This window comes from Pinus tabuliformis, chromosome 4_1 (genome assembly GCF_031772625.1).
Source record: "Pinus tabuliformis cultivar Carrire ecotype Pingquan chromosome 4_1, CPIR1, whole genome shotgun sequence".
In the NCBI taxonomy this organism is placed as follows: Eukaryota; Viridiplantae; Streptophyta; class Pinopsida; order Pinales; family Pinaceae; genus Pinus; species Pinus tabuliformis.
This window is the reverse complement of record NC_142303.1, coordinates 813,168,400-813,240,488: the sequence shown is the minus strand read 5'-3', so window position 1 is coordinate 813,240,488 and position 72,089 is coordinate 813,168,400. Positions and strand designations below refer to the sequence as shown.

Genomic DNA, 72,089 nt, shown 5'->3' with positions numbered 1-72,089 from the left:
TTTTCCAATCGAGTCAAATGTTGAATAAAGAAAGTTCTCAACATGGATCATCAATCACGAGGATCTGTTGGAAAATTCAAGGAACTAAGATAGAGTTTCTCAGCATGGCCTCTAAACTATGTTGAAAATTGCAGCTACATAACCGCCTTCAACCAATTGACGTTCCAACACCAATAAAATGTGAAGCGTGGTACAATTGACTCTCGACCTCTGTTCTCTTTGTCACCATTTTCCATGCCATATTTCACAAGAAACCTACGTTGCTCATTTCATCTTCAGTTTGAGCTATGGTGTGTTGAAATGTTGACTAAGTTATTCAAGAAGATGATCAGTACCAGTCCCAACGTAGCTCTTCAATATCCACTAATTGATAGCTACGTCGATCCTCAAATGTGGGACCAACTAAAAATGATTTCATTGTCCCCATAAAATATTAGCGAGACATTTAATAAGAACATGTTATATAATATTTGGATGTGACATCCAAGGTGAAGAGTAGAAGGAGAAGTGCATTCAAATAATATGCTCTCGATAGCAACAAATTAAAAAAGATAATCAACAAAAAGAGAAAGATGATCGACTATTGAGACTACTAGAGGATAACGAATTGGAAGGCGACATAGCCAAAAGAGAATTTCAATCTGATGTTTGACCAAAGGTAGATGTCTGACCAAATAAATTAGATTGTCTTGGCTGGGAAAAAATATGGCCCCCAGAAGAAGTGAAATATATCTTTGTTTCCACTACAATAGTCGAATGGTAAAGGTACGCTCAAATCAATTTAGAACCTCTAAATCCTCAATCCAGTGCTATAGAAGAGCTATGGAGACCTCCCTGCTTATGACCAGATGCAAGCACCTCTATTGTGCCCTCTGGTCAATGGAATCCACAGTTCGATTAGGAGCATGATGCATCTAACCATATCCCTCTCTCGCAAAGCCTGAAACTACGGGTATCAAACTCAAATATGACCTAATCTGTGTACAAACAATCATAGAGAAATCCCGGAAAAATAAAATATGAAATAAAAAAAAAATTGTGAGACCTAATTACTTAAGTGTTAGAAAAAAATAAAAATTGAGATATACATTAGATTGAAACCATCATCAATTAGAGAGATTTGTAGATCTAGAATAAGAAAATTTGAGAACAAACTAAATAAAAAACCGTTCATTCAGATCATTATAAAAATAGAAAACTCCAAAAATGAATTCAGTAGGGCACGAAATGCCTGCTCTGATACAATGTTAGAGTACTCACAATGTTTTGTAAAAGTACATAGAAGACCTCCATTATATAAAAATGGATGAGGCCCAATGTCGGTTAAAAATGACTCTGAGAGTTGGAGTAGTGTGTTATTTTGCCATCGTTTACGCGCTAGTTATCAAAGAGAGCAACAATAAATTCAGGGCTAATTATCGCACTGATCAGCCTCATCTTAGAGAAATTTCGAGCAACACAGACCAAAATCGCAGACCTGATACCCTAAACCTGCGTTGGTGCAATGGTGTGTTGGAAGATCACCTGTGGTTGATGTTTTTTGAACCCAACATTTATCTGAACGTGAGATTGGCTTCGAACTCCTTTGGATCATGTCTGTGATCTTGTCTACACTCCGAGAGGATCGTAGATTAGTGAGAAGCCCTGGATCATAAGTCTATGAGTATCAGATCCGATCAGATCAAATCCCTTCTTTCGTTCCAATTCTATTTTTTGGAGAGCTGAGTTGGCATTTTTTTTTAGATTACCGAACCCAAATCTTGTTCGCTCTAGAGATTGCCTCAGATATTTTCCCCTTTGGTACAATTTTTTGTTTTGTTTTTGAGATCATCAGTGTTGGTGTTGTTTCATTGTTGGCTAGATAGATTGTTGGATATTTATATAAATTTGAATAATATAACACTTATTCACATAGATTATCCTGATTATACACTATTTTCGGAATGCATGCATAATACATAACCTCCTCTACCATTAATCATCAATTTGCGGAATTAAAAAAACAATCGCATGCGCACATTGAAACATCAATCACACATATCAACACAGTATGTAATGGGGAAAGCATACAGCTGAAAATCCCCAACTATCTGTATATTATAATGATAGAGAACATGTAACAATACATAGTACAATACTCCTCACAAGTACTCAATACTATCTCCACATGCTACACACAAACTAGCTCAGATCTGAACAAGTCACGAGTTCAAATCTCCTCCACGGTTTTCTTGCCTCTACTGCACAATCCAAGTTGAGAATATATCAGATCCAAGTTCGAATTCCCTTGGCTTGTATTGTGCAATCCTCATCGGCAATCTCAATCAATGATTGTGCAAATCTCATGCACAGCTATAGTCACAACTGATAGTAGTCTCACCCTTTCACCCACCTCTAACACTTGTCTCCACTGAACTGTCCATGCACTGAGTTAACTGATGTATTCTTTAGTTGATTTATGAGTTAATAATTAGTGAATTAATTAATAATTAATTCACGTCACTCATCACTAGTGTATTTGGCAGTTAGACTAAATACAACTAGTTCAACTAAGTCAAACTGAACACAACTCCATCAACTCCTCAATCAACTCCACCAAACTCAATCACTTGAGTTCTAACTGAGGTCCATCATGCAATAGCTCAACTAACCCATAGGAAAAGTGTATTTCCTTCTGGCAGTTGCATGTGCCACATCTGTAGCTCGAACTGAAGTGCTGCAAGAGGATAAGATAATGTTTATAGTCCAAATATTATTAAGAGCTAATAATATTCGACTGTTCTATTTTTTGATTAGCAGTCTAAAAATAGACTCTGCCCATATGTCTAAAAATAGAGGTCCATCTATTTTTACCAACATGACCAATCATCCATAAATAGCATCCTGCAACTCATAAACCATGATCCATATGTCTAAAAATAGACTTTGTGCCAAAAATAGCCTGCGGGCCCACTTAGTGAAGGCGACTTCTTTTCACTAAGCTCCATCATCTTGTTGCATTTTCAACACTCCCTCTCAACAAGATATGGATTATCTGCAACCCCTATCCTGCCTCTGTGGTATTCGAATTTTCTCCTGGTGAGCACCTTCGTCAAGATATCAGCATCCTGATCCTCTGTGGGAATGTATGAAAGTAACATGATTCTCCGCTGCACACAATCTCTGATATGATGGTACCTGATGTCGATGTGCTTGGATCTATCATGAAATACTGGATTAGCCGAGAGTTTAATGCAACTCTGGTTATCACAATAAATCACAGTAGGCTCCAAGTGTGACCCGAACAACCCGACCAGGATCTTCCTCATCCATATAGCCTCGCATGCAGCCAAACTTGCTGCCATATACTCGGCCTCTGCTGAACTGAGTGCCACGGATCTCTGCTTCCTGCTCTACCAAGAAACTGTTCTCGACCCGATAATGAAGATCCCTCCAGATGTGCTCTTTCTGTCCGTTAGGCTCCCTACCCAATCTGCATCCGTGAAGCCGCATAGCTTCACCTCATCCTCCTGTCTGTACCACAATCCATATCCCTATGTGCCTCTGAGATAACACAATACATGCTTGCTTGCCTTCTAGAAGAGCTTGGTTGGCTTAACCATAGCTTGTGAAAGCTGGTTAACAGCATAGCATATATCAGGTCATGTATTGACCAGATACATAAGCGACCCCACCAACTGTCGATAAACAGTGGCATCCACTACCTCCGCTGAAGTAGCATCCTCCTTCCTCCAACCTCCAAGAAGAGGAGTATCAACAGGCTTGCAACCATGCATGTTGAACTTCTCCAGTATCTCCCAGGCATACTTACCCTGAGAAACAAATAGTCCATCACTGCGCTGCCAAATTTCCAATCCCAGGAAATAATGAAGGAAGCCCAAGTCCTTCATCTCAAACTCTCTAGCAAGATCCTCCTTGCATGAAAGTATCAACAGCTCATCTCCCGTCAAAATCAAATCATCTACATAAAGTACAATGATCAGCAACTTACCCTCCACCACAATCTGGTATAGGTTAGGATCCACCTCACTCTTGGAGAATCCAAGTCCGGTGAAATAACTGTCTATTTGTGTGTACCAAGCACGAGGTGCTTGTTTCAACCCATACAACGCTCTCTTGATCCTGCACACATGTGACTCACTACTGAAGATCTCGAAACCTTCGGGCTGCTCTATGTACACCTCCTCCTCAATGACTCCGTTGAGGAACGCAGTCTTCACATCCATCTGATGGATGCGCCACCCCATCTGTGCTGAGAGAGCAAGAATCGTCCGTATGGAAGAATACCTTGCGACAGGTGCAAAGGTCTCCTCATAATCGATCCCCTCTATCTGTGAGAAGCCTCGGGCAACAAATCTTTCCTTGTACTTCTCCACATTCCCGTCAGCTGCCTGCTTCACTTTGTAGATCCATCTCGAACCCACCACTAATTTCCCCTCCAGTCTTGGGACAATCTCCCATGCACTGTTTCTGACAATCGAATCATACTCTTCCACCGTGGCATCTACCCATGCAGGATCCTCCACAGCTTCCTCAAAATAGGATGGCTCAGTCACAACACACTTGCTCACAAGAGCCATGTATCCAGTGTATCGATCAGGTGACTGTCTCTGTCTGCGCTGTGTTGTAGGTGGTCCTACAACCTTCTCTACATCTTGAGCCAGTTGCTCAGCTTTTGTAGTGCGCTTTCGCCCTCTAATGGTTGGCGCTGCATGAGTGGTCTCTTCCACTCCATGAACTTCATCTTGTGGCTGATCCACATCCTGAAGCTCATCCTTAGGAACTAATAGCTCCTCATATGCATGTAAGTGTGGCTCCCTCTCAAGCGAACACTTCATGGCTTTCTCCTCCTGTAATTTGATATCCCGTCGCACAACAGTATTGCGAATGTATGGAAAATACACACGATAGTTGTGGGGTGTATCAGTGTACCCCACAAATATCCCAACCTTTGCGGTCGGCTCCAACTTCTTCCTAGCATCCTTCATCACATGCATGTAAACAGGAGAACCAAAAATCCTCAAATGGGAAATATCAGGCCTCTTACCAGAATAAGCCTCCTCGGGTGTACTCATGCCAAGTATCTTGTGAGGACAATGGTTTTGCACATATACTGCAGTATTGCATGCCTTCGCCCACAAGTGAAGGGGTAGGCCTTGATCATGCAACATCGCCCGTGCAACACCCACGATCGTTCTGTTCTTCCCCTCAGCAACCCTGTTCTGCTGTGGGTTATGGGGAGCTATGAGCTCTCTTTGAATCCCTTCTGCGCTACAGAAGTCCTTGAACTCACCAGAGATGAATTCACCACCATTTTCGCTCCTAAGAGCCTTCACCTTCTTCCCCGATTCCTTCTCGACCAGTGCTTTGAACTCATAGAACTTTGAGTATGTCTCGCTCTTCTTCTGCATGAAGAAGATCCAGCACTTTCGAGAGAAATCATCAACAAAGATCACATAGTACTTGTTCTTTGTTGTCGAAGCTACTAGTACTTGTTCTTTGCTGTCGAAGCTACTGAGAAAGGTCCACACACGTCTTTGTGAATTCTCTCAAGGATCGTCGTGGCGTGACTATCCTTCTCGTGAAAGGTGGCTTTCACAAATTTTCCCAAAGTACACCCCTTGCACTAATCTGACTGCTCAAGAGTGCCTTTAGGAAGCCCAGTAGAAATCTACTGCAGTATCTTCAAGGCTCCATGGTGAAGGTGGCCCAATCTCCAGTGCCACAGCTCGCCATCATCCCGGCTCACCAATCCTTCTACCTTGCATGCCATTGCTATGCAGCCATATACATGCAATTGATAAAGGTTCTTGACTCGAACCCCTATCTTCTGGGTTTCTCCAGTTGTCTTACTGCGGAGGAAAGCCTTTCCCTCGCTGAAGACAACATCATATCCCTTGTCTTCTAACATCACCACAGAGATAAGATTCGTCTTCAATCCTGGAACATGCATCACTTCCTTCAATACGAAGGGTTGACCAGACTCCCTCTCAAAGGAAATGCTCTCAAAGGAAATGGTACCAATACTGGTCGCACTGTATCTACCATCATCGCCCATCTCGATGTGCACTCCAAGATCTTTCTCATCTAGATCAGAAAACAAATCTCGATCTCCTGTCATGTGAATAGATGCACCACTATCCAAGAACCATACCGATCCCATCACACTTGATACCAAGCATGCGATCAACAAAAAATCCAGCTCAAACTACGAGGCTCAGGCCTCTCCCGCTGTAGATCCAGCAGCTTGCTTATTTTTCTTCTTCTACGGACAATTTGTGGCATAATGTCTGTGCTGGTGACAGTGAAAGCACTTCGCCTTGGACATGTCCTGCTTCTTGCCTTTCGCACCGGAATGAGAAGCTTTCTTGTTCTTCCCCTTCTTTGCTTTGGCAACTAAAGCGCAATTTTCTTCATCAGATGCCTTTGATGAAGATCTGTCCATGGTATTCCGCCTGATCTCCTCTTGCACAAGATCAGACCAAAGTCTCTTCCATCCTGGCAATTTCTCCCGACCATTGACAAAGTCCTGATAGGAATGCCAACTCTTCGGAAGACCAAGGAGAGCCAAGCTTACCAAGTCCTCATCATCGACAGTCACCCCCACACTTCCCAGCTCATCCTGGCATTGGGTGAACTTCGTGAGATACTTGGGCATACTGTCTCCTTTCTCACACTTAATGTTTCTTAGTTTATCCTTAAGCACCAACTTCCTCTGGTCGCTCTTGCTTTGGAATAAATCTGTCAACGCTTTCCACATCAAGTATGGAGAAGCCTTTCCATGCAGGCTGGATACAATGTGATCCTTCACGTCCTCCAACAAAATCCTTTGACACTTTGTTGTCTTCTTTTGCCAAGCCTCAACTTGAGCAGCATCAGTAGGCATTGGGACCTCAGCATCTATGAACTCCTTCAACCCATTTTCATCTAACACTTCCTCCATCCTGTCTTTCCATGCAATATAATTCGAGCTGCCTTCAAGGGAATACTCCAATCACAATCCGTTGAAAGACATTTCAACTTCGACACCAAGAAAACATTGTTGCAAATTCGAATTCCACCAACTCAAAACTCAACCGCTTCTGATCTAAAATTCGTGAGAACAAAGTATTTCTCGTACAGAGATTGACTATATGGGAATTTACCAAATATCTCACCTTCCAAAAGAAAGATGAATCTAGAGGCTACCTAGCCCGATTACAGTCTCTGCCTGAAGAAATAAAATGTAATCACTTTCTGAATAATAGATCTGATGATCAACTTCACTCTGATACCATGTAGAAATTTGAATAATATAACACTTATTCACAGAGATTATCCTGATTATACACTATTTGCGGAATGCATGCATAATACATAACCTCCTCTACCATTGATCATCAATTTGCAGAATTAAAAAACAATCGCATGCGCACATTGAAACATCAATCACACATATCAACACAGTATGTAATGGGGAAAGCATACAGCTGAAAACCCCCAACTATCTGTATATTATAATGATAGAGAACATGTAACAATACATAGTACAATACTCCTCACAAGTACTCAGTACTATCTCCACATGCTACACACAAACTAGCTCAGATCTGAATAAGTCACGGGTTCAAATCTCCTCCATTGTTTGCCTGCCTCTACTGCGCAATCCAAGTTGAGAATAAATCAGATCCAAGTTCGAATTCCCTTGGCTTTTACTGCGCAATCCTCATTGGCAATCTCAATCAATGATTGTGCAAATCTCATGCACAACTATAGTCACAACTGATAGTAGTCTCACCCTTTCACCCACCTCTAACACTTGTCTCCACTGAACTGTCCATGCACTGAGTTAACTGATGTATTCTTTAGTTGATTTATGAGATAATAATTAGTGAATTAATTAATAATTAATTCACATCACTCATCACTAGTGTATTTGGCAGTTAGACTAAATACAACTAGTTCAACTAAGTCAAACTGAACACAACTCCATCAACTCCTCAATCAACTCCACCAAACTCAATCACTTGAGTTCTAACTGAAGTCCATCATGTAATAGCTCAACTAACCCATAGGAAAAGCGTATTTCCTTCTGGCAGTTGCATGTGCCACATCTGTAGCTCGAACTGAAGTGTTGCAAGAGGATAAGATAATGTTTATAGTCCAAATATTATTAAGAGCTAATAATATTCGACTGTTCTATTTTTTGACTGGCAATCTAAAAATATACTCCGCCCATATATCTAAAAATAGAGGTCCATCTATTTTTACCAACATGACCAATCATCCATAAATAGCATCTTGCAACTCATAGACCATGATCCATATGTCTAAAAATAGACATAGTCTAAAAATAGACTTTGCGCCAAAAATGGTCTGCGGGCCCACTTAGTGAAGGCAACTTCTTTTCACTAAGCTCCATCATCTTGTTGCATTTTCAACAAGATTGAGGATCTTGAGGTGGATACATAGATAGATCATTTTACAATGAACAATCACATGGGATAAGCGTAGCTGAATGAGAGCAATAAGCTCTATGGGTCGAATTACACAACTTGGAAATTCAAATTTTAGACACTGTTTGAGGGCTCGAGTGCATGGGAAATTGCAAATGGGGATGAAGTGAAGCTAACTACAGCTGGAGGAGGAACAACTGTAGCAATTCAAGATTGGGAGAAGAGGGAAAATAAAGCGAAGGTGTTGTTGAAGATGTCAGTGAAAGTCAACATCATCCCTCACATCAAAGAGTGAAAATCTGCTAATAATATTTAGGTGACTCTCAAGGAACTATATGAGATAAATAATACAAATTGTATGTTTTTTCTAAAGAGTAAGATTCTCTCTATTAGAATGGAGGAGAATGAATCTATTTCTGCATTCATCTCTCATATCAAAGAGCTAAGAGACAAGCTAGGTGACATAAGAGAGAAAGTCTCCAACACTAATCTCTTCTCAATTACCTTAAATGGTATGACTGATGATTATCATATATTTATTATATGGATGACAATGAGGGAAAAAATTTCCACCTTTGAAGAGCTAAAAGGGATCTTGATGCAAGAAGAAGAGAGGCATATGAATCTGAAGCCTCAGAATGCAAGTCTTGCATTGATGGAAAAGAAAAAGTCTTTCAAAGGGAAACCAAGAGTAGGACAGAAAGGCAATGGTACACCCCAGAAAAATCCATTCTAAGGCATGTCCTCGACCCAAGATAACTCAAGAATCAAGTGTTTTTACTGTGGTAAATCTGGTCACATCGCTAGAATTTTTTATAAAAAGAATACCGATGAAGCCAGACACAGACATAAGAAGCATACAAGGCATTTTTTTGATGAAGATCAGAACCATAATCTCAAACTATTTTTATTTGATTCTACTTTCTCTGCTGAAACTAATGAGGCCAAAACCTGGTTTGTGGATTCTAGAGAACCCACTCAAATGACAGGTAATAAGCACTGGTTTGAAAGTTTTAAAGAGACTAGCAGTGGTGCTAATATCTACCTTGGTGATGACGTAGCATACCAGATTAAAGGGTATGAAAAAATTTCTGTGTTATTGCCTGATGGTAATATCAGGCGCATCCAGAATGTGATGTATGTATCAGGCATTAAAAAGAATTTGATCTCAATCTCCATGATTGCAGATTAGAACTTGAAGGTAGAATTTTTCAAAACCTATTTTGTCATAAAGGATTTGTTGGATCAACAAAAGTTGGTTGCATCTGGATTACGAGTTGGAGGCCTGTACAAGTTGAATGTTACAAGCGTGCCACACCAATCTTTAACTTCAACAACTATGACAACAGAGAATATTGGCATCAAAGATTCAGACACATCAATATTCATGACTTATTGCTGCTACAAAAGCAAGGTATGGTTAATGGACTACCTATTTTTAAAAAATGCACATGTTGATTGTGAAGGATGTGCACTTGTGAAGATGCACATGGATGAATTTCCCCCAAGTTTAAATATAAGAAAGAGAGATATACTTGAGCTTGTGCACACTGATATATGTGGACCGATGCAGACAAGGTCATTAGGAGGAGCTTAATATTTTTTGTTATTTGTTGATGATTGCACAAGATATACCTAGGTATATTTTCTAAAAAATAAAATTCATGCGTTTGAATATTTTAAAGAATCTAGAAGTATGGCTGAGAAACAGACAGGAAAGGTCATCAAAATTATCCATTCAGATCAAGGGGGAGAATACAAGCTTAGAAAATTCATCAAATATTGTAGGGACCATGGAATAATTCAATAGTTTACAATACCCCACACTCCACAACAGAACGGGGTTGCGGAGAGAAAGAACAAAACTCTAGTGGAGTGTGCACGTAGCATGTTGAAAGGTAAGAACTTATCTAATGGTTTTTGGGTAGACGCTATTAATATTGCAGTCTATTTAAAAAATAGGAGTCCAACGAAGAGCCTTGATCTTAAGAATCCATTCGAGGCTTTATATGGTTTTATGCCCATAGTTAGTCATTTAAGACTATTTGGTTTGAAAGCTTTTGCACATATTCCTAAGGAGGATAGGAAGAAATTGGATGTTAAGGCCATAAAATGCATATTTGTAGGGTATTGTTCTAAGTTTAAAGCATACAAATTGTTTAATCCATCTACTCACAAGGTATTTGTAAGTAGAGATGTTATATTCCATGAATAGGTTGATGAAGGGAACAAAGACAAAGGCTATGTGGAGTGGCACATGCCTTTACCGATTGAAGATAACAATGATGAAACTAAGGACAATGATGTGCAGCAGAAATTAAAAAAGGAAGAATCTAGTGATGCAGGTACAGTTAGCAATCCAAGTCCACTAAGGAGTGAGCAAGACAAATTTGAGGAAAGTCTGCTACCAAGGAGATCAAGTAGGCACACTCACTTACCAGCAAGGTATAAAGACTATGCTCTTATGAATAGTATTTTAAATGTTGTTTTAAAACCCTTAAATTATAATGAAGCAAGTCAGTATGATGAATGGAGGGAAATTATGATAGAAGAATATGAGTCAATAATTAAAAACAAAAATTGGAAATTAGTTGAACTACCAAAAGGGAAACAACCCATAGGTTGTAAATGGTTATATAAACCTAAGTTCAAAGCAAATGGTAGTATAGAAAAATATAAAGCTAGGCTGGTAACTAAAGGGTACTCATAGAAAGAAGGTATTGATTATGAAGGTACCTTTTCTCCTGTTGCTATGTTAAATACTATTAGAATGTTAATAGCCTTAGCTACAAAACATCATTGGAGGGTACACCAGCTAGATGTGAAATCTGCTTTTTTAAATGGAGAATTGAAGGAAGAGGTATACTTAACACAACCTGAAGGGTTTATTGAATAGGGGAAGGAACATCTGGTATGTAGATTAAAGAAAGCATTGCATGGATTAAAACATGCACCCAAATTCTGGTATGAAAAAGTAGACTCTTCTTCTTGCAGAACAGTTATAAGAGGAGTAAAAATGACCCAAATCTGTATATTGTGTTTGATTTAAAGGGGAATATTGTCTTGATTTATTTAAATGTTGATGATCTTATTATGACTGTAAATGTTAATGATAGAAGATCCATGACAGGTTATGCTTTCAACGTTGGGTTCGGGGTCATTTCTTGGAGCAACAAGAAGTAGAGTATTGTATCCTTGTCTTCAGCAGAAGCAAAGTATCAAGTTGTATGTGCAACCACTTGTGAAGAAATTTGGTTGAGGAGACTTCTTCATGATGCTGGAGAAGAACAAAAATATGATACAATGATTAAATGTGACAACCAAAGTTCAATCAAGTTGGAAAATAACCATGTGTTCATAAAAACACAAAACATATTAATACCCAGTTTCACTTTGTTAGAGAAAAGGCTCAGTCTAAAGAAATTTTCATTGAATATTGTAATACATGTGAGAATGCAGTAGATATTTTCACCAAGCCCCTTGGGAGGATTAAATTTGAATTGTTTAGGGAGATGTTAGGTGTGCAAGTGAACCTTTTCTTCATTAAGGGGGAGGGTTGACAATAATGGAGAATATGTATTATTGGAGAGAGTTTGTTTCATAGTGGTGCATGTATCCTAGATAAGGATTAGTTCCTATTTTCCAGGAGTCGGTTCTAATCTTCCTAAAATAATGTAAACTTATATATTTGTGATTTTATGATTAATTAAATAGAGGGTTCTACTTGAGCAGTCTCCAGGTGCAACTTGCTCACATGTGAGCTACTAGTTTAAGAATATAAGATGTATATTCCATTTTAACAACCTGCATTGCTCGTGTCATCTTCAGTTTTAGCTATGCTGTTTTGAAATGTTGACTAAGTTGTTCAAGAAGATGATCTGTACTAGTCCCGCATAGCTCTACAATATCTACCAATTGATAGCTATGTCTATCCTCAGATGTGGGACCAACTAAAAACATTTTCATTGTCCTTACAAACGATTAGAAAGACATTTACCAAGAACATGTTGTGTAATATTTGTAGAAATTTCTCTATAGATCAGCTAGCTCTGATACCATGTAGAAATTTCACCGTAGATTAAACTGATTATGTAATGTACTAAAACAAAATACTTAATCTACTTCTATAATCAAACCTGCGAAAGCTTAATTGGTTTTGAGTAAGATCAAATAGAACACATATAATAGAGAAGAAGATTCAATCACATGAAACAAAGATGAATACTCTGGGGAAAGCCTCAGCTAGAAACTCCGCTATCTGTATTATCATACAAGTGGAAATATATCAGGATTACACAAAGCTTTAGCTCACAAGCTATCCAACTTTCAGTACAATCCCTCACTACTGCTCATAGGCAGAATAGACAACACATATGCCTTCCTTCAGTCCTCCAAGCCTCCTATTTCCTTGTGCAATTTCTCCTCGGTCCTCCAGCTGCAACCTGTGTGATTCTCACCTCACACACAACACTGACCTCTGAAATAACTGCACAATCCTGAAGGAGATAATTCCTCCTGCATGGATGAGTTTCCTCTATAGGAAAATTCCTCCAACTGATAGTGCAATGTCCCTGTCTTTAATCTCAAGTGGGTCTTTCTCTAAACTGGTATGCATTGGTTATTTATGAGAGAATATCTAGTTATCTAGAGAACACTAATTACATGCATGCATGCATTAACTGACTGCACTCACAATTAGTACCTCCAACTGTTTGGAACTAATTTAACTGGACTTAACTCGGTTAACTGAGCTAACTAATTACAACTCATCCTTATCTCCTTAATTAATGGATAACTTCCTCAATCAAAGGGATAACTATTGCATGTGTTCACAAAGACTTCATGTTTGAATTTCTTCAACTAATTAACTCAAGATGAATTAATCAATTATTTTTCAAACAACTAGTGAGACTAAATTCGAATTTTAATTCTCAATTTTAATTCAAGGACTAATTAAAATTGGAATCTATCCTGAAATGTTATTTATAGCAATGCTATTTTTAGAATTTCTATTTCCAACATAACTGGAGTATATCCTGAAATGCTATTTATAGCAATGCATACCACTATTTCAATCATTTGATAAGCTATGAATATCACTTCTTAGAATTCTTTGATTATGAGATTTCCTTGGTTTGTTAGAATAAATTATACATATTTACATTAATTTTTTAACCTGTTTTAAATACTATATTTGATTTATTTGTATATATTCACACTCAACTTTATTTCAATCTTTTGATTAAATTTGAATACCATTTTTTAAGATTCTTTAATCATCAATTTTTTTGTTTTTAATTAATTCTAATAAATTTACATATTCACATTCAAGTAATTTATTTTAATCTTTAGATTTGTTCTGAATACCATTTTTTCTGTTTACATATTTTCACACTCATTTATTTCAATCTTTTGTTTTATTCTAATAAAATCATTTTACCATGAATTTATTTGATTTGTTTGCATATGTTCACATCTTTTAATATGGATTTCTTTTTTCTTATTTTTTATCATGAATTTTCTTTGGTTTATTTCATTTTTTTTTTAATCAGTTTACTCTAATAAATTGCCATGGACATATTCACATGAGGCATTTTATCTTTCTGAATACCACTTTTGATTTGTTTGCATATGCTACACTCAACATTATTCTAATCAAAATTGTAACCATTATTTTGAAATTTTTTTAAAAACAACTTTTTTTTATTCATGTGCACTTAACTTCTTTTGAATTTTTATTTGTTATCAATATCATTAACTTCTTTTGAATTTTTATTTGTTATCAATATCATTAACTTCTTTTGAATTTTTATTTGTTATCAATATCAATTTTTTATTCTATGATCGTAAGCTTTCTTTGGTTTAATCCAAATAACTCGAAATGTTCAGTCTCTCTGCCACAAGGTCAATGAAGGCGGGCAAGCAGAGCAATCTCATGAAGGTAGCCATGACAGTGATCCTGGTTAAAGACGACAGAGTTTCCATTTAGGCTATCAGCTTGAAAGGTGAAAGTGCCGTGATAATGATGAATGAAAAAAAAAATGTTAGTGCTGAAGTATTGAATTCAGAGTTTCATGAATATGGTAAAAAAGAGCAGTGGATCTCGAACAAAACGAAGTAGAGCAGTTGGATCCATCTACATTATATTAACCATACAAATATCAAATATCAATATCGATGCTGCCAGTCCACTTATCTGAACTCTTCTTGATTCCACCCATGGCATGCCTGCGTAGCACACACCGATTGCAGAGAAGAAACCGCTTAGGCATCCACATGGGATTCCCTGAAAGATGTAATGAACGACGCTTGGTCCAGTTGGTTTTTTCCAGGCCCCTCGGGTGACCCAGCTATCCGCGTTCTACAGGATACAATGGACATTCATCGGCTGGTTAAATGGGTACCCACGCCCACGTCCTGGCAGCTCTTGAACACACAGGTTGGTACCTCGTTTACAAAAAATCTGAGCAGAAAAAACACACATCACACCAAAGGCTCTGTTTAAAATAACTTAATACACTTACCTGGTCTCTGGTTTAAAGTTTGAACCAGGAATAATGGTTTAGGTGCGCTCTAATTTCAAATTCAAATTTCGAATACTTTGAAGTCACCATAATTTCTACTTCAATCCTCTTCTCGTTTAATGTAGAGCAGTAATAAGACATTGGGTGGTTGTTGGGCCCATCGCCTTGACATAACCCTGAACGAAATTTCCGATAATAACTTTCAACGTTTCTAGAACCTGCGAAAACGAAGACGACTTCGGGAATGTTGTCTACAAAAGGCAGTAAAATTTCATGCGAATTTTAAGATTACCTACCATGGGAGAAAACTCCAGAGTCTAATGAAATAAAATCATATTTTTGTTTAGCCTTCTTTGTTTCCATCTCATCTTCCTTCCTGGTTTTCCGAATCATGGCGGATGAGGCAAGTTTAAGGAGGTGGCCCTAACTCTGGATGAGTTTACCCAATAACAGGGGTGCTCCTATTCATTCATGCCCTTCTTGGAAGGGGCACATGGAAAGCGATAAAGAAGAGAGCACACTGGAAACGGCCTCGTCCTCAGTGCTCTCACCATCCAGATTCTGAGGCGTTGTTCTGCTTCTTCCGATGTTGGTGCTCGTGTTTCTTATTAGACATCCATTCCCAAATTTCAATTACAAAAGCACTTACATATCGTTACCCTTACCATAATCAAAACAAACAGAATTAAATTTCAAATACAACAAACACTCCTCTATATTCTTGACAAACACACACCCAAATACAAAAGCAATTCTAAAATATAATTCAAATTCTTACCACTCCACTCCTAGGTAGGTTGCCTTTTCAGAGAAATAAGAGAAAGCATCTCATCAAGAGATAATACTTCTCCTCTCCTCTCATTTTCCATTATCACTTTCAGAGGAGAGTAGTAGTACCCCATGATGCCTTGTATTGTTTTTGTCATCATCTTCAATCCTAGCAGTGGATTGTCGTTTCAAAGAAACAAAAGAGGGTATCTACAGATAATACTTCTCCTCTCCTCTCATCTTCCATTATCATTTTCATTTTCAGATGAATATGAAAAGGAGAGGAGAGAAGTAGTAGTACCCTTTGATGCTTTCTATTGTTATCTTCCATTATCATTTTCAGATGAATATGAAAAGGAGAGGAGAGTAGTAGTACCTCATGAAAAGGAGAGGAGAGTAGTAGTACCTCATGATGCTTTCTATTGTTGTGGTTGTTATCTGCAATCCTGAAAACTCAAACTAAAATCCTGCAATCCTAACAGTGAATTCTCGTTTCAAAGAAAAAAGAAAGGGCATCTACAGATCCTCTCATTTTCCATTATCATTTTCATTTTCAGATGAATATGAAAAGGAGAGGAGAGGAGTAGTAGTACCCCATGATGCTTTCTATTGTTGTGGTTGCCATCTGCAATTTTGAAAACGCAAATTAAAATCCTGCAATCCTAGCAGTGGATTGTCGTTTCAAAGAAACAAGAGAGAGCATCTACAGATAATACTTCTCCTCTCCTCTCATTTTCCATTATCAATTTCAGATGAATATGAAAAGGAGAGGAGAGGAGTAGTAGTACCCCATGATGCTTTCTATTGTTGTGGTCGCCATCTGCAATCTGAAAAAGCAAATTAAAATCTTGCAAATTTACACCTTCTGCACATTAAAATCCACGCAGTCGAACATTAAAGGTTCATTGTTGTGCCTCACACCTTCTGCAAAGATCCATATATATAACATATCTTCTTCCTGCATTGCTGGAAGAGCACCATAAAATCCCTCTGACTCTCTGTCCTCTGCATTAAACTGAAGAGCTCTCTCTCTCCTCTCCCCGTTTTCCCACCATAAAATCCCTCTGACTTTCTGTCCTCTGCGTTAAACTGAAGAGCTCTTTCTCTCCTCTCCCCGTATTCGCACCATAAAATCAGTGATCAAATTTGAAGGGCAGGTCTTAATTTCATTTAGAAGGGCACATATTCAGGTCGCACTTCTATAATGAAAAGCATAAAAGAAAAGAGCAATTCAATTGACAACAGTAAATTATTTTCAAATTTCTTTTTATTTTTTCATAGGAAAATGGTGGAACAACAACCCCATGGATGTTGTATATAAGGCAGGTTTGATATGAGCCACAGGAAAATTGTGGAACAACAACCCCATGGATGTTGTATATAAGGCAGGTCTGATATGAGCCACAACTAATATATCGAATGCATTTACCATTAATGGATAAAAAGGAGACCTATATTCCTGCTCCAGTTTAGATAAGGATTAATTTTGTAGGAAATTTTTGTGACCAAAACGTTAAAGCCAATATACAAGTAGCTCAATCAAATTTAAGTTTATTGCATGAACGAAAAAATTTAGTAAAATTCTAAACAGGTTTAGGATTCAACAAACGAATGTACAAATGTGTATATGTTTTTGGTATCTCCTTTTTTAATATGAAAACATACCAGGAATTGGGAATCCGCAAACAAATCAAATCCAGTATGTTAGGAAGCTTGTTGAATGCGCTCCTCTCCAAGCATAAATCGTGCTTAAACCTTGCTTGAAAGTCGTTTGCTGAATGATGAATCTATGCTCCTCTCCAACTTAAATGGTCATCAAACCTTGCTTTAGGCAACCTTCAAGCACAACCCAGTGAAATTACAGACCTAATACATGGCCCATATTGACATCTAGTCGCTCTCAATTGAAACTACCAAATGTAATGGTATCAAGGGGTAGTTGTGACATAATAATTAATAAGAACTTCTATCATATGCACAATTAAAAAAAACAACTCGAAAAGAAACTGTTGTTTTTGAAATGGGAACAACTGCCAAATGTAATGGTATCAAAAGGTAATTGTGACATAATAATTAACTAGCATTTGCATCAGATGTTGCAAAGGAAACGCCGTAAGGCATAAATTGAAGAACACAAATACAACACAAGATTACTTTGATAAATAATAAAAATATATTGACCACTCAAATCAATGCCCCATTAACTGGAACCACTTAGTAGACATATCTATCAACATTAGGATTATACACAATGATCAAGAAATTTCCCATATACAAACAACACCTTCCACAACAACCTTTTGTCACGTCCACATTTTAAAAAATGCCTTGGAACATGATTGGAATCTCCCATATTGTCTTTTTCATTATGCAGATAAATCTTCCCTATTGCTATTTTCATCATGAATATTGTTAGTTCATTGTTGTAAGGTGTTAGTGTGTTAAAATATACAAACAGCACGTTCCGCAACAACCTTTTGTCACATCCACATTTTAAAAAATGCCTTGGAACGTGATTGGAATCTCCCATATTGCCTTTTTCATTACGCAGAAAATCCTTCGATCAAGTCTTGTGTAATGTGCAAGACTAATCTTTGTGGGGAAGTCACCGTTGTACACTATGATCCTTTAGAGCCTTTCAGGATTTTAGACTCTCTTTCAAAATGTTGGTATTTATATCGAGGCCTACCTTCTAAAGAGTGGTTGTTACCGACGGAGTCACAGATGAGGCTTTATTTAATGAGCAAGGAATATTTTCCCTCGTACTCCAACTTTAGAGTACAAGACACTAAAAAAATTATGCAGCTGAAAGTGATCCATCTTCAAGATATTTTTCCTGTCAGTTACGAACAAAATGTTTAAAACCTCAGTTCTGCGAAGAACTCTGTTAAGCTGGAATGTAAGAGTTTGCCTTGTATTTGACGAGCTTGAGAAAAACTTCGCAGAGGAAATCGTTCAATAGGAGGGTTTCCTTTTCCCTTTTTCAGTTATCTTTGTGATCATGAGTTTCGATTAACCCACAAGTTTCTTCGGATCAAGGTCTGATCCGTGAGTATTGAAAACTGTTTTCAGCACAAATTCACCTTAACATAAGCAGGTTTCAGTCTTTTAACATACATCTCATAAGTCCTGACTAATGAGACAACCGACTAGGCTAAACTGCTGAAACCTATGTGATTCCATTCTAACTAACTTGAATGCATGCTGAGACGAATTGATTCAAGGTAAAATATTTGCAAAAACAATAGTTTCCAGTGCATTTTCCTTGTAAATCTGGCAGAAATTTTGCCAGAATCTTGGAATTACAGGTTTGAATTGCATAAATTTAATACTGAGGTGCCCAATTGGACATAAGGGGGTAGGGAATTCATCTGCAACATCAAATTTGCAAAAAGAAGAAGTGTTTTATTGCCAAAATTGGCATTTTTCATTGCCAGACAGAAAGTGCAGTACGTTAAAAGATTATGGCTTCCCAAAGCACACAGGTACTTCTAAGCACATTAGATTGGAGAAAGGTAGTAACTGAAGAAAAGAAGGCTGCTATCACATAAGCATGAGGACTTCACCCCATAGCCAGTTTTCATCGCATAGGCATGAGAAATTCACCCTAAACCCAGTTTTCAGATTGGCAAAGATTTGAAAAAGTTTTAATGTATGTGGTATTTCACAAATAAACCTTCTTCAGTATTGTTGTCAATGTAGGATTTGTTTTTGGTTGATGTTTCCAGTTTACAAATGCAGCAAGCGCACCCTTCTCCATTATGGGATTATCACGATGAACTGAAGTCAGGTCATGCAGAAAGCATGCCCATTTCCATTATGTGAATATCACAACGAACTATAGCAGGCTGACAACAGATATTCGAAAAGATATGTCTCAGTGATTGTGGCAGAAGACCTACACCTTGCCCCATCCACATGGAGCCGGAGCCTGAGCCGCTGCTTACACAGGTGCATAGAAGCAACAGCTCATGAAGGGAAAACATGTCTCTGAGGATTTGAAACTTGGGGTGGGCATGAAGAGTCACAATCCATGTGGAATTGACATATTGTTAATGAGGTAAATAAGGTGAATGAATGTAAAAACAAGATGCAAAGGAAATTGGAACTCACCTCCAATCTCTGAGCCATTTCGGTCCCCTTTATGCGTTTGTGAAATACTTCGATCATCCGGGGATCGATCTCGACTGCGATGACTCTGTGGGTGGCCTGCAGCAACTCTAGGGTTAGATTTCCAGTACCCGGGCCGATTTCCAGGACGGTATCGCTTTCTCTCATGTCCGCTTTCTCAACGATGGATTTGAGAACACCGGGATTTGTGAGAATGTGGGATTTGTGAGAATGTGCTGCCTGCTCAGTACAGCCTTGGGATCAATCAACTCCACCCACAGACAGTACAAGAAAAGCCCGCCAACAGGGTTAGTGGGACGCATGTAGCACTAGAGAGCCCGGTTCAGCTGCCCTGATGAAACTATTCGATCCGCCAAATGAAACGCCCAAACCGTTTGGGCAACCCTTTTGAATCAACGATCAACGGCTGAAATTGTTGCAATCGTCTAACATATAATCGTGTGGCTTACACGATGACAGGTAAGCAGAGAGGGGGGTTGATTTCAGAGGGAAACGCCTTACGGCGTAATAAGAACTTGCATCATATGCACAATTAGAAAAAATAACTCAAAAGGAAACTGTTGTTTTTCAAATGGGAGTTTCTAAAATGGGACTTAAGTTTTAACATGAAAAGAAATTTACAAATTCAACATTCCTAAAATTCTAATTTTTTCATTCCTAAAATTCTAATTTCAGGAAAAATGAAATTTAAAAAAAAATTGACAATTTGACAGCACTTCTTAAAAAATTTTAAGATATTATTCCAATTTTTTTTTTAAATGAAAAAAATCAATTTTTAAATTTTTTTTGACTGGTAAAATTTTCTTCTTACTTCTCTGACTTGCCAAAGACCCTTTGAAGGGCTCTGACATGTTCAATTTTGATCCCTGCATAAAATCCCTCTGACTCCTTTGAAGGGCTCTGACGTGTTCAATTTTGATCCCTGCATAAAATCCCTCTGACTCTCTGTCCTCTGCGTTAAACTGAAGAGCTCTCTCTCTCCTGTCCTCGTTTTCGCAAACACAAGTCACTTAAACCGACGAAGTCTCTCCGCCCTCTCCCTGTTTTCGCAAACACACTTGAGTTAAACTGAATACCTTTGTCGATTAAAAAAAATATCTCTTTATTTTTTAATAAAATATGAAAGGTAAAAAATAAAGTTTGAAATAATTTGAAGAAAAAAATTCAATTAGCGTTTGTATTTGTATAAAAGTTTTGCCTGAAAAGTAATGAAGTGATTAGATCTTTTAATGTTATTTATGTCTTGCAATGTATTATTTTTGTTAATTTCCCAGTAATTTAACTAAATCATTGTGTCTTTATACCACCCAAATTATATTATATTGTGTTAAAATAATAATAATAATATTATAATTATTTCAGTAATCCTCTCCCCATTTTCGGAAACACAAGCGACTTCAACCGAAAAACTCTCTCTTCGCAAACATACGTGAGTTAAACTGAATACCTCTGTTAATAAAAAAGCTTTATTAGAGTTCTTCCCAAACATACGTGAGTTAAACTGAATACCTCTATTAATAAAAAAAGCTTTATTTTTTAATAATCAATAAATAATATTAAAAGGGAAAAATATTATTAAAGTTTGAAAGAAAAAATTCAATTACAGTTTTGTATTTGCATAAAAGTTTACCAGAAAAATGATTAAGTAATTGATTATGATTAAAAAAATCCGTCCTCTAAAATTCATCTTCAGATACTTTTTAATAACCATTTTAATATATATTATATTAACAATTCTAATGGTGTAAACGTGCGGGTTTTACTATTAACTAATATATGATTTGAGCTTTCTAAATAAATTATTAAATTTTGATAAATTTTTAAGGGATTTTAATGAATAATAATATTAAATCTACAAATTTATTTAATATATATGTAAATGATATTTTAGTTAAAAAGTATTTTAATCATCAAAAATTATTATTATATTTAAATAAAAAGTAAAATAAAAAATGAATTTAATTATTTCAATTATATTAAAAAAATTGAAGTATTATTATCTATATATTTAATATATTAAAACAAATTATTAGAGAAGACTCTTTCATCTGTAGGAATTTTAGATGAAGTTTTTTTTGAAAGCTAAGGGATATGACTAATAACTCGGTAGAAATTTTTGTTTTATAACAAGGTTTCTCACCACCTTATTATTCTGGGAGATTCCTTAATGTTCATTTAACACATACAAAAAAACACCTATACCCAAGATCTTCTTCTAGAAGCTATCTTATCCAGAATACCAACTTTATCATCCATAATTGGTTCCACATCTAAAGAACTAATAAATATATCCCAAGCCACTGAGGTAATACAACTTGAAGAAAAAGGGATTTATAGTTTTAATAGTAAAGAACTCTATTTCAAATTCCCAAGCCAATGAGGTAATACAACTTGGGGTAAAAAGGACTTATAACTATATTAGCCAACAATTATGTGGAACATTCCCAAGCCAACAAAACAATATGACTTGGGGCAAAAAAAGCTTATAGTTATAATGAGTCAATGTGGCCTCATTCTAATTCTATAATCATGCCAATCACAAGAGTCTCTCCACATCTTTCTCTCAAAAAGTGGTGTAAAGTCATAAATCCATACAAAAGGAACATCCAACCATCCCTCTCCACTTACTTGACTCTCATGGCATTGCATTGCAGTCTCCCCTCATGAAAATGCTTTTGCTTCTTTCCCTTTTATGCTATGTACTCCCCCTCCATGTTCCATTTCCATGCAGGTTGGCAGCCCAACAATAAACACTTCCCTTCAATTGGTTCTTCTCTCTTTATTTCTAGATCCCTTGAAGTCCCATGTTTCGTCGAAGTTGTTCCCCTGCACGATGGATTACAACAAACTATGCCAGACTCATGCAGTTCATGCAGACTCCATACATGATTTTCGCTTTGAATTGTATGCTCCTACATAGCTAATGGTTGATTTGGAAGAGCCATGGATGATAGCACATTTGCACTTAAATAAACGAGTTGACCTGCTCGAGGGTGTCCTGCTCAAGTTGTTGAACGAACATCTCCTCCTTTGTCTGCCAGTGCATATGATTGACTTAATCCCCCTTTTCTATTGACTTGATCCCCCCTCTTTTATAGCACGAGACAACCCAGCAGACGCCTTTCTCTCGAGTTCTCCTACTGTCCCATCAACCATCAACTATTTAAGGATGATCCTCTTCCAACTCTAACCTAGTCTGCTCATCAAAATGCTACCATCAACTATTTAAGGATGATCCTCTTCCAACTCTAACCTAGTCTGCTCATCAAAATGCTAAGTAAATTTTCCACGCTCTACCTCTTTTTTGCAAACCCTAAATGTCATAGGTGCCCTTCTCAAATTCCCCTGACTGCAATGCCTTCATTGTCTGCTATTTGACATCACTTTGTAATTTTGTTTCCCTTGGTGGGCTTAACCATCACACTTTAATGTATCAATTAAAAAAATCTAGTTATTTTTGTTTTCAAACCTATAGAATGTAATACCTTTATGTCTCAACCACAATTTTCATAAATAAATAAATAAAAATATTCTAATTTGTATGTATAATAATAATAATAATAATAATAATTTATTTTATTATTATGCCTAAAGGTGTTCTACAACTATGTATAGGAGATATATATAGATGTAATGTAAGAAAGTAAACATTTTTAAATATTATTCAATTTATAATATGTAAAAGATTTGTAAAAATTTAGTAATAAAAGATTAAAAGCAATATAGAGGGAAATATGGAGAGACGTTGTAGTTTCTACAAAAAATTAAATATAATAAACTAATAAAATTCATTTTGTTATAAGTTAAGATCGATTTTACCTTATAAATTAAAATAATGGTTTTGTAACCATATTTAAATTTAATCAATATGTAAGTAAAACCTTTAATACTTACAATAAGCTTACAATATAAAAATATTTTTAATCATGGATATTCACACCCACTTATTAACTTGTAAATAAACTTTATTACAATACCATGGGCTAATACAGTGGCTCATCAATACAACATGCCCAAAAATCATCTCTCATTTTACAATCAAAATATTTTATAAATACTTTATTTGAATTTAATTTTATAACATTTTTTAAATCAAATCTAAAAGAAAAAAATTATAATTAATACTTAAACCCTATCACATTAAAATATATACTATATATAGTAGCTAATAATTAAGATCCATTTTAAGTTAAAATAATAATTTACCATATAAGTTAAATAATAATTTTGTAACTATATTTAATTTTCATTAATAAACATATAGAAACTTAATACTCACAATATAACAATATTTTTAACCATGGATATTTACCCCCATTTTATCATAGATATTATTAAGTTGTGAATGAGCTTTGTTACAATACCATGGCTAAAACATCTTTCATTTCATAATCAAATATTTTATAATTTTTTTTTTTAAATTTAATTTTATAACACTTTTGGGTTGAACACTCTAGATGCCACTATAAAAGAGATTGTGTAATGCCATGTTATGTTGTGTTATCTATACATTTTGACTTGGTCAAATTACATTAAAAATAATTAAAAAATATATTAATTAAAACATTTTGACTCAATGAAATTACATAAAAATAAGAAATTAAATAAAAAAATAAAATTAATAGTTATAAAAATTAATAATTAAACTAGCTTAGATCCATTTTAATTCTGGATCTAAGCTCCCAAGGGATCAAATCTCTCGAAGTGCAAACCTTTCCTCAAACTTTGCACTCAAAAGAGTTGTTTGCACCTCTAGAAATTTGATCCCTCTAGATTTGATCATTTTAAATTGATAAATCCCAAGTTAAAATGAATCTAAGATACTTGATAATTAAGTGAACTTTTTATTAAATAATTAAAATTTAATTATATAATAATAAGAATAGTTATAATTTTCTTATTTAATTTGTAAAATCATATTTTAAATTTTCAAAAAAATAGTTTCTCATAATATTAAAAATTTACATATTTAATAATTCAAATTTACATTTTTATTATTTGTTTATTAAATTGAAATAAAATTTTTAAAAATACTTAAAAAAATAAACAAACCTAAAAGTTTATAAATTAAAAGTTAATTGTAATTATATATTATAAAGTTCAAATAAATTGTTGTTTCAAATGTACCACTTTATCTAATACAGGTGGTTGACAAGATATGTAAAGATAAGAAACACTCTTGGTTTGTGATATATAAAATTTAAAGGAGTTGTTTCGAGTGTGATTTTTTGGATTTTCCCTGTTGACAAAAATTGAAGTGAAATTTTGATTTCTGTTATTTAAAATGTTTTTTGGACTGTATTCTTACTAGATTTTAGAAAAATTTAAACTAAAAAACTTCCAAAATATCTCACTAAAAATAACTCAAAATTAAATACAATCTGAAAATTTACTTAATTAATAAAATTAATCACTCGTTAAGCTACTACGGCTAACATGCTAAATCACTAGTTTAATCTATGGCGGCCAGTATACGAATTTTAAATCTGAAGCATCTAACGGTTTTTGCAATTTTATTGCGAGTTTTGATTATTTTAACATATAATGTTTATGGGTTGACGAAAAAATGGTTATATTTAACAAGCAACTACGGGTAATTTGCTAGCGGTTAACTCGAGGGATTCATTTTGATTGTGGTTTTAGATTATCACAATTTCGAGTTTAAATCCAAATATGTTAACATTATATACAATGTTGGTGGAATAAAAAATTCCATAAAAAAAACTAACAGCACATAATACTATTAATACTATTATTAGTATATTTTTAAAATAGGGAAAAGGAATATAGAAGAGGTTAAATTTTTTTTGTTATATTAAAATATATTATGTGTAAAATAAGTAATTTATTTAAAAAAAATTCAATTGTATAGGTTTTTTTGGAAAGAATTAATAAATTGAAAAATTTATATATATAATTTTATTCTTACATAATAATTGTCGGAAATTACTCTCAAATCCTTAAATTTTAATGGAGAATACTCATATATTAAAATTTGTATGTCAAATTTATATATAAATACCATTTTTAATATACAACGATTCTTAGGTTAATGTAGATGGATATTAATAAAATTTCATAAGCAATGAACACGTTATTATTTTTTTAAAATAGCGGGTGCATTTGTAACTAATTAGACACAAAGTACACTACCTTAACATTATAATTTATTCATTAAAAATATATTTTTTAAATTTAATTTATATTTTTCTAAATATTATTAACTATATTAATAAATTTATTTTTTATATTTATAAATATAGAGAGATATATAAACATTGATAAGCTATAGGGTTGTTTAGAGGAAGGAGGATGTGCTGGGATGATCTTAGTTGGGATAGTCATCATCTTTCTTCTCTATGCTGACGATATTGTTCTTCTCACAAGGTGCCCATATGATCTTGATAAGCAACTTATACTTCTTAAGGATTTTTGCTTTGCCATGGGTATGATTGTTAACACTAACAAAACAAAAGTTATGATTATCAAATCCAAGAAGGACATCGCTAATTTTATGTATGACAATAATAACTTGGAGGAAGTGTCTTCCTACAAGTACCTAGGAATTGATATTAATCACAAGCATTGAGAAAAGGATTAATGGGGGATGGAAAGCTTATTTTGGAATTCTAAAACGACAAACCTCGTAATGTGGGATAGAAAGAAGTTCCTCTTTGAAACTTTAGTCACTCCGGTTCTCTTATATGGATGTGAGGTTTCGGGTTGTAGCATCTCTAGAGAATCTTGGAGAAAGATTGAGCAAATCCAGAAGCATTTTATAACATATAACCTCAAAATTAAAAGCAACATACCCTATCCTATTCTCCTTATAGAAGTGGGTCTTTCCCCTATGAGAGCCTAGCTATGACTAGGCTTCTGTTGTACAAGCACAAACTCAATAACATAGGAGACCATAGTCTTCCTAAGCTAGCTTTAAATTCCAACCAAAACCACCTAAGGCTCAAACGAGGTTGGTATAAAGACACCAGGGCCTGGTTAAACCATTGGGAGATCGAAGAGAATGTTGCATTGCAAAACATTAATAACATTAAAAATATTGTTACTTCTAAGTTCAAAGAAAAAATGTGGTGTGAGAAAGATTTAGCAACTAAAAGAAAATTAAGATATTATAGGTTGGAGGTCATCAACCCCACCAAGATCAAAAGTATCTCTCTGTTTAACTAGCTCAAAGAAGAAAATTAATATAGCCAAGATTAGAACGAACTCTCATGAGCTCCATAGTGAAACGGGTCATTGGGCAGTTCCTAAAACACCATGGATGGATAGGTTCTGCCATCTCTGTGAGAATACAAACATCGAGGATGAAAATGACTTCCTCTTAGAGTGCCCTGCGTAAACCACATTAGATCTTAGTTTCAGAATCTTTGTTGCAATACTGAACTTCCTAGCCTTTTACTATGTCAAAATTATAGTGAGCTTGGGAGGCTTCTCTCCAAGCTTTTTGAGCATAGGAATAAAATCTTAAATCAAACTAAATAATTGGTTTCTTTAGGTGCGATAGACCAAAGTTTGGTCTCGGTGGACGTTAACCACCACCATCATCATCATCATCATCATCATCATCATATATATATATATATATATTAATTTCATTAGATTAATTGTCTCTCAGAAATGGTGATGATTTAAGAAAATAACTAACTTAAAAACATGATGTAATGTTCCTTTTTCTCGTGTTCTTTATGACATGGATAGGATGGACTTTCAGAGTTGGGGGTAGATAGGTCACATGTGCATGTTGGTGTCATCAGCGTGCCAAAGGGCACTTGGAGGGTTTTTGAGGAATTTTTATGGGGTATGATGGCATTCGCTTGACATCTTCATCATCATGGGCAGTTCCACACATCTTGTTTTTGGTTCCATGAGTTTTTGATAATTCCAGTAAAACAGGGTTATTGTTGGGCATAACTTAATTAATTACACTCAAGTTGCCATTCCTAGAGGAATATTTGATAGAACACCTTGTAATTGCTGGTTGGAACCAGAATGAAAAGATCTACAAGATGGGATGCTGAGAAGTGATTTCTTGTGGTCGGAGAGAAGATGGTGGGCAATTTACCATTTTCTTTGATTAAAAATAACTTTAAATAGTTATTTAATTAAGGAAAAATAATTTATTGGAAGAAAAGTGCAAAAGTGAATTAAGTGAAAAAAAATTAAATTAAAAAAGTCATTTAAGCTAAAGTCAATGGAGGAGCTTCTAGAATAAAAATAAAATAAGATGTCTCTAGAGGCTTGGAGATCTATATATTAGATCTATAAAAGAGGAAGAGGAAGTCTTTTGAAGACATCTTGGATTTGTGTATTGTCTTTGTGGTGAGGTTTTGAGAACCCATTTCTCTACTTCAACTGTAGACCCAAGACGGAAACCTCAGGTGATTCACTGAGAGTGGGCGAGCACCATCTCTTCCCTTGGTGGATCCATTCACGGTTTACAGGTTGCAATTATTGATTTTCAGTTTTTTTTTAGGCCAATTGCAACATTATGGTAGATGTATTTGGGACCATCATCTCAACCATATTCCTACTCTTATACTAGTTTATTTACATATTAATAAAATAAGGCTAAGATTTTATGCATGTTTATATTGTCTATTATTCAGTTGCAGATTTTATTTCTTGTTTTTGCCATAAATTGTGTGGTTTAATTTGTGAAAATTGTTTATGGTATTGACGGCTTAAATTTCTGAAGTATTTATGAGTTGGAATTTCAAGAAAACCCCAAATTGTACCATTTGGGACATTACAGTGGTATCAGAGTTGGTTTGCCTACCAGCCTGAGGGTTTTAATTGCATATTATTCAAAGGTTTATATTGGAGGTGCCGAAAGAAAATTATTTCCAAATGAAAAAAAGATTAAATTCTTCTATTAGTTGAAGTTACGATTTTGTTGCAGTAAAACATGATTTTAATCTATTTGCGGGATAATAATTGTTGGAGGTATGTCAAAAAAGAAATTGTTGGTCAAGATTTATTGCAGTAAATTCTTCTATTTGCCGGATAATAATTGTTGCAAGTGTGTCAAAAAAGAAATTGTTGGTCAGGATTTATTGCAATAAATTCTTCTATTAGTCGAAGTTGTGATTTTGTTGCAGTAAAATAATTGTTGCAGGTATTTATTGCAGGGCCGAAATTATTCTGCTAGGCAGAATTCATTTTGCTAGGCTAAAATTATTTTACTAGATCGAATTTATATTTATCGACCAAGATTCTTTTGTTGGGTCGAATTTATCTTTGCTGGATAATAATTGTTGCAAGTGTGTCAAAAAAGAAATTGTTGATCAGGATTTATTGCAATAAATTCTTCTATTAGTCGAAGTTGTGATTTTGTTGCACTAAAATAATTGTTGCAAGTATTTATTGCAGGGCCGAAATTATTCTGCTAGGCAGAATTCATTTTGCTAGGCTAAAATTATTTTACTAGATCGAATTTATATTTATCCACCAAGATTATTTTGTTGGGTCGTTCATTTTGCTAGGCAGAATTCATTTTGCTAGGCTAAAATTATTTTACTAGATCGAATTTATATTTATCGACCAAGATTATTTTGTTGGGTCGAATTTATCTTTCTATACCGAGATTATTTTGGTGGCCCAAATTTATCTTGAAGGGCCAAAATTATTCTATTGTAGGGAATTTCTCTTGGTGGGCCAAAATAATTTGTTAGATGGAGTTTATTTGCCAGAGCCCAATTTATTTGTCTAGGCCTAGATAATTTGTTAGACTGAGTTTATTTGCCGGAGCCCAATTTATTTGTCCAGGCCTACTTTATTTGCCAGAGCCAAATTTATCTATTGGAGCTAAATTTATTTGTTACACCCAATTTATCTTCCATATCCCACTTTATTTACCGAAGGTTTTGCAAGATATTTCTCTCATTTGAGTTAGTGATTTTGTAGTAAAATTGCAAGCTTAAAGAGTTGGAGCATTGTGGTACAAATTTATCTTATTTCAAGCAGTGTGTAGGTTTGGGCAAATTGAGAAACTCATACTAAATTGAGATTTACTAGGTCAACTAGAATTTTCCCAAAATGTTTTTGGGTTTTTATGGGTTTTATGAGAGGAGTTCATTGTTAAGATTTCATAATTTTCCAGGTAGTATTCATTCAACTGTTAGTTTTATTGGTAAATCAGGTAATTCACACCACTTTGTGGGTTTGATCTTTGCTTAGATTTAAACCAAACCATTTATGGGTTTTATGGTTTTATTGTGAGGCTCCAAGTTAAATTTTCAGAATTTTCTGAGAAATTTTAAGGGCATAAACTTCAGTTCTTCATGAGTAGCAACAACGATATTTTCTAGGGGATGCATGCTACTAGTTTGGGCAGTTTCCATCACTTGGGTCTACTTATGGGTTTTTCATGCATGCAGTGTGGTATCGAATTCATTTTAGCATTATACATTTTCCTCTCACACTTATTTATGTTGCAAGTGTTTCCACTTTATCTGCAAAGTGTTTCACGAAAGTATTGCTTGCTAACTATTTGTTAAAATTTCTCAAAGAAATTTTTTTATTTGTTGAGTTAGTGAGAGAGTATAGTGGGTCTACATGAGGTGTTCATATTATATTTGGACCTCTATGTAATTGTTGAGTGTGACTTGTGAGGGAATTGTTGCACTGTTATTGTTTTATTATCATGTACTTGTCCTGATTGAGTTGAATCCATGGAGAAACTCACAAAACTCTTAAATAAATTGGAAAAGTTAAACAATGACCCTTGGAACCACCATGCATCATTGGACCAGAAACTCAAGCAAGACAACATACCTTTATGAATATATGCCATTCTTAAAAAAAAACAACCAAAGGATGTGCAGAAGGGGCATGAAATAGGGAACACAATATTTGCATTGAGGTCAGGTTTGAAGCACATGAGGGTCACATGGAAGGTCGTTTTTCGAACTGGATGCACTCACTTCCGAAGTGAACTAGTTAGAATGGAAGAAACTCATTTGGGCTCTAAGACCAGCTATGCTTTCTCTCATACAACTGAAATTCTTAGAGGAACCTTGTGAAGGGGTTAGACTTCCAGTTGCACCTTGTCTCAGGAACATCATGAGACTCACTGCTTCTATAGTTCCTTACAATGATGATGTTATGAGGAAAGTTTTCAAGAGGATAGTAGATACTTTTCAAAACTTGGACATCAGTGTAGGTTCTACCTTTGGGAAGAAGCCTGAGATTTTAGAAGTTATGGCTATGACTAGGACTCATGAAATCATGTTTGATCTAGAGAGTGATGGTTTGATCTTAAAGATGGTCTAATGCTTATTCAACATTAGGAAACATCATCCTGACACAGTCATAACACACATGTAGTCCATCTTGTCATAATGTATGAGAGATTGTGATGTTATTTGTTGGGAGTTGCAGTCTCAATTGTTGTCTGTTTAGAGGAGAGAGAAATTGGTCTCACCTATTTCTTATGAGTTAGACGAAAGGTTGGTTGAGTATAACATTGGTTTGTTCAGGAGACAGTTGACCAGGGAGGAGCTACTCAGGTTTGGGGCAACATGTAGTAAAAATGAATTGAGAAGGAAAGGTATTTTCTTCATTTCCAAGGAACCTTGGGGACTTGACCACTCATGCTTGAGTGACACTAAGGAGATGACAGAGGTAAAGCAGGTGGAGATTCCTTCTGACCATTAGGGAGAGTATTCTTTTTTAGATGAGTCCATGGGTTCATACGAGAATGCCTCCGATGAGCATGGGTCATGTAGAGTCATTGACAACAGGCCATATTCATATGATGAGCAGTCAGTGGACCCTATGGGAGACATTCAGGATGATGAGTCACCAGTGGTGATTCTACATGAGTAGCATATGGTGGAGCATGAGTCAAATAAGGAGGAGATTCCTTCTGACTTTCAGGATAAGGATTCTTCTTCTACAGTTGAGTCTTTGGACACCTCTAAGGAGCATGAGTAGTCAAGGGAGGTTGTCAACAATGGCTCAACGATGCAACCATGTTTGGTGGAGGAGATTGATAAGCAACAACTTGTACTCATTCAGCATGTGCAACCCACAGTGGAGCACAGGATGTGTGATGGGCCATTTTTTGAGAGTGAGCTAGTGGCTCATTTTGAGTCCTTGATGGAGGAGGACGAGCATACATCCTTGGGGCTAGCCATTGATGAGGAGTGGACATGTGTACAAGCAACCAACATGATGTTAGTATGTGCATACACTTGGAGTCAAGAGGTGTTGGAGCTTGACATAGTAGTTTTGCATGAGGCTAGTGGATGGGAGGAGCGTGGATTTTTCGATAAGAGGAGAGAGGAGCCATTAGAGATGGTGGTGCATCCATCTATTGGCATACCCATTGATGTGATGCAGATAAGTGCAACGATAGTTGGTAGAGCTATAGTATTTTCAAGTCACAACCCTCTCATGGAGTATATAGACAAGGTTTGTAGTACATCTTGCCCATTTTTGTCTATTATAGGGAGGGGCAGTTTTCCTTAGATAGACTATGTGGATTGACCAAATAGAGCATCTTGAATTGAACAGGGACCCATATCAACCTAGTAGACTTATTTCTTAGCAGGTGTCTATGCATTGGATTGGCGAGAGATCATGAGCTGGTACCCTATTGACGGAGTATCTTTGAGCATTGCACTCCAGGAACCTTTAGAGGTGAGGGATATTGCATGCTTAACCTCACAGTAGGATGTAGGTTGGTCACTCATTAGTATTGCAACACAACATCAGCATGGTGAAGTTGACCTTGTTCTATACCAAGGGCTGGAGTAGAGAGTGGTGATGAGTTGGTACAAAATAAATGGAGCAACACTCATAGTTGGAGTTATAGCACAACAATGAAAAAAGCCAATTCTCAATCGTCTTCACACCTTCTACAAAGATACAATACACTCACTTTATTTATAAACAAAGCACCTCTTCTTCCTACGCCCTTTGAAAATAAAACACTCACTCTCCTCAAAAACACGTGACTTCAACTCAACACATATCTTCAGTGTTCGCAGAAAGCGCGCCAATCCAATGCCCGATTTATTTTTGGCAGTTATGTTTTTTTTTATTAATTGAAATTTGATTCTGCTCCCTGTAAACAGAAGAATTTAATTGTGTAAGGAATTTATATATATATATATATATATATATATATATATATTAATTAATATTATATAAAACAATTAATGTTGTTTTCACCTATACATATGGCTTTGATGAAATTAGTTTTTTTTATCAAAATTGTAAATTTTATTTTTACAATAAATTTAACTAATTCGGCATAAAATGAGCTTTAATATGAAAGAAAATAATTTCTAAATATTTTAGAAAATTAGTTATTTAAAAAAATTGAATTTAAATGTTAAATTTAACCAAAATAAAATAACTTAAAACTTACAAATATTGATTGGAAAATCCACTCTCTTTTCTTTCTTTATTATTATTATATTTTTTAACTATAAATAAAGTAAATGAAATGAACGCAAAACTTTCTATAACACATCTATCTATCAAACTCCAAAATATATAATTTTTTTTATATATTAAGTCACTCCATAATACATATATAAGTTTAACAAAATATAAATATGGATTAACATTCATGTATGACTTTTTAACAACCATAATAATTGTCATTATCAAATTTAAACGTATGCAATGGTTGGACTTTACATGCTATGAATTATTGAATATTGAATGCCACGGGTTTTAGATGCACAAAACATTTGACTTTACAATGGTTATATTTCTATATAATTAAACCTATGGGTACGATTTTGGCCTTGCATTAATATTCATAGGCCATAGCTTTGAAACTTGCTCAGGGAACACAGGTGAATTTAGTGCTTCGGTTGTTTGGATCTGGGTGGCTTCCTGGAGGTGATCCATCTGTCCTTATCTCACTTAATCCTCGGGATCGGTTCTTCCATCAAAGACTCACCTTGGCCCACTAGATCGAACGGTCCTCAGGTTTTCATCCCTTCATTTCTCGGCAGTGGGGTTTTTCAACATGTCATTGTTTCACTCTGGACTTTCTGAGAGGTTTTCAACATGTCATTGTTTCACTCTGGACTTTCCGAGAGGTTCTCAACATGTCATTGTTTCACTCTGGGGTTTTCAACATGTCATTGTTTCACTCTGGACTTTCTGAGAGGTTTTCAACATGTCATTGTTTCACTCTGGACTTTCCGAGAGGTTCTCAACATGTCATTGTTTCACTCTGGACTTTCCGAGAGGTTTTGGCTCTGCTCTGCCCTTCGATGGTTGTCTTCGTCTACTATTCGGGTTCACTAGTCCATTTCCACTGCATTCTGGCAACTCAAAATGCCCTGAAGAACCTGAAACCACTTCAATGTTCTAGAATTCGTTCTATGGAGGCTGGGCTTGGGATGTTATCCAAAGGTAGGCTTTCAGATCTTCTTTCCGCATAACTGTTTATGTATTTCAGGGTTTAGAATGTTTATTACTGATTCCTATTTTTGTTGCATGTTTCTAACACCGTTTCTCTCTTATGGTGGAAGGTCTGGCTCCCGGGACAGAAGATTCATCCTGGCACTGAGGCAAACCCTCTTTCTAGTTTCATTATCTGCAACCAACTCCGGGTAATATGAATCTCTCTAATTCTGTCTAGAATAGGGTTTTGTTTTTATGGACAAGCCACCTAACTAATAAGACTCTAGATCGGTCTTCAGATACTGCTAGAGTCATGGCTCCTCTGATAGCTTGTCTTGTGTTTGTTTCCAGAAGTTTGTGTGAGGCCTTTTATAGGGCAAGGAGGCCTACGGCTACGTCATAGTGTGGAGGTTTCTTTTTTTTTGCAAAGGGCTCTCTGGTCGCCATCCCTGATATTATATTGGAACATTGAAAAGAGGTTTCATATTTTGCTGCTAGGTTTTCGACTATTTTTCTGAGTATTTATTTAAACACAGAGTTCTCTTTTTTTTTTTGAAAGATGAGGGCTATCCTTCCTCGATTCTTCCTGAGGGTTTATTCTACACTTTGTTTGAAGTAACGCGGCTCGGAAATGTGTAAAGATTTTTGCATAGATTTAGCCCTATGTTCGGTAAAATCTCAGTATTTTAGACTTACGAGAAAGAATGTTTAAGTGTCTTCTTTTGGAGCTTGTAATGCCACAATATGCGATGCCTGTCTAAGACTGTAATCTTTTGTATTTCAATGAAAACTTCCAGAAGTCACTACTTTTGTCTTACATGATTAAATTCATGAGCTTGTTGAATTTCTTGTTTTTTTCGTTGTGACTATTCGAATTAATTTGTATATTTATTGTATCTACAGAGTTCTTATGCATGCATAGATTTATGGTGTAGAATTTGATAACAGTTTAATGTTTGTTGATTGCAATGTATACCTGATTATTTCATCCATCAATATTTACCATTCTTTTGATTAATAGATGATTTTAAATATTGTTCCTGAGTTAGATAAGATGCAATATACGGAAATCTACCTTATCTGGTTAATGTAATATTTCTATTTACATGGAATACCTATCATTTCCCAATATTTGTTTGTCATTCTAGTTCCCCTACTAATTAAGATTCTCAATTTTAATTCAGGAACTAATTAAAATTGGAGCCTATCCTGAAATGCTATCTATAGCAATGCTATTTTTAGCATTTCTATGTTTTGCTATTTCCAACATAGTTGGAGTATATCCTGAAATACTATTTATAGCAATGCATACCACTATTTCAATTATTTGATAAGCTATGAATACCACTTCTTAGAATTCTTTGATTATGAAATTTCCTTAATTTGTTAGAATAAATTATACATATTTACGTTAATTTTTTAACTTGTTTTGAATACTATATTTGACTTGTTTGTACATATTCACATTCAACTTTATTTCAACCTTTTGATTAAATTTGAATACCATTTTTTAAGATTCTTTAATCACCATTTTTTTGATTAATTCTAATAAATTTTACATATTCACATTCAAGTAATTTATTTTAATCTTTACATTTGTTCTGAATACCATTTTTTTATTTGTTTACATATTCAATTTTATTTCAACCTTAAGTTTTATTCTAATAAAATCATTTTTTAAATTATTTTACCATAAATTTATTTCATTTGTTTGCATATGTTCACATCTTTTAATATGGATTTCTTTTTCCTTATTTTTTATCATGAATTTTCTTTAGTTTATTTCATTTTTTTATCGGTTTATTCTAATAAATTGCCATGGAGATATTCACATGAGGCATTTTATCTTTCTGAATACTACTTTTGATTTGTTTGCATATGCTACACTCAACATTATTCTAATTAAAATTGTAACCATTATTTTGAAATTTTTAATCAACAACTTTTTTATTATTATTTGCACTTAACTTCTTTACTTCTTTTGTATTTTTATTTGTTATCAATATCATGAACTTCTTTTGAATTTTTATTTGTTATCAATATCATGAACTTCATTTGAATTTTTATTTTTTATCAGTATCATTTTTTATTCTGTGATCGTAAACTTTCTTTGGTTTAATCCAAATAACTCGAAATGTTCAGTCTCTCTGCCACAAGGTCAATGAAGGCGGGCAAGCAGAGCAATCTCATGAAGGTAGCCATGACAGTGATCCTGGTTAAAGGCGACAGAGCAATCTCATGAAGGTAGCCATGACAGTGATCCTGGTTAAAGGCGACAGAGTTTCCGTTTAGGCTATCAGCTTGAAAGGTGAAAGTGCCCTGATAATGATGAATGAAAAAAAAAATGTTAGTGCTGAAGTATTGAATTCAGAATTTCATGAATATGGTATAAAAGAGCAGTGGATCTCGAACAAAACGAAGTAAAGCACTTGGATCCATCTACATTATATTAACCATACAAATATCAAATATCAATATCGATGCTACCAGTCCAGTTATCTGAACTCTTCTTGATTCCACCGACGGCATGCCTGCGTATCACACACTGATTGCAGAGAAGAAATCGCTTAGGCATCCACATGGGATTCCCTGAAAGATGTAATGAACGACGCTTGGTCCAGTTGGTTTTCTCCAGGCCCCTCAGGTGGCCCAGCTATCCGCGTTCTACAGGATCGAATGGACATTCATCGGCTGGTTAAATGGGTACCCCACGCCTACGTCCTGGCAGTTCTTGAACACACAGGTCGGTACCTCGTCTACAAAAAATCTGCGCAGAAAAAACACACATCACACCAAAGGCTCTGTTTAAAATTACGTAATACACTTACCTGGTCTCTGGTTTAAACCAGGAATAATGGTTTAGGTGCGCTCTAATTTCAAATTCAAATTTCGAATACTTTGAAGTCACCATAATTTCTACTTCAATCCTCTTCTCGTTTAATGTAGAGCAGTAATAAGAGATTGGGTGGTTACTGGGCCCATCGCCTTGGCATAACCCTTGAACGAAATTTCCGATAATAACTTTCAACGTTTCCAGAACCTGCGAAAACGAAGACGACTTCGGGAATGTTATGTACAAAAGGCAGTAAAATTTCACGCGAATTTTAAGATTACCTACCTTGGGAGAAAACTCCAGAGTCTGATGAAGTAAAATCATATTTTTGTTTAGCCTTCTTCGTTTCCATCTCATCTTCCTTCCTGGTTTCCCGAATCATGGCGTGTGAGGGCGAGGTTAAGGAGGCGGCGTAACTCTGGATGAGTTTACCCAATAACGGGGGTGCTCCTATTCATTCATGCCCTTCTTGGAAAGCGATAAAGAAGAGAGCACACTGGAGACTGCGTCGTCCTCAGTGCTCTCAACATCCAGATTCTGAGGCGTTGTTCTGCTTCTTTTGATGCATGTGCTCGTGTTTCTTCTTAGACCTCCATTCCCAAATTTCAATTACAAAAGCACTTAGCATTACAATAATCAAAACAAACAGAATTAAATTTCAAATACAACAGAGACTCCTCGACAAACACATCCAAATACAAAAGCAATTCTAAAATATAATTCAAATTCTTACCACTCCACTCCTAGGTAAGTTGTCTTTTTCAAAGAAACCAGAGAAGGCATCTCATGAAGAGATAATACTTCTCCTCTCCTCTCATTTTCCATTATCACTTTCAGAGGAGAGAAGTAGTAATACCCCATGATGCCTTGTATTGTTGTTGTCATCATCTTCAATCTTAGCAGTGGATTGTCGTTTCAAAGAAACAAGAGAGAGTATCTACAGATAATACTTCTCCTCTCTTCTCATCTTCCATTATCATTTTCATTTTCAGATAAATATGAAAAGGAGAAGAGAGGAGTAATAGTACCCCATGATGACTTCTATTGTTGTGGTTGCCATCTGCAATCTTGAAAACGCAAATCCTGCAATCCTAGCAGTGGATTGTGGTTTCAAAGAAACAAGAGAGGGCATCTACAGATAATACTTCTCCTCTTCACTCATTTTCCATTATCATTTTCAGATGAATATGAAAAGGAGAGGAGAGGAGTAGTAGTACCCCATGATGCTTTCTATTGTTGTGATCGCCATCTGCAATCTGAAAAAGCAAATTAAAATCCTGCAAATTTACACCTTCTGCACATTAAAATCCACGCAGTCGAACATTAAAGGTTCGTTGTTGTGCCTCACACCTTCTGCAAAGATCCATATATATAATATCTTCTTCTGCATTGCTGGAAGAGCACCATAAAATCCCTCTGACTCTCTGTCCTCTGCGTTAAACTGAACAGCGCTCTCTCTCCTCTCCCCGTTTTCGCGCCATAAAATCCCTCTGACTCTCTGTCCTCTGCGTTAAACTGAACAGCGCTCTCTCTCCTCTCCCCGTTTTCGCGCCATAAAATCCCTCTGACTCTCTGTCCTCTGCGTTACACTGAAGAGCTCTCTCTGTTATCTCTCTGCCCTCTCCCCGTTTTCGCAAACACACTTGAGTTAAACTGAATACCTCTGTCAATAATATATATATATATATCTTTATTTTTAATAAAAAAATATAAGTTAAAAAATAATGTTTGAAATAATTTGAAGGAAAAAATTCAATTAGCGTTTGTACTTGCATAAAAGTTTCGCCCGAAAAGTAATGAAGCTATTAGGTCCTTGAAAAGAATTTTACATTGCAACTGATTATGATTTAAAAAATCCGACCTCAAAAATTCACAATTTAATTGATTATGATACTTTTTAATAACAATTTTAATATATGTTATATTAACAATGTTAATTGTGTAAACTTGCAGGTTTTTATATTTTGAATGATTAATATATTAATTGAGCTTTTCAAATAAACTATTAAATTTTATTATCAAATTTTGATAAATTTTTAAGACATTTTAATGAATAATAATATTAAATATATAAATTTATTTAATATAATGTTAATTTAAATTTTAGTTAAAATTTATATTGATCAATAATTTTTTCTTTTTAATATATATAATGGTATTAAAATAATAGTAATATTATCATTATTGCAGTAATCCTCTCCACGTTTTCGGAAACACAAGCGACTTCAACCGAAGAACTCTCTCCGTCCCCTGCCAGTTTTCGCAAACATACCTGAGTTAAACTGAATACCTCTATTAATTAAAAAAAAATAAAAATTTAATAATCAATAAATAATATTAAAAGAAAAAATATTATTAAAGTTTGAAAGAAAAATATCAATTCCAGTTTTGTATTTGAATAAAAGTTTAATTAAGTACCTGAGATACTGCAATTGATTATGATTAAAAAAAATCCGTCTAAAATTCATCTTCAGATACTTTTTAATAACAATTTTAATATATATTATATTAACAATTTTAATGGTGTAAACGCGCGGGTTTTACTATAAACTAATATATGATTTGAGCTTTCTAAATAAATTATTAAAATTTTGATAAATTTTTAAGGGATTTTAATGAATAATAATATTAAATCTATAAATTTATTTAATATATATGTAAATGATATATTTTAGATAAAAAGTATTTTAATTATAAAAAATTATTATTATATTTAAATAAAAATAAAATAAAAAATAAATTTAATTATTTAAATTATATTTAAGAAAAAATTGAAGGATTAGTATTTATATATTTAATATATTAAAACAAATTATTAGGGAGGACTATTTCGTTTATAGGAATTTTAGATGAAGTTCTTCTGAAAGTTAAGGGATATGACTAATAACTTACTAGAAACTTTTGTTCTATAACAAGGTTTCTCACCACCTTATTGTTCTCGGAGATTCTTTAATCTTCATTTAACACATAAAAAAACCTTATACCCAAAATCTTCTTCGAGAAGCTATCTTATCCAGAATACCAGCTTTATCATCCATAATGGTGTGTAAAAAAGATTGGTTCCACATCTAAAGAACTAATAACTATGTCCCAAGTCACTGAGGCAATACAACTTGAAGAAAAAGGGATTTATAATTTTAATAGTCAACAACTCTATGTCAAATTCCCAAGCCAATGAGGTAATACAACTTGGGGTAAAAGGGACTTATAACTATATTAGCCAACAACTATGTGGAAAATTCCCAAGCCAACAAAACAATATAACTTGGGGCAAAAAAGGCTTACAGTTATAATGAGTCCATGTGACCTCATTCTAATTCTATAACCATGCCAATCACAAGAGTCTCTCCACATCTCTCTCTCAAAAAGTGATATAAAGTCATAAATCCATACAAAAGGAACATCCAACCATCCCTCTCCACTAACTCGACTCTCATGACATTGCAGTCTCCCCTCATGAAAATGCTTTTGCTTCTTTCCCTTTTATGCTATATAGGTCATATATATTCCACTTTCACTCCCCGTCCATGTTCCATTGCCATGCAGGTTGGCAGCCCAACAATAAACACTTCCATTCAATTGGTTCTTCTCTCTTTATCTCTAGATCCCTTGAAGTCCCATGTTTCGTCGAAGTTGTTCCCTTGCACGATGGATTACAACAAACTATGCCAGACTCATGCCCAACTGCACTCTCGTGCAGACTCGATACATGAGTTTCGCTTTGAATTGTATGCTCCTAGGTAGCTAATGGTGGATTTGGAAGAGCTATGGATGATAGCACATTTGCACTTAAATAAATGAGTTGACCTGCTCGAGGGTGTCCTGCTCAAGCTGTTGAACGAACATCACCTCCTTTGTCTGCAAGTGCATTTGATTGACTTGATCCCCCCTCTTTTATAGTAAACAATGTAAACTTTGAAACGGGAACTATAAACTCAAAACGAGAACTCTGGCCCAAAAACCCCAAAAAAACCACAAAAACAGTGCTCAAAACGAAAAGTGTGTATACTGGAACGATGTTTTTTTTTTTTAGGTGTCAATTTTGCGGCTGTTTTAAAAATGGCAGTGACTACGAAATTTTCTACGAAATTTTCCTGCAAAATATAGCTTCAGAACGAAAGTGTTGATACTGGAATAATGATTTTTTTTTTAGGTGTCAATTTTGCGGCTGTTTTAAAAATGGCAGTGACTACGAAATTTTCTACGAAATTTTCCTGCAAAATATAGCTTCAGAACGAAAGTGTTGATACTGGAATAATGACTTTTTTTTTTAGGGTCAATTTTCATACTTTTTGAAAAATGCTAATAAAACCAATTTTTTATGTCTCAAACAAAGTTAAATTTTAAGAAAAAAACACATCCATCAGGGTACTTTGTACCTTATTATATCCATGAGACATTGTTTCACACTTCTTTAGTCCTTCTAATTTGCTAGAATAATGAACTCCTGCATGTTTTCACCCGCATTGCACTACTATCGCACCAGATGAAAGTCTCTGAGTAGAAAGAACTCGAATAGCATCATTACCCCTCCACTCATTGCAGAGAGGTCCAATATTATTGTTTATTTATTTGGGAAGGCAGGTGTCGGATCTCGTGTTGAATTGTGCAATATGTCCAATCATAGAAGGATTTTAATTTGCATGCTCTTGATCGAAATCCTCTTCATTTGTGGCTAGGAACCCCATTGTTTTGCAGCAAAGGTATTTGGAGGAGAAGCAATGCTTGTCAACAACAAAAATTTGATATTTGTTGTGGAAAATTAAATAAATCGTTCACACTCCCTCTAATTTTATTGACTAGTTTTAATTCATGACATCATACATCGGTTGAGCAGACTTCGGTTGAGCAGACCTTGGAGAACGTAGGTAACCTCCATCAGAGAAGATACGTGAACGATTCCCATATGACAGTGTGTATAATAGCCTCCATCAGAGAAGATACCGCGTGGACGATTCCTTCACTGTTTGAAAATCTAAAAAATATGAGCGAAGTTCACTGTTTGATTCATGTCTATCGGATTTCCTGGATATTCCGAAAGTAGCTGTGAAAACTTCATTATGTAAAAATAACAATGTCATGTTATTAGTTTAATTTATGCAATCTCAAACCAACAACTAAACATATGTGTTTTTTGTTTTCTATTTGTTATTTAGATGAAATATAATTTTAATAGAGAAACTACACAAAAATAAATATAAATTAATAAAAGAAAAACAATTTCATAATAGTTTATGAGAAATTTTTGGATATAAATCACATGATATTTTATTTGTGCTTTTAGAACCAACCAATATGATTCATCCATTTTAAAAACCCTTTGATTGTTTTAAAAAATATATACTAATATCATAATAAAAAAAAATTGTATTTAAATTTTACAAAGTGTTTTGTTATTAAAAGAACCACATTGTAATATCAAAACCTTCCAAATGGTTCAACAATTAAAATAAGCTAATGACAATGTTGAGAAATAGAGATCCTACTTCTGTGAGAGCAAGTGAAACTATAACTAAATCAATAGACCGACCTCATATAAATTCGACGTCTTGCTCACACGTGACTTTCCATTAGACCGACCTCATATAAAATCGACGTCTTGCTCACACGTGACTTTCCCTTACTACTACGTGATAATGCGTTGGGAACATTATTCAAGCGAAACGCGGTGGAAGGTACCTTACCAAGTATTCGCAAACAGCGTAGTTTTTGTTTTTTGTTTGTTTTTTTTTAATAATTTAGCGTTAGCGTTTTGCATTTTGAATAAGTTTTTAATTTTTAAATGACATTTTATATATATATTTTTTAATTTCATCTAACGTTAATAAATATTTTGAGAAGATATTTTTAACGTAAATCACATTTAAATGCGTCGATAAATGTATTTGAACATGATTTATGCCCAAAAAAAAAAAAATTTCAAAATACTTGATATATATCTCATAAATTTAAATTCAACATATTTAATAAATTTATTTTCTCAAGACAAAATATTGTAGTTTATCAATAGACCGATTTCATATAAATTTGACATCTTGCTTACAATTGACTTTCAAAAATTATTATTATTTTTTTATATATGATAATGGCAGTGGTGGTTAAAATCCACTAAAACTAAACATTAGTTTATTTTAATTTTATCTAGATTTCATAGATTTATTTGTTCAAAAGAAGAAACTAAAACCATTAAACTAGCCTTTTGAAAAGGCGGTGGACAAGTTAAAATGTTGGATGTTGGTTAAATCCCAGGGAGAATATGGGATCATTCCAAATCAAATTAAAACTTTAGAGCGTTGAATTAAAATAAATAAATAAATGTGGAAGCGTTTACAATTAAACTGGCCTTTTGAAAAGGCGGTGGACAAGTTAAAATGTTGGAGGTTGGTCAAATCCCAGGGAGAATGTGGGATCATTTCCAAATCAAAAATAAATAAATGTGGAAGCATTTTCAAACGACTGCTAAATGTGGAAGCATTTTCAAACGACTGCTAAGCGACAAGACAATTATGTTGGAGGTTCATTATACCGCGTGGACAATTCCTTCACTGGTTGAAAATCTAAAAAATATGAGCGAAGTTCACTGTTTGATTCATGTCTATCGGATTTCCTGGATATTCCTCGTCCTCCATATGGTTATTATCTTTATCTATGGGGGGGCTCCGCGCAGCGCCACCCCCGGGCCGCCCCGCCCCGCCCGACCCGGCGGCGGGTCGATTCCCGGAATCGACCCGCCGCCGGGTCGGGCGGGGCGGGGCGGGGCGGGGCGGCCCGGGGGTGGGGCTGCGCAGCTCCCGGAATCGAGTGTATCAAACAATATTGATGTCCAAAGGATTGTCATATTTCTATTAATCCACCTTCATTGAGTCATAACTACAAGGAAAATTTGCTAACTTCCAAAACCAGAGGGAGCCAACCCGGGGTGGGGTTTGAGTCAAAAGCATTGACAATAGAACTCCTTACATGGAAATTTCAAACCAAAGAAACAGTTCGTTGCCATTGAAGCAGAAACGCATTCAATCAGAATGAGAGGACCAGATTGTATGCCGCTTGATGAAGGCCAGTTGCTTGCAAATGAGGCTGACCAGTCATTCAATCAGAATGAGAGGACCAGATTGTATGCCGCTTGATGAAGGCCAGTTGCTTGCAAATGAGGCTGACCAGTCCACTTTTCTTGCTCTGCGAACCCTTCACGCCGCCACCCTTGCTAACCATTTCCTGCCATTCTCCATGATCAGAGCTTACAGAAGAAATCGGTGCGTATCTCATGGACTGAGTCCGTTTTGCAAGCAGATCCTGATCGTTTCCCAGTTCTTCGTCTGCCCATGATCGATACTCAACTCCAAAGGAACGGTGCTCAAAACGATCAGAAAAACAGAATGGATCGCTGGAATTATTCGCTAGACAAATCCTTCTCATTTCTCCAATGCCACTCACATTATCACTACCATCCACAGATGACTGCCGTTCTCTTTCTCTGATGGCCATTACTCTCTGCACTGCAGCGCCCAATCTTCCACTGCCGCTCTGCACTCTTGACACTGCACTGCACTCCTCCGAGTCCTCCTCCATCGCCATCATCCTGTCAGCTCTCCACCACCCGTGGGTTGTTTAAATCTCTGTTTGAGAAATGACATAAGTGAGTATCGGATTTAGCTGATCATAACCGTCCCACAATATCTCTAAATTGATCGACTAAATTAGTTGTGTGAGCAAAGGGTTTACGGTGAGTGAGAGATGTTGAGATTGTTTGAGATCCATACTAATAATGGGTATGAGCTCCTACTCCACCTCCTTTTCGTTCAAACAGGCGAGTACGATAAAAATAGATAATGGAACGCTCTGTGAACGAATCGGTATTCATTGCGTTTGCGTCTGGTGTTTCGGAGCCTTTTGAACAGATAACTTATTCGGTAACATAATTTGTGTAGTTAATTGATATTATTAATGGGTATGATTGTTTCTTTATAAAAAATAATGGGAATGATTGTTTCTTTATCAAAATTGTTGGTGTGATTGCAGAATCGAGACTGGAAAGTTGTGGTTTCGAAGGGCTCCTTTGTCAGGAAATATTAGGTGTTCGGCAAACCGATATGATTTTTGGTTATATATAACTAAGTATCTCATTTTCTAGAAAGTAAAGAAAGGTTGGATATTATTTAAGACTAAAAATCATTATAAACATATACTTAAATATAAATTTGTTGTAATAGAAATTAATATTGAAAAGAAAATAATAATAATTATTACTTTACACTCGTCAAAATATATCTAATTTACATCTATAATTTTATAAAATTAATTGATTTCTTATTTAATTTCTTAAAATTTAATATTTACGTAAAAAACCTTATCTATTCTATAACACGTTTATTTATATATTTTAAATTTTGATATTCAATTTTAAACTATAGATTAAATATTTATGATATTATGTAGTTTATATCTTTGAAAATATCATTATACATAATTAAAGATTATGTATGTTTTCCTATCTTATTCTATTAAGAACTTTAATTTCACTCTTTCTACATATTTACTAAGAGTGGAGAGAGTTTAATTTAAAAGAGTATATTATTTTAAGAAAGACATAGCATTTGAGATCGCTCTACTTTAATCAAATTGTTTTTGGTTTTGAACATAATGAAATTTTATTTATATTTTAATAAAATTTGGTGAGAATGTTTTTTTTTTAAATTTAAATTATAATTATTAAATTTTAATATTTTGGATGTTCTAAAAGTTTTTGATAGTGCTAAAATTATTTCCATTGTAAAAACATAATTCACTACCCAAATTCCAACTACTTTTAACAATCTAAACAATTCTTCTACCTCACTACTTTTGAAATCCCAAAAGGTGCCTAGACAAAAAGAGACATAGCGCTGCAGATTCCAAAGAGACATAGTGCCTCTACCCATTGTTTTGACGTTGGTTCATGTTATATGATAAATACTTTGGGCATGTCTCTTGCATCTTGCATGATACACAAACTTGCATCTTGATTCCGGGAATCGACCCGCCATCGGGCGGGTCGGTCGGGCGGGGCAGGGCGGGGCGGCGAGGGAGGGCGGGGTGGGCCGGGAGGGGGAGGGGGAGGGAAGGCGGTGGGGCGGCCCGGGGGGGGGGGCCGGGTGGCGGAGGGGGAGGGAGGGGGGTGGGGCGGCCCGGGCGGGGGAGGGAGAGGAGGGAGGCGAGGCGGCCCGGGCGGGGGGCCGTGGGGGGAGGGGGCGGCCCGGGCGGGGGTGGCCGGCCGGGGGAGGGAGGGGGAGGGGGTGGGGCGGCCCGGGCGGGGCCGGGCGGGGGTGGGGGTGGGGCGGTCCGGGGGGTGGGGAGGGAGGGGGAAGGGGGCCGGGTGGGAGGGGTGCGGGGCGGCCCGGGCATGGGGGGCCGGGGGGGCGTGGGGATGGGTACTAATTTACTTCATTATTTTTTTGTGCTTGATAATTAGGTACAACACTAGCATGCTGCCTTCAAAAAGGAAGAAATTGCATTGCAATTGAGAAAGATCCATTACAATGCAATTTCATTTAGCAAAGAATTAATGCTCTTCAATTTCTTCCAGATGCAATGCAAGAAATTGGGTTGAAGAAAGGGGACTTTAGTGAATCACGTGTGGCAAAAAAGGAAAAGGAACCCCAACCGCCATTACATGGAATGTATGGAAAGACATATATTGGGATATTTGCAGACATCAAAGACCCATTAGAAGAGGAAAATGAGCAAAATGAGCAAAATGAAACAAAAAATATTGTGGAAGAGGACAATGATGAAACTCTAGAGGACGAAGAGTTTGGATTACGTGACATTGTTGATTAAATTTAAGTTATGCTTGTAAATCAAGCTTTGCAATGTTTTGACTTTGACATTTTATGAGAAGAATAAACACTCAATTAGGGTTGTTATACGTTCAATATTGGTAATATGTGACTTTTGCATTGATTTTTAAGTTAATCATTATTTTTTGAAAAAAAAAAGTAGTTATTATTATCTTTTTGACATGAAATTCATAAAAAAAACTATTATTTGACCATTTTTAGTTAATATTTTTGTATAAAAATTGTGATTTTGACATGTTAATTCTAGCAAAAAATTATCAAAACGTTTAGTTTTTTTGTTATATTTATGTTAAAAATGGTTATTTTTTATGTCCATTGTTAAAAAATGTTGTTTTTTAGAAACAATTATTTCATGTGGATTGAAAAATTAATTAAGGATGTCTAAATATGTAGATTATCTAAAATTCAAACTATCGACTTTCTAAGTTAAAAACTCAAAACAATAAAAACCCCACTAAAAAAAATAAAAAATTAAGATAGAGAACAAGAAAATATGAATACAATGACGACTTCAAAAACTATCAAATTTAGAAAATAATTTTTTACATTTCACACACTAGGTCTTTTAAAAAAAAGGTCTTTCAAAAAATAGGTCTTTTAAAAAAAGGGTGTGATGTAGAATACTCACTTTTTAAAATCAGGATGAAAATCACTACCATTCACTACCATTCTAAAACTTAATGCACATGAAAAAAATTAAAGTTCCAAAAACCATGTTCTAAAAAAAACATGTGTATTCTGCATCAACACTTTTGAAAATCGGGTCATTTTTTTGCCACCTCTACAAAACGGGTAACAGTATCAGTTCCCGTTTCAAAGTTTACATTGTTAGTACGAAACAACCCAGTAGACCCCCTTCTCTCAAGTTCTCCTACTGTCCCGTCAATTACTTAAGGATGATCCTCTTCCAACTCTAAACTAGTCTGCTCGTCAAAATGCTAAGTAAATTTTCCATGCTCTGCCTCTTTTTTGCAACCTAAATGTCACAGGTGCCCTTCTCAAATTCTCCTGATTGCAATGCCTTCTTTTTCTTGAATTTGACATCACTTTGTAATTTTGTCTCCCTTAGTGAACTTAACCATCAAACTTTAATGTATCAATTAAAAAATTCTAGTTATTTTTGTTTTCAAACCTAAGAATGTAATACCTTTATGTCTCAACCACAATTTTCATAAGTAAATAAATAAAAATATTCTAATTTGTATGTATTATAATAATAATAATAATTTATTTTATTATTGTGCTTAGAGGTGCTCTACAACTATGTATAGGAGATATATATAGATGTAATGTAAGAAAGTAAACATTTTTAAATATTGTTCAATTTATAATATGTAAAAGATTTGTAAAAATTTAGTAATAAAAGATTAAAAGTAATATAGAGGGAAATATGGAGAGACGTTGTAGTTTCTACAAAAAATTAAATATAATAAACTAATAAAATTCAATTGGTTATAAGTTAAGATTGATTTTACCTTATAAATTAAAATAATGATTTTGTAGCCATATTTAAATTTAATCAATATGCAAGTGAAAACTTTATTACTTACAATAAGCTTGCAATATAAAAATATTTTTAACCATGGATATTCACACCCACTTATTAACTTGTAAATAAACTTTATTACAATACCATGGGCTAATATAGTGGCTCATCAATACAACATGCCCAAAAACCATCTCTCATTTTACAATCATAATATTTTATAAATACTTTATTTGAATTTAATTTTATAACATTTTTTTAATCAAATCTAAAAGAAAAAAAATTATAATTAATATTTAAACCCCTATCACATTAAAATATATACTATATATAGAGTAGCTAATAATTAAGATCCATTTTAAGTTAAAATAATAATTTACCATATAAGTTAAATAATAATTTTGTAACTATATTTAATTCTCATTAATAAACATATAGAAACTTTTCCAGAAAGAAAAGCATTATATTTATATTGAGGCAATATATACAACATATACTTGATGAGTTCTCATGAAAAACATGACTGTCCAGGAAAGACAGTATGGCAATCAGAAAAAGATGAGCTGAAGCATCACATAAGAGGAGATTTAAAATCTGATAAAAGATTTCACCACCATTGTCTCCTTTAAAACATCAGGAGAGGGAAGAATCCCACAGCCAAACTATAAACAAACTTCAGAATCAAAATTATAAGCATTGTACCCTTCGGACGATCTGCGGTCATGTGATAGGAGGATAGAGTGCTGTGACAGACGACAGCACATATTTGAAGGAGTAGGGAGGACAGGGCGCTTGTTTACATCTTGACGTCCCCACCATTGAAAAGCTGCATCCACAGAAGAGAAGTTAGGGAGCTGAAAAGAAAAATGCATGGCAAGTTCATACCGGATTTGTTGGGATATCTTGCAAAAGAAGAACATATGGAAGTTGGTTTCCTCCTCCATATTGCAAAATACACATCTGTTGGGACCATGCCAAGATCGCTTTCTTAAGTTTTCCCAAGTTAAATTCTTGTTGTAGAAGACAAGCCAAGAGAATATGATCACTTTTAGGGGGCAAGCGAGCTTCCACCATTTCAATGGGAAGATCTTTCTAGCCGGAATAATTTTCTTGGAGATGAGATCCGAGTAAATATCCTTGACAATTGCTCTTGAGGAGGAAAAAGACCAGACCAAATGATAGTCATTCCCAGCGCGCTTCAAACCTACTTGTTCAATAGATAATTTGAGGTTATCCCATAGCGAAGACAATGCCTGCGGGATGCCGAGATCAGCTGCACCCTTGATCACAGGATAGAGCCCATTCCATTTATCAATGATCCTGTTCCACGTAAAAAACCAGACCTGTGGAGATGAAAAAGAAGAGAATCTGGAATCTGAGGAAGTCCTTTGTAATCAGCAAGAGGGTCGAGGCCAATGAAGATCTTGCGACCAGAAAAAATCCTCCATTTGAGATTGTTTAGGAAGTAATGTTCTATTCTCCTGAAGCTTAGCCAAATGGCGAACCCCTGTTTGATACCGATGGCGCCAAACCTATACCAGAACTCCACGCTCCTCCCTTTTTGGTATTTATGGCGAATAATAGCACTCCATGGATTTGAATCAAAAAAGCCTCTCCATAAGGATTTACAGAGAAGGGATTTCCCAAAAATCCTAATATCCTTCAGACCCCAGCCACCCAAATTTTTTGGCAGTGTTATGAAATCCCATTTTGAAAGATGGATTTTGCTCCTTGCCACTTTTGCCCCCCAGATGAAATTGGCAGAGACCCTATTCATGGCCTGTAAAATGCTAGCCGGAAGAAGAAAAAGGTGAGCCCAATAGACCGATAGCTGCATCAATACTGCTTGGGCAAGAACTACCCTTCCTCCCAGAGATAAAGACCTGTACTCCCATAGAGAAATCTTACTGTGAAATCGATCAATTAGCCATCTCCAATCATCCTTTGAATATGCCTTAGGCTTTAAGCGGAATCCAAGATACTTAACTCCTTCAGATAGCGACCTGGAGGAAATCCCAAAGAGCTGGGAGATCCAGCTTGTAAGAACCTCATCAGTGTCATTATGGAACAGGACCGATTTTGATTTGTTGATGGCGAGCCCAGATGCTTTTTGAAACCGGTCAAGAATGGATTTGATGCATATCCAGGTGACTTTAGAAAGCATAGCAAAAAGTAGAACGTCGTCTACGAAGAGGTTATGAGATATGTGAATGCGTTTGCATATTCTGATCGGAGCATACTCATTTGTCTCCATAGCACGATTGATATGCAAACTCAGAGTATTGATGGCTAATATGAATAGAAGTGGTGACAGCGAGCATCCCTGTCGTAAGCCCCTTTCCGCCTGAAAGAACATAGAGGGAAAACCATTAATCAAAACAGCATAGTTTACATTTTCATAACAGGCCATAATCCATCGGATCGAACCCCGTTCTAAGCCTATTTTCGTAAGGAGGCATTGCAGATATCCCCAGTCCAGGACATCGTATGCTTTTTGACTGTTGATTTTCATGATAGCTGCATTTGTTTTGTGCATAGCCATGGAATGGATACATTCTTGCGTGCTGGCAACAACATTAAGAATATTTCGGCCCTTTAAAAACGCATGCTGGTTAGGGGAGAGAGAAGATGCCAATGTCCCCTTGAGTCTCTCTGCAATAATCTTAGAAATAATCTTGAAAGTTATATGTTGCAAAGGGATATGGGCCTAAAGTCCAGAAAAGTTACTGGCTCTTCCTTCTTAGGAATAAGAGCAATGTAAGTAGAAGAGTTATATGAATGAATACTGCCCGAGAGTCTGGATGCTTCCACCATGCTGAGCAGGTCCGTTTTGAATAGGTCAAAGAAATGAATAAAGAAGTCAATTGACCATCCATCGGGGCCAGGAGATTTATCCTTTTTAAATGATTTCATTATCTCAAGGAGTTCCTTCTCTGTTATTGGGCTGAATAGGGCTTCATTTTTCGCTTGATCAAACATCTGTGGCACCAAATCTAAGCCCCATCTTATGTCGTTGAAGGCAATCTCATCATTCCTGCTATATTGTTTTTTAAAGAAATCCACGGCCTGTTTAGTAATATCCTCCTGTGAGACCGCAGAGTTGCCCTGGTCATCCTTTATTCTCCATATGAAGTTCCTTGCTCTCCTTGCGTTTGCATATTTGTGAAAGAATTTCGTATTTTTATCTCCATTCTTCATCCACAGAGCTCTGCTTTTTAGCCTCCATTTGGCTTCCTCTTGTTGCAACAAACGGTGTTTATCTTTCTCCAAGATCCTGATGCGACTTTTCATCTCTAGAGAGCATGTGGAGTAGTCTGTAGATGCCATAAGATGATCTAATTCCTGTTGGATCGATAGAATGTCTTTTTTATCCTTCTGATGTTTTTGAAATTGCCATTTTTTGATCAAACCCCTTATCTCTATCAATTTTTCTCTGAAGGAGGAGAAAATAAAATCTTTGTCTCTGTCCTTTATCCTTTTCCAAGCATTCTGAATATATTCATTGAAGGCGGAATCCTGTAGGAGGCCCCGATCAAACTTGAAGGAATAACCTCTTCTAAAGAGATTAGCAGGCCAAGATAGGAGGATGGGATTATGATCCGAGATCAGGACATTTTCCACGGAAAGGCGTGGCATACCAATCTTATCGATAATATCAAAGTGAATAAAGACTCGATCAAGTCTTTTTGCTATGTAGGCCTCGTCCACTCTGCCATTAGACCATGACTGTTTCATGACCGCTGGGATTATGTCGATCATGTTTCTGTTGAGCATCTCAGCATTAATGAAGTCCGCGAGGCCATTGTTTATCTTCCCTTTACCCCATACTTCATTAGATTTCAAGACCACATTCATGTCACCAGCCATGAGGAGATTATTGATGTCTAGCAGCTCAGAATCAAATAGTCTATTCCAGAAAGCTATGCGGGATTTGTATGGAGCGTATAGATTGAGAACATTTACTGGAAAATCATATCCCCTGATAGAGGCCGAAATTATAATCCCCGCGTAGCATTTTTATGCCTTTGCTTTTACCCGGGAAGGATCCCACAGTGTAGCCATACCTCCAGACAATCCATTAGCTTCTGTAGCGATGATGAACCAATTAGGAAGCATTTTCCTGAAATAAGAGATCGTGTCCTTCTTGTGCATTGTTTCTTGAATTAGAATGATGGCGGCCCTGGAATGAAAAAAGAAGTCTTTTAGCATTATGAATTTGGGATCAACGCCAAGACCCCGAATATTGAAAGAAATGATAGGGATCATTTGGATGATTCTGCAGCCAAACTCGCTCTAAGGGGCTGTGATTCAGAGACTTCAAGGATAGGAATCTCGACCAGGGACAAGTTTCTGATGCCTTCATTTGAAACAATAGTCCTACCTCTAAAATGACGGCTCCCTCCTCTGACTTTTTTCCGAACCGTAATATTTCTAGCCGAGTCCGGGCTTATGGAGGGCATGTGGTTAGGACCAGGCTTATGAATCGTGAGCGGTTCTAATTCAAGAGATTCTCTGTTAAGCAAATGGTCCAAGTTGCTGTCAAAGAGGTTTACCGGAGACGACGTCGGGGAATTAAAGGGGGTTGGGCCGCCTTCTTTATTTTTCCCCTTATGGATACGCTGGTCAGCCTGTTCCGGAGTGGAGGAGGAAATTGATATGGGAATAGAACCAACCGCAAAGTTAGCCCCCTTCGACGGCCCGGGAGAAGAGTCCGGAATGAAATCATCCTTTTGCATGGGAGGCGGGGGGGGAATAGGGCTATCCTCCTTTGGCTCTGTAAAGGGAGACCTGAGGATCCCTGACTTCTTAACGGTGGAAGGGCTATCGGCTGAACATGGGCGGCCAGAAACAGGTTCCAAGCTCTGAGAATGATCTTCCATGTGGGTATGAAGATCTGGATGAAGCTTTGGACTACAAGGACTGTGGAGCTGTAATGACGATGAGATAGGAGAGGATTGACTGCCATTAACGAATGATTTTTTGTTATACCTTCTGTTTCCCAATAGTTTTCCACTAGGACAGTTTTTAACCAGATGACCAGTTTTCCTGCATGCAGCACATCTGAAAGGTATACCCCAAAAATCCAGCCTTTGGTTGATGATTTGATTCTTCCAGCTGATCTCGATATGGTCCGGATAGCCCCCCCTAAAAGACCTTTGAATAAGAATCCAAGCTATTCGCTTGTCTCTTTCACCCAGACACCATGGGTCCACATAGACAAAACGACCAATAGCATTGCCTATCATCTCCAAGGATTCATTTGACCAAAGTTCCAAGGGCAGATTTGGACACTTTACCCAAATTAAATTGTTTACAGGAGTGTTTTTCAGCGGGTTGAAACCTATGTACCATCTATACAGAGCTAGAAAGCTCCTTCTGAATACCCAAGGCCGACTCTGTATGGCTTCAGCATCAGCAGCGCTTAAGAAATGGAAGCAGTACCAGTCCTTCATTAGGCTGGAGATTACCGGAACGTAACCAATAACCGGTTTCCAAAAGCTTGCTAGCCAGTTCCTCATGTCATTGTCAGACATTTCAGGGAAATGCCATTTCCCGATCAGGGCCATTTTCTGAAGACTTTCTATTCTTTCATCAAGTTGGGCTATGTCTATCCTCAATGCCTGAGGCGGGTGGGATGTTTTAGGCTGTTTATGCTGTTTGTTAAATTTTCGGTCCTTTTCCATAATGGATGGGCCCCCTCTTGACGAGGATGGCTTGATTACCAACTCGTCCAGCGTGGCCAAGGTGGCTGCTGACCAAGCATGTTCAGCGGCCTCGACAACATTTACAAGGTCTTCTGTTTCAATGGAATCGTAGATCCCTTCCATGCTCCGCCAAAGATAACACTCCCGAGGAGATATGAAATCTCGAAAGATCCAAGACTCAAGAACGTTCAAAAAATCAGAAAGACCTACCCCCTTTCTCAGTCATCTCATGCGATATAAATGGAAAGCAGATGAAGAGAGGATAAAGGACATAGGCTGTAGAAATCGAGAAACAGACATTTCAGGGAGATCTTCTGGGATATTAATGGTCACAGCATATATGGATAGAATAATGGATTAAGGACAGGAAAACATGTACGTATGATGACAGAGGCTTCTGCAGACGGACGTAAATGGCCGCGGCTATACCTTCCAAAATCCCAAAACAGATATGTTCCAGGATTCGGATGTAAGGCCCCGTACCGAAATTAAGCCAGTTTCGCTTCCTCCTTGATGCCCGTTGAAAATTGAGCAAACGGAAAATGACGTTTACTGAAGATTGGAACCCCGGAATTACCGGAATTTGAAATCGGGACCTCTGTGAGAAAAAACTCTAGGGTTGAGCAGTGGACTTGTCACATTACAGACAGCAGCAGTAAACTTTCACTGTGCACCACCAGTAACCTATCTTGAACCTTACATCATTGCAAGGTTTGTAAAAGACTATAAGATTCCTGAGTTTGTCGTAGAGAGATTTCAACATCCTGAGGCAGACTATAAATATGGCATGGGAATAAGACGAGCTATATCTTTATCATTGCTACTCTATTCAGAAACCATGGGTTTTATTGAAAGAAAACAGATAATATAAGCACAGGATATCGAATATTCATCTATGAAGAGAATAAGAGCTTTGATTTTTATGAAACACAGAAAAGATTTAAAGCTGAAGATAAAACTGACCTGGAGTCGAAGCCACGACGCCTAACGCGTGCACACCACAAAAACCATACATCCATCATCCACCCGGCCAGAACAAAAGCATTAAAACTGGTTATAGAAAGTGGGAATTCTGTATGGAAAATGGTTCAGCAAAGATCGTTTTGCAGATTAGCTGCTGGAACTCAAAAGGAAAAGGTGGCCAGGATAATGGTTTCCAGGAAAAAGGCGCAGCATAAACGGATGCAGGAGGTAGCAAGTAACTGCTGGTATTCGCATGGAAAAGGAAGATTAAGGTTCGGAGAATGATACAGAGCTCATTTCCAAGCAGTGAACCAACACTATTGAGCAAGCGTGGCACAGACGGAAAGATGTTATTATAATGTCATTCAAAAACGCTTACCACATGACCTTTACGTGTCAGGCGTTCGCGAAGACCAGCAAATGGTGGCGCTCTGGATGGCTTACTCCTCGCAAAACTTGATTGGTTGGTTCGATGCTTGGAGACTGTAAGATTTCATGCGGTTGACACGACGCAGGCGGCGGCTTCGCTCCGCTCCCTCTCCTCACCTATAAACATATAGAAACTTAATACTCACAATAAAACAATATTTTTAACCATGGATATTTACCCCCATTTTATCATAGATATTATTAGGTTGTGAATGAGCTTTGTTACAATACCATGGCTAAACTATCTTTCATTTCATAATCAAATATTTTATAATTTTTATTTTAAATTTAATTTTATAACACTTTTGCATTGAACACTCTAGAGGCCACAATGGAAGAGATGTTGTAATGCCATGTTATGTTGTGTTATCTATACATTTGACTTGGTCAAATTACATTAAAAATAATTAAAAAATATATTAATTAAAACATTTTGACTCAATAAAATTACATAAAAATAAGAAATTAAATAAAAAATAAAATTAATAATTATAATAATTAATAATTAAACTAGCTTAGATCCATTTTAATTCTGGATCTAAACTCCCAAGGGATCAAATCTCTTGAAGTGCAAACTTTGCACTGAGAAACTTTTCCTCAAACTTTTCACTCAAAAGAGCTGTTTGCACCTGTAGAAATTTGATCCCTCTAGATTTGATCATTTTAAATTGATAAATCCTGAGTTAAAATGAATCTAAAATACTTGATAATTAAGTGAACTTTTTATTAAATAATTAAAATTTAATTATATAATAATAAGAATAGTTATAATTTTCTTATTTAATTTGTAAAATCGTATTTTAAATTTCAAAAAAATGGTTTCTCGTAATATTAAAAATTTACATATTTAATAATTCAAATTCACATTTTTATTATTTGTTTATTAAAATTGAAATAAAATTATTAAAAAATACTTCAAAAAAATAAACAAACCTAAAAGTTTATAAATTAAAAGTTAATTGTAATTATATATCATAAAATTCAAATAAATTGTTGTTTTAAATGTACAACTTTATCTAATACATGGTTGGTTGACAAGATATGTAAAGATAAGAAACACTTTGGGGTTGTGGTATATAAAATTTAAAGGAGTTATTTCTAGTGTGATTTTTTGGATTTTCAGTGCTCTGACAAAAAAATTGAGTTGAAATTTTGATTTCTGTTATTTAAAATGTTAATTGAAGTGAAATCTGGATTTATGTTATTTAAAATGTTTTTTTTACAGTATAGAATTTTGATTTGTATTATTGAAAATGTTAATTGAGGTGAAATCTTGATTTATGTTATTTAAAATGTTTTTTTGACTGTATTCTTGCTGGATTTTACAAAAATTAAACCAAAAAAACTTCCAAAATATCTCACTAAAAACAACTCAAAATTAAATACGATCCGGAAAATTTACTTAATTAATAGAATTAATCACTCGTTAATCTACGACGGCTAACATGCTAAATCACTAGTTTAATCTATGGCGGCCACTATACGAATTTTAAATCCGAAGCGTCTAACGGTTTTTGCAATTTTATTGCGAGTTTTGATTATTTTAATATATAATGTCTACGGGTAGACGAAAAAATGGTTATATTTGACAAGCAACTACGGGTAATTTGCTAGCGGTTAACTCAAGGGATTCATTTTGATTGTGGTTTTAGATTATCACAATTTCGAGTTTAAATCCAAATATGTTAACATTATATACCATGTTGGTGGAATCAAAAATTAATTAGTATACTTTTAAAATAAGGAAAAGGAATATAGAAGAGGTTAAATTTTTTTGTTATATTAAAATATATTAGGTGTAAAATAAGTAATTTATTTAAAATTCAATTGTATAATTTTTTTTAAAAGAATTAATAAATTGAAAAATAACTCTCAAATATATTTATTTATAGTTAATTTTTATCCTCTTTTATTTTGCCAAAGATTTCCTTAAATCTTTTATTTTGGCAAAGACTTCTTTAAATTTTAATGGAGAATAACTCATATATTAAAATTTATATGTTAAATTTATATATGAATATCATTTTTAATATACAATGATTTTTAGGTTAATGTAGATGGACATTAATAAAATTTCATAAGCAATGAACACGTTAATTATTATTTTTTAAATAGTGGGTGCATTTGTAATTAATTAAACACAAAGTACACTACCTAAACATTATAATTTATTTATTAAAAATATATATTTTTAATTTAATTTATATTTTTTAAATATTATTGATCATATTAATAAATTCATTGTTTATATTTCTATAGAGAGAGATCGATAAGCTAGAAAGTTGTTTAGAGGAAGCAGGATGTGTTGGCATGATCTTAGCTGGGATAGTCATCATCCTTCTTCTCTACGCTGACGATATTGTTCTTCTCGGAAGGTGCCCATATGATCTTCATAAGAAACTTATACTTCTTAAGGATTTATGCTCTACCATGAGTATGATTGTTAACACTGACAAAACAAAAGTTATGATTATCAAATCCAAGAAGGACACTTACTCTAATTTTATGTATGACAATAGTAACTTGGAGGAAGTGTCTTCCTACAAGTACCTAGGAATTGATATTCATCACAAGCTCAACTTGAATTATAGCATTGGGAAAAGGATTAACGGGGGATGGAAAGCTTATTTTGGTCTTGAAAATAATTGTAAAACGACAAACCTCTTAATGTGGGATAGAAAGCAGTTCCTCTTTGAAACTTTAGTCACTCTGGTTCTCTTATATGGATGTGAGGTTTCGGGTTGTAGCATCTCTAGAGAATCCTGGAGAAAGATTGAGCAAATCCAGAAGCATTTTATAATGTATAACCTCAAAATTAAAAGCAACACACCCTATCCTATTCTCCTTATAGAAGTGGGTATTTCCCCTATCGAGAGCCTAGCTATGACTAGGCTTCTGTTGTACAAGCACAAACTCAATAACATAGGAGACCATAGACTTCCTAAGCTAACTTTAAATTCTAGCCAAAACCACCTAAGGCTCAAACAAGGTTGGTATAAAGACACCAGGACCTGGTTAAACCATTGGGAGATCGAAGAGAATGTTGCATTGCAAAACATTAATAACATTAAAAATATTGTTACTTCTAGTTTCAAAGAAAAAATATGGTGTGAGAAAGATTTAGCAGCTAAAAGAAAATTAAGATATTATAAGGATGTCAACAATTCCACCCTAGAAGATCAAAAGTATCTCTCTGTTTTAACTAGCTCAAAGAAGAAAATTAATATAGCCAAGATTAGAACGAACTCTTATGAGCTCCATAGTGAAACAGGTTGTGGGGCAGTTCCTAAAACACCATGGATGGAAAGGTTCTACCATCTCTGTGAGAATACGAACATCAAGGATGAAAATCACATCCTCTTAGAGTGCCCTGTGTACAACCACATTAGATTTCAATTTCAAAATCTTTGTTGCAATACCGACCTTCCTAGCCTTTTACAATGTCAAAATTACATTGAGCTCGGGAGGCCTCTCTCCAAGCTTTTTGAGCATAGGAATAAAATCTTAAATCAAACTAAATAATCGGTTTCTTTAGGTTCGATAGACAAAATTTTGGTCTCAGTGGACGTTAATCATAATCATCTATATATATATATATATATACACACACATTAATTTTATTAGATTAATTGTCTCTCAAAAATGGTGATGATTTAATAAAATAACTAGCTTAAAAACATGATGTAATGTTCCTTTTTCTCGTGTTCTTTATGACATGGATAGGATGGACTTTCAGAGTTGGGGGTAGATAGGTCACATGTACATGTTGGTGTCATCAGCAGTGTTCTTTATGACATGGATAGGATGGACTTTCAGAGTTGGGGGTAGACAGGTCACATGTCCATGTTGGTGTCATCAGCAGTGTTTTTTATGACATGGATAGGATGGACTTTCAGAGTTCGGGGTAGACAGGTCACATGTACATGTTGGTGTCATCAGCATGCCCAAGGGTGCTTGGAGGGGTTTTGAGGAATTTTTATGGGATATGATGGCATTCGCTTGACATATTCATCATCATGAGTAGTTCCGCACATCTTGTTTTTGGTTCCGTGAATTTCTGATAATTCCTGTAAAACAGGGTTATTGTTGGGCATAACTTAATTAATTACACTCAAGTTGCCATTCCCAAAGGAATATTTGATAGAACACCTTGTAATCATTGGTTGGAACCGGAATGAAAAGATCTACCAGATGGGATGCTGAGAAGTTATTTCTAGTGGTCGGAGAGAGGATGGTGGGAAATTTACCATTTTCCATGATTAAAAAAGACTATAGATAATTATTTAATTAAGGAAAAATAATTAATTGGAAGAAAAGCGCAAAAGTGATTTAAGTGAAATAAAATTAAATTGAAAAGTCACTTAAGCTAAAGTCAATGGAGGAGCTTCTAGAATAAAAATAAAATAAGATGTTTCTAGAGCCTTTGAGATCTATCTATTAGATCTATAAAAGAGGAAGAGGAGGTCATTTGAAGACATCTTGGATTTGTGTATTGTCTTTGTGGTGAGGTTTTAAGAACCCAGTTCTCTACTTCAACAGCAGCCCCAAGAGGGAAACCTCTGGTGATTCACTAAGAGCCGGCGAGCACCATCTCTTCCCTTGGTGGATCCATTCAGGGTTTACAGGTTGCAGTTTATTGATTTTCAGTTTTTTTTGGAGGCCAATTGCATATGGTAGATGTATTTGGGACCATCATCTCAGCCATATTCCTACTCTTATACTAGTTTATTTACATATTAATAAATAAGGCTCAGATTTTATGCATGTTTAAATTGTCTATTATTCAATTACAGATTTTATTTCTTGTTTTTGCCATAAATTGTGTGGTTTAATTGGTGAAATTTGTTTATGGTATTGACGACTTAAATTTCTGAAGTCTTTATGAGTTGGAATTTCAAGAAAACCCCAAATTGTACCATTTGGGACATTACAATGGTATCATAGTTTTCCTACCAGCCTGAGGGTTTTAATTGTAGATTATTCGAAGGTTTATATTGGAGGTGCCGAAAGGAAATTATTTCCAAATGAAAAAAGATTAAATTCTTCTATTAGTTGAAGTTGCGATTTTGTTGCAGTGAAATATGATTTTAATTTATTTGCCGCATAATAAGGGTTTTAATTGTAGATTGTTGGAAGGTTTATATTGGAGGTGCCGAAAGGAAATTATTTCCAAATGAAAAAAGCTTAAATTCTTCTATTAGTTGAAGTTGCGATTTTGTTGCAGTAAAATATGATTTTAATCTATTTGCCACACAATAATTGTTGTAGGTATGTCAAAAAGGAAATTGTTGGTCAAGATTTATTACAGCAAATTCTTCTATTTGCCGGATAATAATTGTTGCAAGTATGTCAAAAAAGAAATTGTTGGTCGGGATTTATTGCAACAAATTCTTCTATTAGTGGAAGTTACGATTTTGTTGCAGTAAAATATGTTTTTCTATTATTGTTTGTGGATTAAAATTGTTAATCTATTTGCGAGATAATAGATAATAATTGTTGCAGGTATGTCATAAAAGAAATTGTTGGTTCAGATTTATTGCAGGGCTGAAATTATTCTGCTACATGGAATTCATTTTGTTGGGCCAAAATTATTTTGCTAGATCAAATTTATATTTCTCGACCAAGATTATTTTGCTAGGTCGAATTTATCTTTCTATACTGAGATTATTTTGGCGGCCCAAATTTATCTTGAAGGGCCAAAATTATTCTATTGTGGGGAATTTCTCTTGGTGGGTCAAAATGATTTGTTAGACTGAGTTTATTTGTCGGAGCCCAATTTATTTGCTCGGGCCTACTTTATTTTCCAGAGCCAAATTTATCTATTGGGGCTAAGTTTATTTGTTATACCCAATTTATCTTCCATATCCCACTTTATTTACCGGAGGTTTTGCAAGAGATTTCTCTCATTTGAGTTGGTGATTTTGTAGTAAAATTGCAAGATTAAAGAGTTGGAGCATTGTGGTACAAATTTATCTTATTTGGAGCAGTGTGCAGATTTGGGCAAATTGGGAAACTCACACTAAATTGAGATTTTCCAAGTCAACTAGAATTTGCCCAAAATTTTTTTGGGTTTTTCTGGGTTTTATGAGAGGAGTTCATGGTTAAAATTTCAGAATTTTCCAGGTAGTATTCAGGCTGTAAATCAATATTCCTTCAAGAGTTCGTTTTATTGATAAATTGGGTAATTCACACCACTTTGTGGGTTTGATCTCTGCTTGGATTTAAACTAAACCATTCTAGGTTTTATGGTTTTCTTGTGAGGAGCTCCAAGTTAAATTTTCAGAATTTTCTGAGCAATTTTAAGGGCATAAACTTCGGTTCTTCATGAGTAGCAACAACAATATTTTCTAGGTGATGCATACTACTAGTTTGGGCCATTTCCATCACTTGGGTCTACTTCTGGGTTTTTCATGCATGCAGTGTGGTATCAAATTCATTTTAGCATTATACATTTTCCTCTCACACTTATTTATGTTGCAAGTGTTTCCACTTTATTTGCAAAGTGTTTCACCAAAGTATTGCTTGCTAACTATTTGTTAAAATTTCTGAAAGAAAGTTTTTTATTTGTTGAGTTAGTGAGAGAATATAGTGGGTCTACATGAGGTGTTCATATTATATTTGGACCTCTATGTAATTGTTGAGTGTGACTTGTGAGGGAATTGTTGCAGTGTTATTGTTGTATTATCATGTACTTGATTGAGTTGAAGCCATGGAGAAACTCACCAAACTCCTAAATAAATTGGAAAAGTTAAACAATGACCCTTGGAACCACCATGCATCATTGGACCAGAAACTCAAGCAAGACAACATACCTTTATGAATATATGCCATTCTTCAAAAAGAACAACCAAAGGATGTGCAAAAGGGGCATGAAATAGGGAACATAATATTTGCACTGACGTCAGATTTGAAGCACATGAGGATCACATGGAAGGTCCTTTTCAGATTGGATGAACTAGATGCACTCACTTCCGAAGTGAACTAAGACCAGCTATGCTTTCTCTCATACAACCCAAATTCTTGGAGGAACCTTGTGAAAGGGTTAGACTTCCAGTTGCACCTTGTCTCAGGAACATCATGAGACTCACCGCTCCTATAGTTCCTTACAATGATGATGTTATGAACAGAGTTTTCAAGATGATAGTAGATACTTTTCAAGACTTGGACATCAGTGCAGGTTCTACCTTTGGGAAGAAGCTTGAGATTTTAGAAGTTATCACTATGACTAGGACTCATCAAATCATGTTTGATCTAGAATGTGATGGTTTGATCCTAAATATGTTTCAATGCTTCTTCAACATTAGGAAACATAATCCTGACACAGTCATAACACACATGTAGTCCATCTTGTCATAATGTATGAGAGGCCGTGATGCTATTTGTCGGGAGTAGCAGTCTTAATTGTTGTCTGTTTAGAGGAGAGAGAAATTGGTCTCACCTGCTGCTTATGAGTTAGACGAAAGGTTGGTTGAGCATAACATTGGTTTTTTCAGGAGACAGTTGACCAGGGAGGAGCTACTCAGGTTTGGGGCAACATGTAGTAAAAATGAATTGAGAAGGAAAGGTATTTGCTTCATTTCCAAGGAACCTTAGGGACTTGACCACTCATGCTTGAGTGACACTAAGGAGATGACACAGGTAAAGTAGGTGGATATTTCTTCTGACCATCAGGGCGAGTATTCTTTTTTAGATGAGTCCATGGGTTCATACAAAAACACCTCCGACAAGCATGGGTCATGTAGAGTCATTGACAACGGGCCATATTCATATGATGAGCAGTCAGTGGACCCTATGGGAGACATTCAGGATGATGAGTCACCGGTGGTGATTCTACATGAGTAGCATATGGTGGAGCATTAGTCAAATAAGGAGGAGATTCCTTCTGACTTTCAGGATGAGGATTCTTCTTCTATAGTTGAGTCCTTGGACACCTCTGAGGAGCATGAGTAGTCAAGGGAGGTTGTCAATAATGGCTCAACGATGCGACCATGCTTGGTGTAGGAGATTGATGACCAACAACTTGTACTCATTCAGCGTGTGCAACCCACAGTGGAGCACAGGATGTGTGATGGGCCATTTTTTGAGAGTGAGATAGTGGCTCATTTTGAGTCCCTAATGGAGGAGGATGAGCATACATCCTTGGGGCTAGCCATTGATGAGGAGTGTACATGTGTACAAGCAACCAACATGATGTTAGTATGTGCATACACTTGGCATCAAGAGGTGTTGGAGCTTGACATAGTAGTTTTGCGTGAGGCTAGTGGATGGCAGGAGTGTGGATTTTCCGATAAGAGGAGAGAGGAGCTATTAGAGATGGTGGTGCATCCATATGTTGGGATACCCATTGATGTGATGCAAATAAGTGCAACGATAGTTGGTAAAGCTATAGTATTTTCAAGTCACAACCCTCTCATGGAGTACATAGACAGGGCTTGTAGTACATCTTGCCCATTTTTGTCTATTATAGAGAGGGGCAGTTTTCCTTAGATAGGCCATGTGGATTGACCAGATAGAGCATCTTGAGTTGAGCAGGGACCCATATCAACCTAGTAGATTTATTTCTTACACCAGTGTCTATGCATTGGATTGGCGAGAGATCATGATTTGGTACCCTATTGATGGAGTATCTTTGAGCATTGCACTCCAAGAGCCTTTAGAGGTGAGGCATATTTCATTCTTAAGCTCGCAACAGGATGAAGGTTGGCCACTCATCAGTGTTTCAACACAACATCAACATGGTGAAGTTGACCTTGTTCTAATTGGAGGAGAGAGTGGTGATGAGTTGGTACGTAATAGATGGAGCAACACTCATAGTTGGAGTTATAGCACAACAATCCTCATGAAAAAAGTCAATTCTCAATCCTCTTCACACCTTCTGCAAAGATACAATACACTCACTTCTGCAAAGATACAATACACTCACTTTATTTATAAACAAAGCATCTCTTCTTCCTACACCCTTTGAAAATAAAACACTCACTGTCCTCAAAAACATATGACTTCAACTCAACACATATCTTTAGTGTTCGCAGAAAGCGCGCCAATCCAATGCCCGATTTGTTTTCGGCAGTTATGTTTTTTTTATTAATTGAAATTTGATTTGCTACCTGTAAATGGAAGAATTTAATTGTGTAATAAATTTATAATGATTTAAAATATTAATTTTTTTTTAATCAATATTAGTTAAAACAATTAATATTGTTTTCACCTAAACATATGGCTTTGATGAAATTAGTTTTTTTAATCAAAATTGTAAATTTTATTTTTACAAATAAATTTAACTAATTCCACATAAAATGAGCTTTAATATGAAAACAAATAATCTCTAAATATCTTAGAAAATTAATTATTAAAAAAATTAAATAAAATGTTAAATTTAACCAAAATAAAATAGCTTATAACTTACAAATATTGATTGGAAAATCCACTCTCTTTTCTTTCTTTATTATTATTATTATTATTTTAAACTAAAAATAAAGTAAATGAAATGAGCACAAAACTTTATGTAACACATCTATCTATCAAACTTCAATATATATAAATTTTTTTTACATATTAAGTCACTCCATAATACATATATAAGTTTAACAAAATATAAACATGGATTAACCATTATGTGTGACTTTTTGGCAACCATAATAATTGTCATTATCAAATTTGAATGTATGCAATGGTTGGACTTTACATGCTATGAATTATTGAATAATGAATGCGGCCAGATTTTAGATGCACACAACATTTGACTTTACAATGGTTATATTTCTATATAATTAATCCTATGGGTATGATGTTGGCCTTGCATTAATATTCATAGGCCATAGCCTTGAAACTTGCTCAAGAAACACACGTGAATCTATTGCTTCGGCTGTCTGGATCTGGGTGGCTTCCTGGAGGTAATCCAACTGTCCTTATCCCACCTAACCCTTGGGATGGGTTCCTCCATCAAAGACTCACCTTGGCCCACTGGATCGAATGGTCCTCGGGTTTTTGTCCCTTCATTTCTCAGCAGTGAGGTTTTCAACATGTCATTGTTTCACTCTAGACTTTCTGAGAGGTTGTGGCTCTACTCTGCCCTTCGATGGTTGTCTTCGTCTGCTATCCAGGTTCACTGGACCATTTCCACTGCATTCTGGCAACTTAGAATGCCCTGAAGAACCCAAAACCACTTCAATGTTTTGGAATTCGTTCTACGGAGGCCGGGCATGGGATCTTTTCTCCGAAGGTAGGCTTTCGGATCTTCTTTCCTCATAATTGTTTATGTATTTCAGGGTTTAGAATGTTTATTACTGATTCCTATTTCCATTGCATGTTTCTAACACCGTTTCTCTATTATGGTGGAAGGTCTGGCTCCCAGGACGGAAGATTCATCCTGGCGCTGAGGCAAACCCTCCTTCTGGTTTCATTATCCGCAACCAACTCCGGGTAATACGAATCTCTCTAATTCTGTCTAGAATAGGGTTTTGTTTTTATGGACAGGCCACCCAACTAATAAGATTGTAAAGAAAACTCCAGATGGGTCTTCTGAGACTGTTGGAGTCATGGCTCCTCTAATAGCTTATTTTGCGTTTGTTTCCAGAAGTTTGTGTAAGGCCTTTTGTAGGGCAAGGAGGCCTATGGCTATGCCTGAGTGTGGAGGTTTCTTTTTTTTTTGCAATGGGCTCTCTGGTCGCCATCCCTGATATTATATTGGAACATTTAAATATATGACTAGAGTTTATAATTGAGAAGAGGTTTCATATTTCGCTGTTGGGTTTTCGATTATTTTTCTGAGTATTTATTTAAATACAGAGTTCTCTTTTTTTTTTGAAAGATGAAGGCTATCCTTCTTCGATTCTTTCGAGGGTTTATTCTACACTTTGTTTGAAGTAATGTGGCTAGGAAATGTGTAAAGATTTTTGCATAGCTTTAGCCCTATGGTAAAATCTTAATATTTTTGACTTACGAGAAAGAATGTTTAAGTGTCTTCATTTGGAGCTCGTAATGCCACAATATGCGATGCCAGTCTAAGATTGTAATCTTTTGTATTTCAATGAAACTTCCACAAGTCGCTACGTCTGTCTTACATGATTAAATTCATGAGCTTGTTGAATTTCTTGTTTTTTTTCTATGATTATTCTGAATTAATTTGTATATTTTTTTGTATCTACGGAGTTCTTATGCATGCATAGATTTATGGTGTAGAATTCGAGAACAGTTTAATGTTTGTTGATTGCAATGTATACCTGATTATTTCATTCATCAATATTTACCATTTTTTTGATTAATAGATGATTTTAAATGTTGTTCCTGAGTTAGATAAGATGCAATATAGGGAAATCTACCTTATCTGATTAATGTAATATTTCTGTTTATATGGAATACCTATCATTTCCCAATATTTGTTTGTCATTCTAGTTTTCTTACTAATTAAGATTTTCAATTTTAATTTAGGAACTAATTAAAATTGGAATTTATCTTGAAATACTATTTATAGCGATGCTATTTTTAGCATTTCTATTTTTTGCTATTTCCAACATAGTTGGAGTATATCTTGAAATTCTATTTATAGCAATACATACCAATATTTCAATTATTTGATAACCTATGAATACCACTTCTTAGAATTCTTTGATTATGAGATTTCCTTGGTTTGTTAGAATAAATTATACATATTTACATTAATTTTTTTAACTTGTTTTGAATACTATATTTGATTCATTGGTATATATTCACACTCAACTTTATTTCAATCTTTTGATTAAATTTGAATACCATTTTTTAAGATTCTTTAATCACCAATTTTTTATTTTTGATTAATTCTAATAAATTTTAGATATTCACATTCAAGTAATTTATTTTAATCTTTACATTTGTTCTGAATACCATTTTTTAATTTGTTTACATATTTTCACACTCAATTTATTTCAACCTTATGTTTTATTCTAATAAAATCATTTTTAAAAATTATTTTACATATGTTCACATTTTTTGATATGGATTTTTTTCCCTTATATTTTATCATGAATTTTCTTTGGTTTATTTCATTTTTTTTATCAGTTTATTCTAATAAATTGCCATGGACATATTCACATGAGGCATTTTATCTTTCTGAATACTACTTTTGATTTGTTTGCATATGCTACACTCAACATTATTCTAATTAAAATTGTAACCATTATTTTGAAATTTTTTATCAACAACTTTTTTTAATTTATTTGCCCTTAACTTCTTTTGAATTTTTATTTGTTATCAATATCATTAACTTCTTTTGAATTTTTATTTGTTATCAATATCATTTTTTATTCTGTGATCGTAAACTTTCTTTGGTTTAATCCAAATAACTCGAAATGTTCAGTCTCTCTGCCACAAGGTCAATGAAGGCGGGCAAGCAGAGCAATCTCATGAAGGTAGCCATGACAGTGATCCTGGTTAAAGGCGACGGAGTTTCCGTTTAGGCTATCAGCTTGAAAGGTGAAAGTGCCGTGATAATGATGAATGAAAAAAAAAAGGTTAGTGCTGAAGTATTGAATTCAGAATTTCATGAATATGGTATAAAAGAGCAGTGGATCTCGAACAAAACGAAGTAAAGCACTTGGATCCATCTACATTATATTAACCATACAAATATCAAATATCAATATCGATGCTGCCAGTCCAGTTACCTGAACTCTTCTTGATTCCACCGACGGCATGCCTGCGTAGCACACACCGATTGCAGAGAAGAAACCGCTTAGGCATCCACATGGGATTCCCTGAAAGATGTAATGAACGACGCTTGGTCCAGTTGGTTTTTTCCAGACCACTCGGGTGACCCAGCTATCCGCGTTCTACAGGATCGAATGGACATTCATCGGCTGGTTAAATGGGTACCCAAGCCCACGTCCTGGCAGTTCTTGAACACACAGGTCGGTACCTCGTCTAAAAAAAATCTGCGCAGAAAAAACACACATCACACCAAAGGCTCTGTTTAAAATTACGTAATACACTTGCCTGGTCTCTGGTTTAAACCAGAAATAATGGTTTAGGTGCGCTCTAATTTCAAATTCAAGTTTCAAATACTTTGAAGTCACCATAATTTCTACTTCAATCCTCTTCTCGTTTAATGTAGAGCAGTAATAAGAGATTGGGTGGTTACTGGGCCCATCCTCGACGATACATTCACGCATTGGCATAACCCTTGAACGAAATTTCCGATAATAACTTTCAACGTTTCCAGAACCTGCGAAAACGAAGACGACTTCGGGAATGTTATCTACAAAAGGCAGTAAAATTTCATGCGAATTTAAGATTATTTACCTTGGGAGAAAACTCCAGAGTCTAATGAAATAAAATCATATTTTTGTTTAGCCTTCTTCGTTTCCATCTCATCTTCCTTCCTGGTTTTCCGAATCATGGCGTATGAGGGCGAGGTTAAGGAGGCGGCCCTAACTCTGGATGAGTTTACCCAATAACAGGGGTGCTCCTATTCATTCACGCCCTTCTTGGAAAGCGATAAAGAAGAGAGCACATTGGAAACTGCCTCGTCCTCAGTGCTCTCACCATCCAGATTCTGAAGCGTTGCTCTGCTTCTTTTGATGCATGTGCTCGTGTTTCTTCTTAGACATCTATTCCCAAATTTCAATTACAAAAGCACTTACATACCGTTAGTAGTTACCCTTACAATAATCAAAACAAACAGAATTAAATTTCAAATACAGCAAAGACTCCTCTATGTTCTTGACAAACGCACATCCAAATACAAAAGCAATTCTAAAATATAATTCTGAAGTATTGTTGTCATCTTGAATCCTAGCAGTGGATTGTCGTTTTAAAGAAACAAGAGAGGGCATCTACAGATTATACTTCTCCTCTCTTCTCATCTTCCATTATCATTTTCAGATGAATATGAAAAGGAGAGGAGAGGAGTAGTAGTACCCCATGATGCTTTCTATTGTTGTGGTTGTTATCTGCAATCTTGAAAAAGCAAATTAAAATCCTTCTGTGCAAACCCAAATTTACACCACCTGCACATAAAAATCCACACAGTCGAAGGTTCATTATTGCGCCTCACACCTTCTGCAAAGATCCATATATATAATATCTTCTTCCTGCATTGCTTGAAGAGCATCATCAAATGCCTCTGATACTCTCTCAGTTAAACTGAAGAGCTCTCTCTGTTCTCTCCCCGTTTTGGGGAAAACAAGTGACTTTAACCGAAGAACTCTCTCTGCCCTCTCCCCGTTTTCGCAAACACACTTGAGTTAAACTGAATACACCTCTGCAGAGGTTAAATTTGACGGGTACCCGTACCCGTACGCGTGGACAGTTTTTTACATGACTTTTAATATTTACTTTTACCAGTATTTCCTAATCTTTTAAATTATATTTATAATTTCTCTAACATGAAAATAATGAAGGTAGATATTGTTGCAATTAAATTAGACAATAAAATTTAACATACAGTGATTGAAATACACATATCATATCAAGTTTTCTATTTAAATAACTTCAATACCAATCCAATTAAAAAACAATATTTCTGAAATAAATTTCAACAAAAAGACATAACATGCTTGAACTATGTAAATGTTCAAAAATTACATTCAATATCTTCATGTAAAGGAACTAAATTTTTAAATAGTTTCACCCAAAAAATAGTAATTGTCAAAATAAAGATATATATAAAAATTAAAAAACAAAGACAAACTACATACCTGAAAAGATTTTCACATATTCAACAATCTCATTAAATATGCCTGCAGTGTTCGTTCTCTTCATTGAGTTAAAAAATGAAAATTTATCATTATAAACTACCAAATGTATTAACTTTTATAAAGAACGAGTTCATGACATAACACATTTAGAATATTAAGATTTAATTTTCTTATTTTTTCATATTTGGTAGAAGCTGTTTGTTTATTTAATTTTTTTCTTCGCACATGCAAATACGCTATTATAGATATGGTCCTTATTGACTAGAAAAAACACCAATATTATGGCATCTATAACATAAATTTTTAAGAAAAACATTTTCCTTAAGCAAATAATTACGCTTTTTTTTATAAAGATTAAACATCCAAACATGATAGAATGAAATCATATAAATATCCAAACATAACAAAATGAAATTATATAAACATTCCATTGTATAAAATTTAAATTTTTTTTCTCGGATTAATTCAAAAATCATATAATAGAAAAAATTCCATAAAAAAATTATATAGTAGAATTTCTATAATAATTACGGTAAAAAAAATCCAAATTGTAAAACTGTTAGACTTGTCCTTCAATGATTAATTTATGTTGGAAATTTTCCTACAATTACAATGAAATTTTGCATTTTGTATGGCAACATATTTTCTGATAAATACACTAAAATCCTGTAGAAAATTGATGAAAAACTTATGTGAAAAAAACCAAAAGAGAACCTGAACACCGGAAATTTCGTTCTAGAGTTGGTCGTTGGGTAGCAGCAATGGCCTTGGCTCTGAAGTGTACGGTGTCCATGAACCAGGGTTCCTTTCTTGAAATGGTCGGGGCGCTGAAGTGAGGGCAAGGGATCGATACTCACGCACAAAACAAAGATTTGGGAAATATCTGTGTCAAAAATAAACTATTCCTGTAGAATGGTTAACAGTAAATGCAAGGCCCCAACTTGTCTCTGAGCAATTCTGTGTTTAAAACTATTCTGTCTTTAAAACTGAGGAATTTTGTGGCAATCGACCATCAAATCTCGTTTCTTGAAATGGTCCAGGCGCTGAAGTGAGGGCAAGGGATCGATACTCACGCACAAAACAAAGATTGGGAAATATCTGTGTCAAAAACAAACTACTCCTGTAGAATGGTTAACAGTAAATGCAAGGCCCCAACTTGATTGGGAAATATCTGTGTCAAAAACAAACTACTCCTGTAGAATGGTTAACAGTAAATGCAAGGCCCCAACTTGTCTCTGGGCAATTCTGTGTTTAAAATTATTTTGTCTTTAAAACTGAGGAATTTTGTGGAAATCAACCATCAAATCCAGAAATACCAAATATTGTTCATCACTTTCCTCAACATTTTCTTCTTCTAAGGTTTAATGAACCCATTCCCTCCCTTGTTGATTCCCATTGCCATCCATTCAAGGATTCCTCCATGCATGTTCCCTTTTTAAAGTCTAATCAATCACAGCCAACTACAAACTGATTTTTATTTCCTTACGGGGACGCCATGGAAAATGGATATAGACCTCGCTGGCCGGAACGTATAAAGTCAGAAGGATTGATATGGATGGATGCCAAGTTCGCTACAGACAAGCTTGGCTATTCAATTGGGATTATACCTTCAAGGGCTCCGTGGCTTTCCTGGCTGGCCGTGGCTCTCCTGGATCTATTTTTAGGCATTTGATTCTTACCAAGGCCCAACCAAGACAAGCAAATATCTAAGTTAAGGCATAACGTATTGGGAGCTATGGGAACCTATTATCATAATGTTCGGACGAAATTATCAGAGAGAAACTGGTGGAGGTTGGGGCTATTGCTTTTTTGTTGGAAATAATTCCTCAAGCAGACACAAACGTTTGCGAAACAAGTTTGGGTGCGTTGGATAAGCTTTGCAACTGTGCCTAGGGTCGATCCACTGCATATGACCAAGT

The 72,089-nt window shown here is 35.4% G+C and overlaps 1 long non-coding RNA gene across 2 annotated transcripts; it reads left to right on the top strand.

Moving 5' to 3' along the window:
- The first annotated feature begins 33,959 nt into the window (after positions 1–33,959).
- LOC149178710 (uncharacterized) lies at positions 33,960–66,146 on the top strand. 2 transcript variants are annotated; one of them, XR_016258871.1, is made up of 3 exons: positions 33,960–34,255; positions 34,375–34,455; positions 66,075–66,146. It is a non-coding gene; the product is annotated as an uncharacterized LOC149178710 (long non-coding RNA). The 2 variants fall into 2 exon arrangements; XR_016258870.1 differs by lacking the exon at positions 66,075–66,146 and adding an exon at positions 34,598–34,958.
- Positions 66,147–72,089: the final 5,943 nt, after the last annotated feature.